We start from the raw sequence: 71,197 nt of genomic DNA, 5'->3' as shown, positions 1-71,197 counted from the left end.
TAAAGGCAGCCCTCCAGAACAGTCAAGAATGCCGTGTGTGTTCCAGCCTATAATGTGTGCAATAACATCAAGGTTGATTTTTTCTTATACTAGGGACAACAAATAAAGCAGAAACCAGGAAACAAAATTAGCTGGGTGTGGTGGCACGCGCCTGTAATCCCAGCTACTTGGGAGGCTGAGGCAGGAGAATCGCTGGAACCCAGGAGATAGATGGAAGTTGCAGATGGAGTCTGCAGTCTCAGATGGAGCTGAGATCGGATCCCCGCACTAGAGCCTGGGCAACAAGAGCAAAACTCTGTTTTTCTTTTTTTAAAAAAAGACCTAGATAGGGACCAGGTGTGACAGCTCAATCCTGTAATCCCAGTATTTTGGGAGGCTGAAGCAGGAAAACTGAGGCAGGAGGATCGCTTGAAACCGAAAGGTCAACCTGGGCAACAAAGTAAGACCCTGTCTCTACAAAAAAAAAAAAAAAAAAAAAGGGGGGCGGGGCAGGGGGGAAGACCCAGCTAAACTGCACCTAGATTCCTGACCTGCAGCGACTTTAAGATAATGTTGTTGTTTTAAGGCATTACATTTTAGAATAATTTGTCATGCAGTGAAGAATGACTAATATAGGTTGAGGTTCAGTTTTACATGTTAACTTGTCTAGGATACAGTCCTCAGTTATTCAATCAAACAGTAATTTAGTTGTTGCTGTGAAGGTTATTTTGTAGAAATGATTAAAGTCTGTAGTCAGTTAACTTTAGGAAATAGAGGCAGAGCATGGGTGCTCACACCTGTAATCCCAGCACTCTGGGAGGCCAAGACAGGTGGATTTCTGGAGTCCAGGAGTTCAACACCAGCCTGGGCAACATGGTGAAACTTTATCTGTAGAAAAAATACAAAAAATTAGCCAGGCATGGTGGCACATGCCTGTGGTCCTAGCTACTTGGGAGGCTGAGGTGGGGGGACTGCTTGAACCCAGGAGGTGAAGGTCTCAGTGAGCAGAGATCATGACACTGTACTCCAGCCTGAGTGTCAGAGTGAGACTCTGTCTCAAAAAAATAAAGGGAGGAGGAAGGGGAAAGGGAAGGGAAAGGGGAAGGGGAAGGGGAGGGGAGGGGAAAGGGAAAGGGAAAAGGAAGGGAAAGGGAAGGAAAAAAGAAGGGAAAGGGAAGGGAAGGGAAGGGAAAAAAGGAAAGGAGGGAGGGAAATAAATAAGAGATTGTCCAAAATAATCTATGTGGGCCTGATTCAATCAGTTGAAAGGCCTTAGAAGAGAAAAGCTGAGGCTTCCCAGAAGAAGAAATTCTTCCTGTGGACAGCATCTTCAGTTCATGCCCAAGAGTTCCCACTTGCCTTCATCACAGCCTGACCTACGGACTTCAGAATTGCCTTGCCAACTCCCACAATAATGTCAGCCAATTCCTTGTAATAGAATGTCTCTCTTTCTCTCTCTCTCTCTCTATATAGGATAATTTAAATTGTTCAATATATATAATGCATCACAGAGAATAAAGAAACCAAAACAATATCAAAAGGATATGCCATAAAAAGGAAGGCTTCCTTCCCCCAAGGAGATCAATGCGACCTGTTTAACATCCTTCTAGAAATAGTCTATGCATGCAGGAACATATATTTATTCTTACCTCCTGATCCTCATGTTTTAGCACACATTTTATACAGAATTCTGTATCTTGCTTTTTAAAATTTATCTAACTATTGTGGTCGTCCTCCTATCAGTTTATGGAACTGGCTCCTTTTTAGTAGCTGTATTGTATTCTATTTTACGGATGTGCAAAACTATTCAATCAGTCCCTGATTGATGGATATTTAGGTTGTTCCAATCTTTTTCTTTAATAAGCCGGGATACCATGGATGCCCTTCCAAAAGGATAAAGGACTTAGATTTCTTTCTGTTGGGTATGGGACTTTCCCTCCCTTTCCCTCTCACTTTCCCCATGGAGAAGGAATATATTGGCTATATAGGTAGGGTACATCCTGTATTTTGTCCAACTTGACTTTGTCAAGACCCCTTGAATGTCCTGTGTTCAGCTTTTTTTTTCTTTTTTTGAGACGCAGTCTCGTTCTGTCGCCCAGGCTGGAGTACAGTGGCATGATATCGGCTCACTGCAACCTCCGCCCCATCAGTTGAAGTGATTCTCCTGCCTCAGCCTCCTGAGTAGCTGGAATTACAGATGCGCACCACTACCGCCCGGCTAATTTTTGAATTTTTAGTAAAGATGGGGTTTCACCGTGTTGGCCAGGCTGGTCTTGAACTCCTGACCTCAGGTGATCTGCCCACCTAGGCCTCCCAAAAAGCTGGGATTAAAGGTGTGAGCCACCGTGCCCAGCCCCAGCTTTTTAAAAATACATTCAAAAATTCATCAGAGCTGCTTTTCCTCCACAGTAATTGGCACCTAAATTAAATCACCTAAATGGCAACACTACCTGAAAAGCGTATCTCTATAAAGATTTGGACAATACCTTTCTGGTTTCATGCAGGTTCGGCTGAGGGAAGAAGGGAAGACTGAGAATTAAGGGTACTGATTTTCTTCTTCGGGAAAGGAAAACACTGTTCTTTGTCAGAAGTCCCAAGTCTTACACAGGAGCCACCGTTAATTAGAGATAACTTCCAATCATACACACGTTCTGAAAATCGGCCAATCGGCGACAGCCTCGCTGCAGTAACTGCAGTCCTAAATGTAAGCAGATCCCCAACAGCCGGAAAGGCAGCGCTCAGAGCCGGCCCCTCGGTGCTCGGCAGCAGCCAAAGAGCAAGTGTCTCGCTCCTACGCCTGCGCTGCCGGAAGTTGGGGGCGAAAGGCAGCTTTCGCCTGTGATTTGCTAACACAGCTGAAAGGCCTCAGATTCCTAAATGCTTACGCCTCAGAAACACCACCAGCCCCTTGCAAGCCTCGCTTCCCTAAACCTTACACTAAGTCAGCCCTGGGGTGTTGGGAGACTTTGCCACACAAGTACAGTTCTCTCTTGCAAGCAAACCGGAAGTTCACTTTGCATTAGATGTCAGGTTCAATGTAGCGCAACTTACCAGTTGGACTTTGTTTATGGTATGAGTTTGGACTTATGAGTGACAGATGTACAGAAGGGACTGTGAACTTGGCAAAATGAATCTCTTCCATTCTTGCAGTAGTTTATATGATCTGCTTTTTATTTGTGTATATTTGAACCCCTAATTGCCAAAAAGCAAGTGTAAATTTTGTGATGAAATTTCTGAGCAGTGGACGTTTATTAAACAAGGAAAAAGTCCTTTTGAAGTGCTTTGTGCAGTATGTAATTGTTCATTTAGTATAAAAATGATAGAAAGATGGAAACTAGCATAATGTTAATGGCTAAACATAAAAGAGATGTAAGATTTTCTCAACTAGTACTAAGAAAAGTGATACACTAACAAATTATTTTGATTAAGAGAAACTCAGATTAAGAAGACAAAATAGTTGTAACAGAGTTGTAATGGCCTTCCACACTGTATCATTATCAATCTTTCTGCTGAAATAACTGTTTGAATATACTACTAACAAAGTATTTCCTGGTTCCAAAATTGCAAGCACAATTTCAAATGCTAGAATAAAATGGACTGCCCTAATAAAAAATATAATCGCTTAATTTATTATTACAGAGATTATCAAATATCTAAACGCCTCACCTTTTTATGGCATATCCACAACACAAGCATCACAATGCATGTACAACTTTTCCTGCACGCATTAGTTTTCTCATGAAAAACCCTTGCGATAAGGTGACTGCAGGTAGAATCTCTTCCAGGTGAGACTTCAGAAACAATAGCAAACTTTTACAGCACCTCTTGAGTTAGCACTTAATGAGAAAATTTTTACTGCTTTTGTTGGAGATAATACAAATAGAACTTTTGGTGGATGTATGCATACAAGTACACCGTTTATTTGATGTTGAAGCAAAGCCTCAATGATCCTGCGGAAGATATTGGTAGTCCCGCACATGTTCTCATAATGCTGTGTAAATAGCATTGGATGTCTTCTATTGAAACCAAAGTAATTATCATGAAATTGTTCTCTTGCTTTAGTATTTATAGTGTTCTAAACTGAACATTTTAAGGATTTTTATGATTTTTTTGGCATTCACAATTCTTCATTTATCTTGCATTCAAAAATCCATTGGCTCTCTTTAACAAATGCAGCTGAGAGAATCTTCCATTTATTTCAAGCACTGAAATTATACTTTAATTATGAAGGAAAGGCCCCCAAAATTCTTGACTTTTAAAATAATCCATTGAATGATGACTACTTCTCATAGTTTTCAATGTCGATTTTGCAATAGGATTCTGCAAATTGAAAGAACAAATAGTGTTATGGAAGTACTACCCCATTGTTAAATGTATTTGTTGAATGTATTGAAGGAGAATTAATGAAAAATGCATCCCTTGAATTATCAAAGCTATTCTTAAAAGGGACATTACATATGAACAGGAAAATAAATTTTAGTTCAAAGTGGACAATTATTACAACACTTGCTATGACCATCTTTCAAGATGGATTTCATCCTTTGAAAAATTTAATTTTTTTACATGGATGTTACTAAATACTCTGCCAATATGAGTACCAGTGGAATCATCGTGTGTGGTGTGATGAAAAAGAAAGAATAAAATCTACACTACACTATATTACAGGGTTTTTTTAAATCTATTACATGAGTTTTTATTCCTTCTTTTCACTACACTACATTATGTGTTATGCAGACAGGTACAATGCTTATTCAAAGTCGAAGCAAAGCCTAAATGATTACATTACATGAAAAATTTCATGATAATGACTTCAGTCTCAATAGAAGACATCCAATGCTATTTAAGCAGCATTATGAGAACATGGGCAGGACAGCCAGTATCTTTCATAGGATCATTCAGGCTTTGCTTCAACTTTGAATAAACATTATACTTGTTTCCATGCATCCATCAAAAGTTCTATTTGTAATATACATGTAGTGTAGTGAAAAGAAGGAATAAATACTGATGACAATGCTCCTTTTTGTCAGTGGACATTTTAAAGAGTCGTTGACCAAAATGTGCAATGCAATCTTGAAGAATGGAAAGGCAAATTACGCATGAAAGATGATACATGTGCTTCAGCCAATCAAATTTGAAGAGTAATTCTCAGAGTTGGTAACTTTATGCCCGTACATATTCAATACACTGGCTTGTAATGCTAATGTCGAGCATGATCTCTCATTAATGAATGTTCGGTGGCCAAAGGAACAAAATAAATTGAATTCGACCTCTGCAGAGTCATGATAAAATGTAAATGGAACACAGATTATTACAAGGAATTTTATAAACAAATTCTGAAAAATGAAGAACTATTAGGGAGCACCAATCTCCAGGGAAATATAACAAACGAGGTATATAATTTAGAGATTTATAATTTATTTTAGATAAGCAATGAATTAGTATATGAAACAAAGCAATGAAAAAGTGTAAGTCAGTGCATGCAGTATTTTTCTGTCTCAATGTACATATGCACAGGCAATTATAAATAATTCAGATTTCACTGATGTCCTATACTTTTATTTGTTAAATCTACTCCCTCAGCCTCTGTGCTGCTGTGCCTTCGTGCCTGTCTGTAATGCCTTCCTCCTCCTCTTAAATGATCAAATCCTGACTCTTTTGAGTCCATCTCAAAATCCTAGTAATAATGGTAATGATCTCTTAGTGAGGACTAACTCTGTCCCGGGCACTGTTCTAAGTGCTTTATATATGTTAAACCATTTGCTCCTCCCTGAGATTATTATTCTTGAGAATAACAGTACATACTATGTGGCAGGTGTTATTTGCCCTAGATGCATTACATCATTTACCCTTCATGAGGCAACTGCTTTTGATAATAATAGTACATACCATAAGGTAGATATTATTTTTCCTTTTTTGTGGGTGAAGCCATTAGGAAACAAAGACATGTCATAACTTACCAGAAGTTACACAGCCCAAAAGTGGTAAAGCTGGGATTCAAAGCCAGATCGTGTGGCCATGGAGTCCATTTCTAAACCCCCCACCTGCATGTGCCCTTCTCTGCCCTGTGAGACTCTCCAAGATATGATCCACTTTCCCATTTAATGTTGAAACCACACAATTTTTTATATTGTTTTTTCCTTGTGATGGAGCCTAAAATTACCATATTTGTTCTCATTTCCCTCTTTAAAAGGAATTCTGCGATAACCAAGAGGTAGAATCAACTCAAACATCCATCAACAGATTAATGGATAATCAAAATGTGGTAGGAAAAGTCATAACTACAGTGATGATAAAAAGTTCAATGAGGCTGGATGTGGTGGCTCATGCCTGTAATCCCAACACTCTGGGAGGCTGAGGGGGGTGATCACTTGAGCTCAGGAGTTCAAGACCAGCCTGGACAACATGGCAAAACCCCATCTACACACATGCGCGCACGCGCGCGCGCACACACACACACACACACACACACAAAATAGCCGGGCATGGTGATGTGTGACTGTAATCCTAGCATTTTGCGAGGCCAGTGCAGAAGGATTGCTTGAGCTCAGGAGTTTGAGACTAACCTGAGCAACACAGTGAGACGCCCATCTCTACAAAAAAAATTAAAAATTAGCCAGGCATGTTGGCCCATGCCTGTACTCCCAGCTACAGAGGAGGCTGAGGTGTGAGGATTCCTTAAGTCTGGGTGGCGGAGGCTGCAGTGAGCTTTGATCACACCACTGAACTCCAGCCTGGGCAAAAGAGCAAGACCCTGTCTCAAAAATAAATAAATAAATAAAAAGTTTAGTGATTGCCAAGGGGTTCAGAGAGTTAAATAGGTCCTAAATTATAGTGTCATAGAATTTAGTTTCACTGTTCTAAAAAAAAAAAAAACCCTTATTTTTTAGAGGATTTTTGACACTATGTATGTCAAAATCCATAGAATTTTATAGCACAAAGAGCATACAAATTAAAAAAAATCATGTAGGTGAAGGATCCCAGGACAGAATATAGAATATGACAAAACAATATAACTGCATTAAAATGTATGAAACAACCGCACTGAAAGCTACAGTGAGGGGGAAAGATGCTGACAAAACTTGGGAAATTAGTGGAGCCTGTCAGATGAAAGGCAAAAGAAACTGTACATAAGCACTGGGCTCTGCTTGATAAAGTTGTTTCATATGGGAGTGTGGGTTACAATTCTGATACTGCTATACATGTGTACTACAATAAAATAATTAAGTAAATTATTACGATTAGCAGATAGTAGGGTAAAATGTGGTATATACATACAATGGAATATTATTCAACCTTGAAAAGGAAGGAAATCTTGTCACATGCTACAATATGGATGAACCTTGAGGACATTAAGTCAAAAAAGCTAGTCACAAAAAGACAATCACTGTGTGATTCCACTTACATGAAGTATCTAGAGTAGTCAAACTCATACAGACAGAAAGTAGAATGGTAGTTTCTAGGGGCTGAGAGAGGGGAAAATGAGGAATTGTTTAATGGCTATAGAGTTTCCGTTTTGCAAGATGAAAAAGTTCTGGAGATTGGTCACACAACAAGGTGAATATACTTACCACTACTGAACTATAGACTTAGAAATGGTTAAGATGGTAAGCTTAATGGGGTGTGTGTGTGTGTGTGTGTACCAAATCAAAAGGAAAAAGAAAAAGGGATTCTGCCTTTGCCTTCTAAGCTTCTCCCCTCTCTCCTGCCCCTTAAAAAGCCAGTTTTTGGTGGTTTCAAATCTGGGCTTTTGAGATGAGAGAGAAGGGAGAAACAACTGAGATGCCAAAACTAGGCATTTGCATCGAAAAGGTCTGAGAAATTTACTAAAAGGAAGAGGAGAACAGAGCTAAATTAAAAGGAAAGCAAGGTAGAAACCTACTTTGGCTGGTCATATGGGTGTGGTGTTGGGCAAAGATACTTTTTAGTTGAGAATTAAGCATGAGTGGTTGGCTGGGCGCAGTGGCTCATGCCTGTAATCCCAGCACTTTGGTAGGCTGAGGCAGGCAGATCACTTGAGGTCAGGAGTTCGAGACCAGCCTGGCCAACATGGTGAAACCCCATCTCTACTAAAAATACAAAAATTAGCTGGGCATGGTGGCACATGCCTGTAGTCCCAGCTACTTGGGAGGCTGAGGCAGGAGAATCACTTGAACTGGGAGGTGAAGGTTGCGGTGAGCCGAGATTGCGCCACTGCATGCCAGCCTGTCAACAGAGCAAGACTCCGTCTTAAAAAAAAACAAAACAATGAGTAGAGGAGAAAGTTTTCCTGGTTAGCAATAAAAGAAATTAAAGAAGGAGAATTTTCAGAGGTGCTCTGAGTTCCAATTTGGATCATCTTTGATTTTCTTCTAGAGACACTAATAAAAATATTAATTTTCAGTTGCTGGATTGTTCTTCTGAATATCTCTGATGAGACAATAATAACAATATTAGGTTAAACAATATGAAATTGCTGATATTTTATAGTTTTTGACCCAGAAAAGTCACAACTGGTATTTACTGACCACTTGCCATGTGTCAGGTGCAGTTCCAAATGCTCTACATGTGTCAATTCATTTCATCCTCACATCAATCCTATGAGTGGCCACTATGATCATCCTCATTTTACAATTGAGGGAGCTGAACTACAGAAAGGTTAAGAAAAGTGTCCCAGCTAATTAGTGGTTGATCCAGAATCTGAATCCAATGGGCTTCGGAGCCAGTGTTCTGATCCGCATGGGGCTTTGGGTTTTATATGCAGGGTACTACTGAGCTAGGGAGCATGGGAAATGCAGGGAGTCGTGACATATGGCTATCATTGCAGGAGGTAAGACATGGCCTCAGCAAATGAGAAGGTGGAAAACAGCAAGTAGCAATAAGAGAGGCTAAGTGAAAGCCTTGGCAGGGGATTCCAAAAAGAGGTGGAAGTGGGCATGATGTTGGAGTATAGGGGTGAGGAGTGGGGAGTCTCTAACGGGTCTGATATTGCACCTCCAGACACAAGGGAGTAGGTACAAAGGTTGAATCTCTTGTTGACCACCCTCCCACTTTGTGGATTTTTTTTCTGAGTGTATTAGATATATTGCTGCATAACAAATCACTCCCAATTTAACAGCTGAAAACCACAAGTGTTTATTATCTCACAGCTTCTGTGGGTCAAGAATTCAAGAATGACTTAGTTGAGTGGTTGTGGTTAAGGGTCTTTCATGAGATTTCAGTGAAGCTACTGGCCAGGGTTGAGTCATTTGCAGGCCTGACTGAGACTGGAGGATCTGCTTCCAAGATGGCCCCCATGGCTGTTGGAAGGAAGCCTTGTTTCCTTGCCACTATAAGGCTTTTCCATAAGGCTGCTCGAGTGTGTCCCCCAAATGGTAGCTGACAACCACTGAGAAAGTGATCCCAGAGCCGAGTGTGGTGGCTCACGCCTGTAATCCCAGCACTTTCGGAGGCCAAGGTGGGTGGATCATGAGGTCAGGAGTTTGAGACCAGCCTGACCAACATGGTGAAACCCCGTCTCTAGTAAATATACAAAAATTAGCTGGGCGTGGTGGCAGGTGCCTGTAATCCCAGCTACTAGAGAGGCTGAGGCAGGAGAATCGCCTGAACCCGGGAAGTGGAGGTTGCAGTGAGTCAAGATCGTGCCACTGCACTCCAGCCTGGGCAGCAGAGTGAGACTCCGTCTCAAAAAAAAAAAAAAAAGAAAAGAAAATGATCCCAGCAAAGAAGAAGCTGACATGGCTTTTATGCCCTAACCCTAGAAGACACATCCATCATTTCTGCAATATCCTATTGGTTACTCAGGTCACTCCTATCCACTGTGGAATGGGACTACGTAAGAGTGTGAATCACTAGGAGCCGTCTTGGAGGCTGACTATCACACCGAGTCACTAAAATTTATAAGAATGTAGTTTCTAGAGCCTGGAGGTCCACGAGGGTGTGGACTTTGCTTTGTTCATTGTTGTGTCCCCAGAACCTAAAACAGTGCTGGGCACAGAGTAAAGGCTCAATAAATATTTTATAAATGAATGAAAAAGAGGACCACAGGGAACAGGTGGCACTTTACTCGGCTTGAATGGAAGCATAAGATTCATTACGTTTGCAAAGTTTTGTTGTTGTTGTTTTTCCTTCAAGACAAAATCAATCATTTCATACAAATATTAGGCAGAAATTATCCTACCCCATAGTACCCCCTTTAAAAAATATGATGAGTCAATGAGACAATGCTTTAAAAACCTTTAGCACAGTGCCCAGCACACAGTAGATGGTCAATTACTTTGATCAAATCTTTTTATTAAAATTCTTTTTTCTTCTTTTGCCAAATGTGTCGGGGTTTGTTTGTTTGAGAGTCTTGCTCTGTCACCCAGGCTGTAGTGCAGTGGTGCAATCTCCGCTCACTGCAATCTTCACCTCCCAGGTTCAAATGATTCTCGTGCATCAGCCTCCTGAGTAGCTGGAATTACAGGCACGTGCCACCACGCCTGGCTAACTTTTATATTTTTAGTGGAGACAGGTTTTCACCATGTTGGCCAGGCTTGTCTCAAACTCCTGGGTTCAAGTGATCTGCCCGCCCTGGCCTCCCAAGTGCTGGGATTACAGGCGTGAGCCACCCATCCTGGCCAGATAAAATCTAAATAAAAAGTTAGTGTGTGTCTGTAGCAGATTGTATTTTTTAAACTGGCCATACTTATATGTGTATCCCGTCCAACATGCACTTCTTGTAATATTACTGAAGTTCTTACACAGAGAGATGGGGGTCTATGTTTTCTCTTTTTAAATCTGGGAAGGGGCTTGTGATTTCTCCAACCCACAGAGCTCAGCAGAAGTGATGCTATATGACTTCTGAGACTACATCAGGAAAAGGACACAGCCTTAGCCATCTTTGTCTCCTGATATACTTGCCCTTGGAACCCACTGCTACGTTGTGAGGCAGCCCGGGAGACGAGGAGAGCCATGTGTGAGTGTTCTACTGACAGTGAGCACCAGATGCCAGACGTGTGAGCCAATGAGCTTTCATATGATTCCAGCCCCAGACTTTGAGTCTTTTTAGTAGAGATGGGGTTTCACCATGATATCATCACCACTGTATCCTGTCTGAATCTCTAGCCCACAGAAACTGTAAGAAATAAGTCATTATTGTTGTTCTCAGCCACTAAGTTTTGGGGTAATCTGTTATGCAGCAATAGATAACTAATAAAATATCCTTCCAGAATTTCCTCTAACTAGCTTCAGGGGAAAATATTTAATTACGTATTCATTCACTCATTCACTCACTCAACCATGAAACCCAACAGGGTATATGTGGCTTCAGACATGCTAATCTAGGGGGCGCAAATGTCATCAGAGTTCTCTGTCTTCTATTTGTTGTACCTTTCTGAAGTTCTAAGCTTTCCTCCATTTTTTTTTTTTTTTTTTAAGACGAGGTTTCACCATGTTGGTCAGGCTGGTCTTGAACTCCCGACCTCAGGTGATCCACCCGCCTTGGCCTCCAAAGTGCTTAGATTACAGGCGTCAGCCACTGCGCCCGGCCAGCTTTCCTCCATTTTACCACTCAAGATCTCAGGAGAGGTGTATTTCCCCCGAGTAGCTGCATAAGCCCCAAGGAAGACCTGAGTCACCTGCTGTGGCAGTGAGTCACGTTTTCAATTTCAAGTCACAGGAAATCTCCTAGCAATGAGTTTAACAATGAGTTTAAGCTATAAGGACGTTTATTATTTACTTAGAAGAAGTGCAGAAGTAGGAGGCCCCAGCACTAGTCAGGCATCAAGGATGTCAGTGTTTTCTCTCCTCCACTTTACCCTTATGCTTGGTGCTTCATGGTCACAATGTGGCTTCCCCAGCTTCAGTCATCACAACTGCCTTCAAGGCAGAAAGAAAGGGAAGGAACCAGAAACCGCCAGCGTGTTTCTCAAGCACCACACTTTTCTCAGGAAGTAAAATATCTAACCAGAAGCCATCCTCCTCCCTCACTGGGCAGAACTAGGTTACTTGGCTCCCCTGTAGCTGTGAGAGAAGCTGTGAGAGTCGTTGACTTTCCAGTTTCTCCAGTGGGAAGCAGCATGGGAGAAGGAGGCTGTGAACGGCTGCTGGGTTAGTGTCTTCCATGACTGCCTGGCCTTGAACTAATCATGGCCAGAGCCATGGAGTCTTTAATTTCGTTCAAAGGGTAGGGCCAGCATCACACAAACTCTATGAATTGAGCGGAATTTGAAGGATAACATCTGGGCAGGTTGTTTGCCCAAAGCAAGGAGGCATTAGAAGGTATAAAAATATCTGACCATACAAGAGTTGCTGAGTGTTCCATTGTATGGATGAACTCACAATTCTTTTAATTTGTCAAGTTTAGTTCCAAGACAAGAGGATGGGAGGATTGGTGTGGGTAACAGTTGAAACACAGGTGTGGAGTAGGAGTAGTACAGGGAAACAGGAGGTTAGGGCTAGAGAGCATTTCAGTATGGTTAGAGAATGGGCTGTAAGGAGGGTTAGGAGGAAATAATGGGTGATTGCAGCTGGCTGTGATCACCACGCTATGCTAATATTTCATTTAATAATCACAACAGCCACACGAGGGCAGTATTACTTAATTTCCACTCAATTCTCATGTTTCAGGTAAGAAAACTGAGACCTGGAGAAGTTGAGTCATTTGCTTGCATTACTCACTCAAGAACCAGAAATTAGCCAGACCAGAATTGAAACGCAGGTCTTTCCGATTAGTCCCCAGGTGGACCCAAGATTGGGCCTCCAGGCTTCACAGAGACCCTGCACTGGTTCCTTGCAGAAGGGCAACTCAGGGGAAATGGGCTCAGTGAGTCACCAGAAGTCACTTTCCTCCTGGAAAGGTCTGGATGCAGATGCTGCAGACTTGGTCGGTGTTATCAGATGTGTTTGGGGATTGGAGTTGGAGCTTCATTGTGAAACATCCTCATGCTGAGACAACATTCCTGGCTGGGTGTGGTGGCTCATGCCTCAGCACTTTGGGAGGCCAAGGCAGGTGGATCACTTGAGGTCAGGAGATCACAACTAGCCTGGCTAACATGGTGAAACCCCACCTCTACTAAAAATACAAAAATTAGCTGGGTATGGTGGTGGGCGCCTGTAGTCCCAGCTACTTGGGAGGTTGGGGCAGAATAATCACTTGAACTGGGGAGGCAGAGGTTGCAGTGAGCAGGGATCGCACCACTGTACTCCAGCATGGGCAACAGAGCGAGACTCCATCTCCAAAAAAAAAAAATTCTGACTCTTTAAAAACAAACCAAAACTACACCAACACTGAGCCATTCACACGCTCTCAGGATTTGGAAAAAGATACAAAACCAAAAGAACACTGAGGCAACGAGCAAGTCTGCCACACTGTAAAGGTATCAGCTCCACTATCTGTGGTCTCATCAGGGTCTCACCAGATGAAGTCTGCCCCTAGTAAGCTGGTCTGGAGCTACAGCTGGGCCCAAAGGCTGGATGAGCGCCTGGGGCTGTCCACAGTGAGCAGATTCAGCAGAATTGCAGAACGTGGCCACCCGGCTGACTGAGGAAGACCCTGTCACCATGGGCATGAAGCCAGGATTCCTTTGGCCTTTTGCTGCTGGAGGAAAACTAGGCTGATTCAGGAGGTCTCGCCACTGCTCTCTAGCACTGACCAAAGTCCGGATGTCAGACTGTGAGGTCATAAATCACAAGTCTCTGTATTCCTCTGAGCCCCAGTTTCCACATCAATAAAATGGCAATAATCACATCTGACGATTGAGCAGGATTCTACAAACTAATGGGCACAAAGCTCTCGCAAAACCCTACATAATGGAAGGCGTTACTGATGACCAGCTGCATGGAAAGTTCCCAAGTGTCCCTAGAAGTCTGGAGAACTCTAATGTTTACTGGAAAGAATAAGATAGATCTCTTGTTCTGATATAGAAGCATCCCAAATCCAGTCATATCAGCCGGGAGGCAGTGCCCGCTCGTGGTGAAAAGCATGGATTTTGGATTTGGACAGATCCCCCTGAACTGAAGTCTTAGGGAAACACTTGTGCCTCTGGCCAAGTAAAAAAGTAATGGTAAACCTACTTCACTGGAGTTGAATAAGGATTAAGTGAAATAATGCAGGTGAAATATCTGACCCTCGGTATATATAAGCCTCATGTGTATGTGTTCCCATTTATGTAAAACAACAGTGTAAGCATATGCATAGAAAGCAATTCAGAATGTACTCTCAACTATAAGCAATGGTTATCTTGGCGCGGGGCGTTGGGGAAACCAGGGGCCTGCCTTTTTCTCCATTATATAATGCTGCCAAGTTTGATCTTTAAAAAAAGGACCTTAAAAAGTCCAACTGTATTTTAAACAAAAGTTTTAATATCTGGGTAAATAGCATCTAAACAAAGAAAGAAACTGAAGGCAGAGCCAGGCCCAACCCTGGGGGACTGAGGAAGCGATTCTGCTTTGCTTGCCCCAGCTCAACCCCTGCACTAAAAAGCCCCGGCCCCAGCCCCAAGGTCCAGGCGGCTGTCCCGGGGGCAACCCGGCACCCCCAATTCTCCCTCTTCTTGCACACACACACACACACACACACACACACAGGCTCGAACCCCCGCCTCCCAAGGGAAAGTGTGTTTTTTAGGGTCTGTTTCAGGGCCAGCCGGGTCCAGGGGTCGAGGTGGGACTGTGAGTGGCCGGGGCCCCTCCCCAAGCAGAGTCAGTCCCGGCAGCTGCGGCCCGCTGAGTCAGCCCGGCGGGCGGCGCGCCCGGCGCCACGTGACCCGCCGCCACGTGACCCGCGCGGGGCCGGGCCGCCAGCGCAGTCGCTGCAGCCGTCGCGGGAGGCGTCCGCGTAAGTGGGGAGCGGGGCTGGCGAGGACCTTCCTCGCGGGCGGAAGTGCGGAGCGCTGCCCCAGCCCTCCGGCACCCGGTGTCGGGACCCCGGGGAGCCTCCCTCACCCATTTTCCAGGCGGGATTGGAGGGGCGATGGGGTCGTAATCGGGGTGAGGGACATGCTGTACCCCACCGACGGCCTCATGGGCTACGTTCGCCTAGTGCCTCCCCACTCCCACTGACCGCAGTGCTGGGGGAGCACAACGTCCTCCTTCGGAGCGATTACCTTTTCCCGCTTGTGCTTTGGGGGAAACTGAGGACCCAGAGAGGTTCGCAAAGCAAGGCGGGCCAGTAGGAACACCCTTCCACTCGTCCTGAGAGACCACGCAGCTCCCCAGGCAGAGCTCATTGCCCCACCTGCTGTAGTGGCCCAGCACGATCGATCCCGTGACCTCTCTACTTCTAGAGGAAGAGTCGCGGGGTAGGGGGCGGGGAGGGGTACAGTATCCCGCTCCCGTACCGGCAGCGGTTGAGGAGGCGGGGCTGCTGAGCCGAGCATCTGTCTGGATGGTAACAGCCAACATAGTAAATGCTAGGTGGTTTACATGCATTCTCTCATTTCATGTTCCCCGTCGTGAAATCTGTGAAGTAGGTACTATTGTCCCCATTTTTACGTAGGATTGGGAAACGGCTCAGAGAGAACTTAGGTCCTTTGACCGAGGTCCTGCGGTTGGTAAGTGAAGGAGATGAGATTAGACCCTAGGTCTGCCTCCAGTAGCGCCTCCTGGTGGGTTGTGGGTGGTGGAGGCGCCTGGCCCAGCCTCTTAGTTCCTCTGGGAATAGAAAGTCAGGATTGTTGCTGGGTGAGAAAGGCTTCTCCTGCCACCTCCGTCCCTTTCTCTGTCCCTTACCATTGATTCCTTTCTGTCATCCCCTCGCCCCCGCTGCAGGACAACATGAAGCTTATCATCCTGGACCACTATTCTCAGGCCAGCGAGTGGGCAGCTAAATACATCAGGAACCGCATCATCCAGTTTAACCCAGGGCCAGAGAAGTATTTCACCCTGGGGCTCCCCACTGGTGTGTTCTTGGATGGAGGGGGTGCCGTGGATAGGGGTGGAGAGAGTAGGCAACAGGGGCCAGGTACATAGGCTCACTCAGCCAAGGGACTTCATGGGGGCTCTGGGGTACTGGTGCTGAGAGAGCGCCTCCCTGCCCCTTCCATTTACAAAGGACCCAGCTTCTCTTATGAGTTGGTGTAGTCGCTGCCTGTTCCTGCAGGATCGTGGAGCAGAAAGGATCTTGGTTAGGCAGGAAGAACTTGATTTTTAGGCTACATCCTAAGTCAGCCTTGTCTACCAGGGTTTCTTAATAGAATTAAGTCTGATACCCTAAGGCATTCATTTTATGTAATGAATTAATTTCTCTTCTCTGCATCTAGATGGGTACTAGCTAAGTACCATCCTTGGGAGAATTGAGAAGATAGTCACTTAGATAATTTTCTGTAAGGCTTAATTAAACACAGGACCTAAGTAAAAAACAGTCCTGATTTCTTTTGGAAAAAATCAACATGTGGCTTTTTTAGAAAGATATTTTTGACCCCAGCTCCTCAAGACAAATGTCCTGATTATTTCTTTCAGAGATGGGTGGGTTTGCCCTAGTGGCCCTACATGACGCATCCATTAGAGAGAGAGGGGGAGAGAGAAGAGAGAGAGAGAGAGAGAGAGAGAGAGACTGTGTGTGTATGTGTGTGTTAGGGGGATCTTCAAACTTTTTCTTTTTTTTTTTTTGGTCTTCCTTGCAGTCCAAACTTTTTCTGTAAATGGCCAATAGTAAATACTTTAGACTTCACTAGCCATACAGACTCTGTTGCAACTACTTAACTTTTTTGTTGTTTGAAAGCAGCTATAATTAGCCTGGTGTGGTGGCACTCACCTGTAGTCCCAGCTACTTGGGAGGCTGAAGTAGGAGGATTGCTCGAGCCGGTAGATTGAAGCTGCAGTGAGCCATGATTGTGTCACAGTACTCCAACCTGGTTGACAGAGTGAGACCCTGTCTCAAAAAAAGAAAAGACAATATATAAATGAATGAGTATGGTTGTATGTCAATAAAACTTTATGGACACTAAAGTTTGGCCTGACCAACATGGTGAAACCCCATCTCTACTAAAAATGCAAAAACTAGCCAGGCATGGTGGCCTGTGCCTGTAATCCCAGCTACTTGGGAGGCTGAGGCAGGAGAATCGCTTGAACCTGGGAGGTGGAGGTTGCAGTGAGCAGAGATCGTGCCACTGCACTCCAGCTTGGGTGACAGAGCAAGACTCTGTCTAAAAAAAAAATAATACAGGCCGCAGGCTAGATTTGACCTGTGGACCAAAGGTTGCTGAGCTCTGCACTGGAGGTTTGCGGGAGTGGTATCCACCTGTGCCTGTGAACACCAATGTCTCAGGCCCTCTGGAGGCTGTGCTAACATCCTGTCTCCTAACTGTGGGGAGACCCAACCTCTGCATGGGTCAGAGTCTGGCCTTCTGAAACTGTTCCTTAGTTCCCATCATTGCAGAGTCAGATCCAAGCTCTTCAAGTGGCATTCAAGGCCCTCCAAGACCTGGCCTCTCCCTGCCTGTCCTTTGGGAACCAGCAGGACAGCATTTCCACACGGGTTCCTTGGAACATTCCTTCTGTTAGATGTGACACCTGTCAGGGTTCTGGGTGGAATCTATAGAAACCAACTCCAGCTAAATTAAGCAGAAAAGGAGTTTATTGGCTAGATATTGGAAAGCTCAGAAAATTGATGGGAAGGCTAGAGGTTTGGAAAATGGCAGGAAAGAGGAAGCCATGTGGCTCAGGCATAGCTGAGGCCTAGTCACACAGACCAACTGATTATTTTGGGTGGGCTCTGGAGAGCTGCCATTCACTCAGCAGGTATTTATTGAATACCTTCTGTGTGCAAAGCTGTTCTAGGTTGTGAGGATACAGCAGTGAACAAAAAGGATATAAACTTCTGCCTTCTGAAGCTTAAATTGTAATGGGAAAGACAGATAATAAACAATCAGCAAAATATAGAGCCTGCTAGATGGTGATAAGAGGAAAGGAGAAACATGAAGCAGGAAACGATAGGGAGTGTGTCAGCGGGGCTGGGGCTCTGCAGTGTTGGATGGTGGCAGGGAGGCTCTCAGCCAGGGGCCAGGTTCTGTGGAGCCTTAGAAGGTCTGGTGTTGCTGAGAGTGAAATGAGAAGCTATTGGGTTTTGAAAAGAGGAGTGACATGACGTGATCTAGATTTTTTTTTCCTTTCATCTTTTTATTTTGCAGAATTTCAAATATTCAAAAAAGTTGTAAAAACAGGTCAATACCATTCACCTAAATTCACCAGTTGTTACCATTTTGCCACATTTACTTTGACCTTTCTCTGGCCCTTGTTCTCTATCTGCACACACACAAGGTTTTTTTCTGAACCACGTGAAAGTAAGTTCCAGACATCCTGACACTTCTTTCTAAATCCTTCAGCACATAAATCCTGAGAATACGGACATTCTCCTACACAACTATGACACCATCATACCTAAGAAAATGAAAAATCAGGCCATCATCTCATATGCAAACTATATTCACAATTTTTTCTCAGTTGTCCACATTTATCTTTTATAGGTTGGTTTTTAAAAATTTAATCCAGTGTCCAGTCAGGGTTCATACATCTTTAGTCTTTTAATATACAGTGTCCTCCTGCCTTTTATTATGTGTGTGTTTTTATGACATTGACTTTTTTTTTCTCTCGAGATGGAATCTGGCTCTGTTGCCCAGGCTGGAGTGCAATGGTACGATCTCGGCTCACTGCAACCTCCGCCTTCCAGGTTCAAGTGATTTTTGTGCCTCAGCCTCCTGAGTAGCTGGGATTACAGGCACATGACACCATGCCCAGCTAATTTTTGTATTTTTAGTAGAGATGGGGTTTCACCATGTTGTCCAGGTTGGTCTTGAACTTCTGACCTCAAGTAATCCACTCACCTCAGCCTCCCAAAGTGTTGGGATTACAGGTGTGAGCCACCACACCCAGCCATGACATTGACTTTTTAATGAGAGTCAACTAGGGCTTCACTGCTCCTCAGGGAAGTCTTCCTTGAACCCTGAAGCACTGGGTGAGCCTGTGCTTTACCCTGTCACAACTGATGTTCCTGCTTTGTGTTCTACTCCTAAGCAGTGAGTTCTTTTAGAGTAGCTACTGTCTTTTGCTCCCTGTGTCCTTATCACATGGCCCTGTGCCTTGCACATAGTGCTTGTTTAGAGAGTATCATGTCAGTAATTAAGTCTGACATTTACTCAGGTACAGATCAGAGTGATTTCAGTCATCAGTGCACTGGGGATTCAGCAGTGATCAAGGCAGACACAGCCCTGCCCTCTTGGAGCTTACAGTCTAGTGGTGAAATAGGCATTAAACAAGCCATTAATGGATGGACGGCAGTTTGGATTGGAGTAGTGGGCAGGACTTCAGATCTGACAGAGTCTCCCTGTAAGCAGCCCTGATTCATTCCTGTATATCAGACTGGGGGTGCGAGGGGCTTTCATGGCTGTGGCCTCTCTTGCAGGGAGTACCCCACTTGGCTGCTACAAGAAGCTGATTGAATACTATAAGAATGGGGACCTGTCTTTTAAATATGTGAAGACCTTCAACATGGATGAGTATGTGGGTGAGTCTTTCTCTTTCAAGGATCTTTCCTGATTCTAGGAGACTCATGATCCTCCTCTCATTGGTCCAGCCCTGAAGAGGAATCGGGGAGCCAGTGACATTTGGTGATAGGCTCAATTATCAATACTTACCTCTTGGTTTACTCAGCTATAAAATGGGGCTAATAAAGCTGACCTCACAGGTTGTCAGCATTAAATGATATTATAATAGATGTGGAAGTTTCTTATACATAACAAATACTTAATAAATATTAGAGTATTCCCCCCCTTCTCTGCCTGCTCCCCAACTCCATGCCATTTCTTTCTGGAAAAAATGATTGCAAGTGGGATCCTGGCTGGGGTGTTTCCCCTGGGATTTGTGTCTGGGCTTTCTCTCCAGTGTGCAGCCTCCAGCTCACCTTTCTACCAGGTACACTTGGAGGGGACCTTAGATTGGTGACCTTCCTGCTGCTGAAAAGCTGTATCTTGGTCTTCTATCACTTCCCCTTCCCTGAGTCATTTTGTAATAGCTTCACTTTAAAAAAAAAAAAAATTGTGCCACTTTGACAGGCTAAGGCGGGCGGATCACGAGGTCAGGAGTTTGAGACCAGTCTGACCAACGTGGTGAAACCCCGTCTCTACTAAAAATACAAAAACTAGCAGAGCATGGTGGCACGTGCCTGTAGTCCCATCTACTTAGGAGGCTGAGGCAGGAGAATCGCTTGAACCTGGGAGGCAGAGGTTACAGTGAGCCGATATCGTGCCACTGCATTCCAACCTGGGCAACAAAGCGAGACTCTGTCTCAAAAAAAAAAGATTGTGGTAAAATACATGTAACATGACAGTTACCATCTTAACCACCTTTCTGTGTACAGTTCAGTAGTGTTAAGTCCATTCACATTGTTGTGCAACCAATTTCCACAACTCTTTTCATCTTGTAAAACCCAGGCTCTATACTCGTGAAACAACTTCTCATTTCCCCCTTCACCAGCCACCGGAAACCACCATTTTAATGTCTGTTTCTATGAATCTGACTACTCTAGTATCATGCTAGAGTATATAACTGGAATCATAAAGTATTTGCCTTTTTGACTGGCTTCTTTCACCTAGCATAAAGTCTACAAGCTTCATCCATTGTTGTAGCATGTGTCAAAATTTCCTTCCTTTTTAAGGCTGATTTGACATATTCTTAATGCTTAACATTAAACATTTTTTTTTCCTGGCTAAAAAAAAGTTGAGCTGGGCGCGGTGGCTCACGCCTGTAATCCCAGCACTTTGGGAGGCCGAGGCGGGTGTATCACAAGGTCAAGAGATCGAGACCATCCTGGTCAACATGGTGAAACCCCGTCTCTACTAAAAATACAAAAAATTAGCTGGGCATGGTGGTGCATACCTGTAATCCCAGCTACTCAAGAGGCTGAGGCAGGAGAATTGCCTTAACCCAGGAGGCGGAGGTTGCGGTGAGCCTAGATTGCGCCATTGCACTCCAGCCTGGGTAACAAGAGCGAAATTCCGTCTCAAAAAAAAAAAAAAAAGTTGATTTGGGGGAAGCCCGGAGATAGTTCTCTCTCTAACCACCTGGTGTTCAAGCTGGAATTTATTCAGGCTGAGCAGGTGGAACTGGGAGTGGATGGTGGGGTCAGGGTGAGGGGTGTGCTTGCTTGCTTTCTAAGATGGGCCCAGCCCTACCCCAGGTGGCCAGAGTGTCCCCAGCCTCTAGTCTGTGGTCATTGCCTTATGAAAAGCAGATCAGAATGTGGGGATTTCCCAGGCCTCTGGTGTGCAGTTACTCTGGCCCAGCCCTGTGGCCACAGATGGGTGGGTAGACACTTAAGGATACTGGCTCAGCCTGTCCCGAGTGGCTAGGGGTCAGAAGGCTGGTGCCCAAGGCTCCCAGATGGGCAGACCCCTGGGAGTATCTCTATAGGTCAGCATGGTGTCCTGACATCCTCCTTAGGAGGGGGGCTTTGGCTTGGCCTAGGCACGACTGAGTGTCCCATGGCCCCACAGGCCTTCCTCGAGACCACCCGGAGAGTTACCACTCCTTCATGTGGAACAACTTCTTCAAGCACATTGACATCCACCCAGAAAACACCCACATTCTGGATGGGAATGCAGTCGACCTACAGGCAGAATGTGATGCCTTTGAAGAGAAGATCAAGGCTGCAGGCGGGATCGAGCTATTTGTTGGAGGTGAGCTTGACACTCTGCAGCACTCATGTCCAGGGCCAGACTAGTGGGCAGAAGGACAAGACACCATGCCTGTCACCAGACAGCTTCCTCTGGGTGTGCTGGTGACTGTAGAGACAGAGGTGGGAGAAATGGGCCCTGCCTGGCTCTGTTACTCAGGAACTGTGTTATCTTGGGGATCTCTTTCTGCAGTTTGATGCCTTGTCTGTAAACTGAGAGGTTTGAGTTTGGACTCTTGAGTTTCTGTCTACTCCCCAGTCTTAAGGTTTTATGGATCAGTCCTGGAACTTATCTAAACATTTAACATCACAAACTCACGTAGTTCCAGAGGCTCCATACAGCCTCTATAGATAGCCAGTTGAACCCCAGAGAAGTTAGGTGACTCACTCAAGGTCCGCAGGCAGGAGCAGGTGTCTGCCTTTCCAATTTGTGCTCTGGTTCCTTCTCTGGGCTGTCCTTCTGTGTGTCCATCTGTTGCCACCTCTGGAGTTACCCATGAGGGGTAACATTGAACTGCCTTTTATTGCTCTAGAGATCACTCTTCTCTAGAAGACTGGGGAGGAAGAGGGCAGGAGCTCTCATTCTCTGAGATATTAGAACCTATTCGGGTTCTCTGGTGTTTTATTCACTGTAACTCTATCCCAGAAGCAGGACACTCTAACTATAGGCAGAAGAGACGGAGAAGGTACACTTTTCTAACAATCTGGGGAGGCAGAAGCTGTTTGGATTGCTTCTTCCTCAGCTTTTTGAGGTTGACAGCAAGTTAACAATGTCTGTGTGTGCCTCAGATAGAAATGGTGGGGAGGGTCTCCTCTGAGACAGTACGGTAAAGAGAAAGAAATGGTAGGGAGGGGGACAGATCACATGTTTAAGGTGTACCTGATCAGGGCTGCAAATGAGAAAGGTGACACAGTTTTCAATGGTTTTTTTTCAGACCCTAGTTAGGGAAGGAGAGATTGTCCATGCTTGAAATCTTGGATCCCTGGGACTCACAGCGCTGCACTGGCTCTCTCCCTGTAGGCATCGGCCCTGATGGACACATTGCCTTCAACGAGCCAGGCTCCAGTCTGGTGTCCAGGACCCGTGTGAAGACACTGGCCATGGACACCATCCTGGCCAACGCCAGGTTCTTTGATGGAGAACTCACCAAGGTGCCCACCATGGCCTTGACAGTGGGGGTGGGCACTGTCATGGATGCTAGAGAGGTAAGGGTGCAAGGGCCCCATCAGCCTTGCCTTGGAATGGACTTGCCTTTCTCTTGTTAATCTTAACTATACTGGTACCACCTACATATTAAAGATGAAGACATGATAAATAAGGCCAAAATCCTTAATGCCCTGTTACTCACTGTTCCTCTTGCCTCTTTGGAAGACATCATTATTCCCAGTGTGAGGTGAATCCCTTGAGCACTTTTTTGGTGCCTTTAGCTGACTGCCTGGGACACCAGGCTCTCTGGCCTCGGGCCCCTTTCATGCTTTTCACAGGCAGAGAGGAAGCCAGCATCACTAATGCTGGAATATTAATTTTGTACCTGACCAGGTTTGGAGAAAGGGGGTCGCTGGTTCCTTGTAGTTGGTAGCGGTCACTGTTTGGACACCAGGGATGCTTGTGCTTCTAGGCCCATGCTCAGAGATTAATAAATGTGACGATGTGTGATTAAAATGTAAGTGTTTTAAGCTGAATTTCGTTTTTCCCCTAAAAAATTGGCTATCATTTGAATTTGAATTTTTTGTGGTTCCAATTTCCTTACTTTCATTAGAACTTTAGAAGCATTTTCTCTTCCTTTCTGACGTGTATTCAGTAGGAAGCAGCTAAGACAGGTTAGATTTACATTTCTTTGCCCAAGTCAATAAATAAGCATCTAAATCAGTGAAAAAATCCATTTAAAATGAACTTTTATGAAATGAGTGATGGCACTCAGATTTCTTTTGGTAACCTTCAATCAGTACATGGGGTTTAGGTGTTTGCTTGCTGTTTTTGGCCTTGCAGCTTGGAAACGGGTTGAGGGCCGTCCTTATTGTGAGGGCATCTTGATCTGGGAAAGGGCCTGGGGCTGGAAATCAGGAAATTCGTTTTTCTAAAAAGAGTTCTGGGTTGCTGAGGGGTCCAGAAGAAATAGTCACATTCCCTCTATGCTTCTGCATTCTAATCTTTTAAGAAACGAACAGCAAATCCTGTTCACGACTCTGTGGCACATGTGAATTAAAATGAAAGGAAATCTATAGAACTGAGGTTTTTTTTCTCTTTTCCTGCCCTTGAATAGAGCTGAGTTCTTTAAGATCATTTACATTCTCAATATTTTAACTGTTAAGTGGAGACTGTGCCTTTGTTTTATTATATATAAACAAAACCATCACCCCAAGTCACATTAGTTCATAGGTTTAATGCTGTGAACTGAAAGTGACCAGATTATGGGGCAGCCTTTCTGGGATTCAGCCTTAGCGGCCCCACAGATAACTCCCATCGTTGCTTGCAAAGCGCCCTTGCTGGTGGTGCAGGTTGGCAGACCTCTTTCACAAACTGCTTGTGGAAAGTCACCCAGCCGATGAGATAACAGGCCTGGGCATGGCATGTCTGTTTGCAGGGCACCTTCACAGTCATCATCAAAGATACCTGGAGGCACTGTCATGTGGTGTTCAGGAACATGGACTTTGGGGTCATAAATGACCCTGGCCAAGTTACTTAACCCCCTGGGGCTCCATTTTCTTACCACATAACATGGGGATAATGATGCTGCCTGCCTTGGGTTATTTGTGTGATATAGCACAGGGAGCACTGAGCAAAAGTGTGTTGCGTGGTAACCACTTACAATGTGATATGAAAAACTATCATCCTTACAACTATCTGGGGTATGTGGACTGCTCCCCTCCATCACGAACTTGTTTTCTGATCCTCAGGTGATGATCCTCATCACAGGTGCTCACAAGGCATTTGCTCTGTACAAGGCCATCGAGGAGGGAGTGAACCATATGTGGACCGTGTCTGCCTTCCAGCAGCATCCCCGCACTGTGTTTGTGTGTGACGAGGATGCCACCTTGGAGCTGAAAGTGAAGACTGTCAAGTATTTCAAAGGTGAGGGAGGTGTGGGTCCAGGAGCAGGTGGTCAAGCTCAGGGTGTGCTAAGAGTGAGAAGGAGATCCAGCTTTGATCCTCTGGTCATTTTAATTGACAATTATAATCTTAATAAATATCAAACTTGACTGTATCACACTACACAGTCATTTCTCTTCTGCCTGTGACTGCAAAGATCCATTTCTGGAGATCTGTTTGCTCTGAGAAGGAGGAAAGAAAACACAGCATGTGGTCCAAGGACTATGTGGTGACCTCGCAGTGCCATTGAGCCTCAGGTTTTCTCTTTTCAAATCTTATACAGCCATTCCCCTCTAGGTGAGGCACTGAATTATCAGGAGGATCTTCCTTTCTTTTACTTTATTTTTTTGAGACAGGGTCTTGCTCTGTCGCTCAGGCTGGAATGCAGTGGTGTGATCTCGGCTCAGTGCAACCTCCACCTCCCAGGTTCAAGTGATTCTCCTTGCCTCAGCCTCCCAAGTAGCAGGATTACAGGTGCCTGCCACCATACCTGGCTAATTTTTATATTTTTAGTAGAGACGGGGTTTCGCCATGTAGCCCAGGCTGGTCTCCAACTCCTGACCTCAGGTGATCCACGCGCTTAGGCCTCCCAAAATGCTGGGATTCCAGGCGTGAGCCACCATGCCTGGCCCTTCTTTTACTTTAAAAGGATGCATGCTGCTTTAGGCTAACGTGAATATCCTCCTTTACACAAGCAGGTCAATTAGTAATTTGTTCTTTGCTGAAAAGACTAACCTTTAAATAGTCAACTCCCATAGTGATTGAATTTATAAAAGTTCCATGAATATAGTACTCCCTGTGAATAACTCTTTTCATACTTTTAGGGTGTTTATCATTTATCATAGAGAAAAGAGAGACGTGTCAGTTCTAAGACAAAATTTGAGAGCTCCTAGATGTTATGATTGATAGAGAACTCTTGCCACTGCCTGAATTAACTACTTTTTGTTTTTAACTTTTTGCAGGTTTAATGCTTGTTCATAACAAGTTGGTGGACCCCTTGTACAGTATCAAAGAGAAAGAAACTGAGAAAAGCCAATCTTCTAAGAAACCATACAGCGATTAGCCTGTGCTGGGACCGAGTGTCAAATACCCATAGGGAAAGGCAGGTCTTTCTGGAAATTGTCTTTAGAAGAAAGAATTCTATTTCTTTAATCTAGCATGGTTACTCCAGATAAGTGGGTGAACAGACTGTTCTTGGCTATGAGGCTGGGAGCCTAGTCATGGAGTTTAGCTATAGGGAGAATGACTTGTTTGTAACTTAATCAGAAAAAAAAAATCTCTGAAAAATGTATTCCATCATTTTGATGTCTGCCAAACCCAGGTTGGGAGTTTTAAGCTTTTTGTTCTGCTTCAGCCACAGTTCACATGTATGACACACTCCTGTCAGGAATTTTTCTCCTTACATGCACTGATTTTCAAGTGGGAGGGAATTAGGGGCTTGTGTATATTGGACACAACCTCTTTGAAGAGTCTTGAGAGTCCCTCTTGCACAGGCCTGCCCCTTGGTTGAGAACCATTGTTCCAGGTTAAGGCACAAATTCTCAATATCTAAAGTAAGTGCAAGGAAGCAGTCTCTCTGGTCCGTAACAAGTGCAATGGAAAGAAAACGACCCCTTCCTTCCTTCCTCTAGTTGTTTTCTAGTTTCACAGCTCTTCTCTGAACTGGGAGTACTTGGGGGAGGATTTGGGTAGGTGGGGCCAAAGAGGTGGCTTCTACTGATAAACCCAGAGCTTCAAGGGGCCCAGCCACGTCAAACTAGTCTCCCCCAGGGACTCTTCAGCACCGAAAGGAGGAAGGTGGAAGCCCTTTTCCCCCCAGAGCCCTGTTTTTGTGAAAGGCCTCACTGTGGCTCCTCTTTTATATGCTCATTAGTAGGTAGGTGGTCCACTGGGGCAACAGACACTGCCACAATTTCAGTGTTGTGTTCAGCCAGGGGGACTGTCTGGGCAGGCAGCTTAAGTGTGAGTTGAGTCACAACTCCTGAGTGTCCCGCTCTCCCGCTTCCCTAGGAAGTGAGTGCCGGGAAAACACACCAAATGCTTCTAGTATTGTTTCCCCACTTAAAATAGTTCTGCTCAGATTCACATGGTGTGGTCTGATCTTTTGCCCATTTATCCTTCTCCCCAGATCCCAAGGTGGTCTGTTGCTCTGGCTTCCTTTCATTCTCTTAGGCCTTCATGGAGTGGATGCTGCCTCCTCCTTGCTGTTTTTGTGCCTGTTTGAAGCTACCGCTGCCTCTGTTTTGGGGAAAGACCTTTGAGAGCCTGGCTCAGGCCTAAGGGCTACGTTTGGTACCCATGTTTTGTCGTTAGCTTTTCTACGTGATTGTGCTGTCATTCTGTTTTAAGTTCATGGATCAATGGATTTGTTTACAATGTGATATTTTCTATTAAATCCAGTATTTTCAAATAACATGTCATTTGTGGATTTGAGCCCCAAATTTAGAAGACTCTCTGGGCTATTTGTATATTTTAGAAAGAGCTGGTAAGCAAAGCCTCACACTCAGTCCTCTCAAGAGCTTGCAGGAAGGTCACAAGCAGAGCAGCCGTCTATTGATCTTTTCTTCAGTCATCAGAGTAAAAATAACAGATTTTATGAAAATGAAGCACTTTCATAGGAAGGTTCATTTCCTTCCTATGAAAAAGGGTAGGAATGAACAGATGAGAAATAAATTGTCATGTTCTGGCTGCACCTGAGATCCAGATGAGGATACAGCTGTTATAAAGACTAAGGCAGATTTGTGATGAGGGATAAAAAATTGCAAAGTATGGAAAAATACATTTAGGGTTTTTTTTTTAATATGATGAAATATCTTAAGTCAATATAGCCAATTAAGGAGGTAGATGTAGAAGTTGGAAGAAGGGTTTAATTTTTTAACAATTTTGAGGCTGGGTGTAGTAGCTCGCACCTGTAATCCCAATACTTTGGGAGGCCAAAGCAGGAGGATCACCTGAGATCAGGAGTTCAAAACCAGCCTGGGCAACATAACAAGACCCTGTCTCTACGAAATTAAAAAAAATTAGACAAGCATGCTGGTGCATGCCTGTAGTCTCAGCCACTCAGGAGGCTGAGGTGAGAGGATTGCTTAGGCCCAGGAGTTCAAGACTGCTGTGAACTATAATTGCATCACTGCACCCCAGCTCTAGACAACAGAACAAGACCCCATCTCAAAAAAAAAAAAAACAACAACCAATTTTGAGATATAATTTACATGCTGATAAAATTAACATTTAAATATAAATCCAGTGATTTTTATGTTTATGGAATTGTGTACCTCCTTACCACAATCTTTTTTTTTTTTTTTTTTTTGAGACCCTAAAGTCTCACTGTGGTCTCCCAGGCTGGAGTGCAGTGGTGCAATCTCAGCTCACTGCAACTTCTGCCTCCTGGATTCAAGTGATTCTCCTGCCTCAGCCTCCCCAGTAGCTGGGATTACAGGTGTGCGCCAGCACATCCAGCTAATTTTTGTATTTTTAGCAGAGATGAGGTTTCACCATGTTGACCAGGCTGGTCTTGAATTCCTGGCCCCAAATGATCTGCCTGCCTCGGCCTCTCAAAGTCCTGGGATTACAGGCATAAGCCACCATGCCCAGCACCACAATCCATTTCTATCATTCCCCAAAGCTCTCTACTCCTAACCCCAGTCCCAGGCAATCACTGGTCTGCTTTGTGTCCATAGATTTACCTTTTCTGGTCATTTCACATAAATGGAATCATGTGAGATGACATCTTTTGTGTCAGGCTTTTGTCACTAAGCATAACGTTTTTCAGGTTCACATAACACACAGCAGTAGTCCATTCCTTTTTATTGCTGTATAGTATTCCATTTTGTGGACATATGTTTTGTTTATCCAATCAAGAAAGGTTTAAATTTTAAGTATGTTAAAGAAATTAACTATATTAAAATTAAACAAAAAAGGATTTAGTGATGACAGCTAAACTGGACATGTCTGTATGAACTTGAGATCTTAGATCTGATGTCTTTCCCAAGTCTGTGTTTTCTTGGTTGTTCAACAGCACTGTCCTGCTACAACCCATGCTTATGTGTTGAAGTGGGATATATACCCCTGGGTCAGCTTGGGCCTCTAATATCAGGGCTCCTTGGACAGGAGCTAATCATATGTTTGGGGGCAGGGATCAGAGTGGGCCTGGAATATTTTGTTACTGGAAATAAGGGTGCTTTCAAAAATGTCTGGAGCTGGTCAGGCGTGGTGGCTCATACCTGTAATCCTAACACTTTGGGAGGCCGAGGCAGGCACATCACCTGAGGTCAGGAGTTCAAGACCAGCCTAGCCAAGATGGTGAAATGCCATCTCTACTAAAAATACAAAAAATTAGCTGGGTGCAGTGGCATGTGCCTGTAATCCCAGCTACTTGTGAGGCTGAGGCAGGAGAATCGCTTGAACCTGGGAGGTGGAGGTTGCAGTGAGCTGAGATCATGCCACTGCACTCTAGCCTGGGCTACAGAGCAAGACTTTATCTAAAAAAAAAAATATCTGGGGCTTGTCCCAGTAAGTCTGGGGATGAAATAAAACAAAACAAAAATGTCTGAGGCAGTTTTGAGAAGACAAAACAGCCAGTTAAATGGGTTCTCACTGACCATTTTCACAATTTGATCAAAAAGGAAATATTAAATACAGCTGACTGGATCAAGTTGAATTTGTAAAACAGCAAGTTTGATAAGAAAGGGAAAAGGTAACATTAAGTGCACAGAGTTATATTTCAGGAAGAGTAGACAGAATGTGTTTAAAGTTTTATTCTATTTAGTAAAAAGTGGCAGTGTTGACATCAATGGGTGCTGCCTTCCTTCCATTAGTTTGTTTATAAAGTAGAGGTGGACACAAGAGGCTGGCCCACTATTCCCCCGACGGCCTACTCTTCTACTCTTTCAGTCTTTCAGGGCTTGCCTCCTATGTCATTTACCAGATAACTCTTCCCTGACCCTCCAATATAAAGCTGCAACCCCCAAGTTCATATCCTTGCCGTGTGCTGTTTTCTCAGAACCTTTTACCACCAGACATGTATTTTGTTTCCCCCTAAATATAAGCTCCATGAAGGTAGATGTTAAATACTGCTCTATTCTGCTCCTATAGCAGTGCCTTGGTATCTAGAAGGCACTGGTATTTGTTGAACCATAAGCCTGGTAGTTGTCCCCGAGTAGTGATTGTATACAACAACCAGGGGAAATCATAGCATATTATATAATGGATGAACCAAATGGCCTACTGAGGAGATCTAACTTGGCAAATTTGATGCTTCTTTCCTGGGAACCAAAATACTTACTGTGATGAGATGCTAGTGAAACATGTCCATTTCCAGTAAGATACAGTGTGACAGGATTGAGTTATGCAGTAATGGGCCGGCAAAACAGTAGTAATTTGGACCCCAGGGGAGCCATTACCACCACCTGGCAGTCATACTACATTAACAATCACTTTGGGAGGCCAAGGCGGGTGGATCACGAGGTCAAGAGATTGAGACCATCCTGGTCAACATGGTGAAACTCCGTCTCTACTAAAAATACAAAAAATTAGCTGGGCATGGTGGTGCGTGCCTGTAATCCCAGCTACTCAGGAGGCTGAGGCAGGAGAATTGCCTGAACCCAGGAGGCGGAGGTTGTGGTGAGCTGAGATCGCGCCATTGCACTCCAGCCTGGGTAACAAGAGCGAAATTCCGTCTCAAAAAAAAAAAAAAAATCATACTAGTCCATTTAGCCTCCTCAAAGACTAATTTGTAAGGTCCCAAACTTCTAACCCCTCTACCCCAGCTTTCCTCTCAGCCGATGACCTCGAAAACAAAAGCAATCAGAAAAGAATGCCCGTGAATTCCCACCATCACACACCCACAAGCCAGCCCTGCTCTCACACTCTGCTGTCCTCCTGTTACCAGCTCCTTGGCCCAGCCCTCTGCTTGCACATCAGATCCCGTCCTCTCTTGCCTCCTTGAAGATGTTGTTCTGACAACACTCCATCTCTCACCTACAGCATCAAATTGTCCTCTCCTGGACCACTCCTATGGCATTCAAGACAAGATTTAAAAACAAAACTCTACCTCATTTGCCCTCTCTGCTACATCCTCATTTCTCTGATCTTCTTTAGAGCAGTTTCTGGAGTTACTCATGCTCTAACTTTAATCTCTCCCTCTTCTGTTCTCTCTTCTCCTTCTGGTATGGTAGTCTCCCTTCATCCGCAAGGTATATATGTTCCAGAATCCCCAGTGAATCTGAAATGTGGACAGTACTGAAACCGATACAGTTTTTCTTTATATACATATGCCTATGCTAAAGTTTAATCTATAAACTAGGCACAGTAAGAGATTCACAGAAATAAAACAGAATCATAAGAATACACTGTAATAAGTTATGTGAGCGTTGTCTCTCTCCCTCTCTCAAAATTTTACTGTATTGCACTTACCTATTTTTGGACTACAGTTGACCATAGAAAGTGAAACTGTGGGTAAGGGGAACTACCATATTCCTATTATGCAGAGCTGTGCTTTTCTTTCTTCTTTCCTTTCTTTCCTTCTTTCCTTTCTTTTCTTTTGAGACAAGCTCTCACTCTGTTGCCCAGGCTAGAGTGCAGTGGCAACATCTCAGCTCACTGCAAGCTCTGCCTCCCAGGCTCAAGCGATCCTCCCACCTCAGCCAGCCTCCTCAGTAGCTGGGATTACAGGTATGTGCTGCCATGCCTGGGTAATTTGTGTGTGTATGTGTGTGTGTGTGTGTTTTGTAGAGACTGGTTTTTGCCATGTTGCCCAGGCTGGTCTCAAACTCCTGACCTCAAGCAATCACCTGCCTCAGCCTCCCAAAGTGCTGGGATTCCAAGTGCAAGCCACTGCATCCAACCTACACTTTTTAAAATTATCCAGCAGTTCTTGGATATTCTGTTTTTAAAAAACTTTCCATTCCTTTTTGAAATTTTTCAGTTTCAATTTGGGCAGTTTCTATTGATGTATCTTCAAGCTCACTGATTCTTTGTGGCAGCGTTCAGTCTTATGAGCCCATCAAAGGTATTCATCTCCGTTTCAATGTTTTATTTCTAGTATTTCTTTTGGATTCCAAGTTTCCATCTCTTGCTTGTATTACCTGACTATTCTGGCATGTTTTTCACTTTTTCTATAAGAGACCTGGCACATTAATCAGTTATTTTAAATTCCCAGTCTGATAACTCCCAAATCTCTACCATATCTGAGTCTGGCTCTGACGCTTGCTTTGTCTCTTTTTCCCTTTTAGCACGTTTTGTACTTTTTTACTAAGGCCAGACATGATGTCTTAGGTAACAAGAACTGGGGTAAACAGGCCTTTAATGTAAGTTGTGTGTTTATCTGGCTAATAGGCTGCGTCTAATGTTCGCTGTAGGTGCTAGAGGCTCTGATTTTCCTCAGTGTCCTTGTCTTCCCTGTTGTCTTTGGGTTTCCCTAGAAATTCCTTCTTAAAATAGAGTCTGTGTCTTGCAGCTCTCTCTGTTGTAATCCACTGTTATCCTGGAGCCCTACTGATGGTATTGTATTGGTGAGGAGAAGTACTGCATACTCTTATGATTAAATCTGTCTTTTCTTTTTTTAGTGGAGCCTTGTTTTTTCCTCCTATGTGAGACAGGAAGGCTAGAGGCAGGTTGAGCCATCCATCTGCCTTTCTCCTAGGCTAGAGAAGGCTCCTGCAAGTAGTTTTCCCTGAGAAAACTGTTCTCTGCCATGGAGAACAGAAGCTCCGGGGCTACTCTCTTTCTGGATGTATTTCAAAATGGTTACTTTCCCCTTCGTGTGTCCAAAGCACAAGGGAATTTTCCTGCCATCTTTACAGGAGAACCCAGTGAGTCTCCTTGAGGTAAAACCCACCAAAGTGTGGGGTCCTCTTAGACTAGCTCCCGGTTTTGAATTCTCAAGCTAGTTAGTCCACACACAGCTCACAGCAATTTGTTTAGATCTCAATTACTGTCTCCAGCAGCTTTTAGGTGAGCCGATCTCCTCTATTTTCCTGCTTGTTTTTGCAGTGAAGATTTGCCCTGTGACCTCAATTCACTGGCAGATGTAAGAAAAGCTGTTTATCAGTTTGCTCAGCCTTTTTCTTATTATGAGGACACCCCATTCTTTCTCAAACACATTCCAGATTTGCAACTGCCCTCCAATGAAACAGCACTTGTCAAAGTCCCAGGGACCTCAACACTGACTGCTACAATTTTTACAGCTCACAGTACTTGACCTTTTTGCAGTGTATGACACAGTTGATTACTCCTTCCCTTAAACTTGACTTGGTTTCCAAGACACCACACACAGCTGGTTTTCTTACCTTACTGGCCACTGTCTGTCTTTGCTGGTTCTTCCTCATCTCCTTGACCTCTTAGCATCTAGAGTGACCAATACTCAGTCCTTGGACCTTTCTCTATATACAACTCACTCCCTTAGTAATCTCATCTAGTCTCATGGCTTTAAATACCATTTACATGTTGACTCCCATAATTCTATCTCTAGCCTGAGTCGCTCCCTTCAACTCTGGACTAGAACATCCTGCTGCCTATCTGTCATCTCCCCTGGAATAACTACCAGGCATCTCAAACTTACCTGTCCACAACCAAATTCCTGATACTCAGCCACAAATCTGTGCTACCTACAGGTTTCTCATCTCAACTGCTCAAAAATACCTAGAAATCAACCCTGATGCATTATTTTCTCACATTATACATCAAGCCTATCAACAACTCCTATTAGTTTTACCTTCAAGTACAGAATCTAATCAATTCTCAAGATTCTAACTTCCGGCACCCTGGTAAAAGCCAACTGCACTTCTCACCTGAGCTACTGTAAATGGCCTCCTAATTGGTTTGTTTCCACCTTTGCTCACCATCCCCCTAAAACACAAGCCAGACCCTATGACTACTCTGCTCAATGCCCTCCATCTCAGAGTGGCAGCCAAAGTTCACACAAGGCTCTATACAGTCTACAGCACCACCTGCTCATATCCCGTCTCTCACTCTTCCTTGGTTTGCTTCAGCCCTGACTGGCTACCACAGTTCCTAGAGCCCGCTTACATGCTTATATCCCAAGGGCTTTGCCCATGCTGTCTCTGCCTGGAATTCTCTCCTCCCAGGTGTCCAGAAGGTTCAATTTCACACTGCCCAGCCTTGGTTCAAGTGCTATCATGATGGGAGTCTTCTCTATAAGATTCCGACATTTCCCTGCCTCCCCTAACTCTGTATTTCTTCTCCCCAACTTCTATGACTTTTTTTTTTTTTTTTTTTTTGAGACAAAGGTCTTGCTTTGTCATTCAGGCTAGAGTGCAGTGGTGTGATCAAGGCTCACTGCAGCCTTGACCGCCTGAGCTCAAGAAATCCTCCTGCCTTAGCATCCTGAGGGGCAGCTGGGACTACAGGCACATTACCACTGCAGCCAGCTAATTTTTCATGCTTTTTTTTTTTTTTTTTTTAGAGACAGGGTCTTGCTATGTTGCCCAGACTGTTCTCAAAACTCCTGGCTTCAAGTGATGCTCTCACTTCAGCCTCCCAAAGCACTGGGATTACAGGCATGAGCCACTGCACACGGCCCCATGGCACTTGTCTTCTGATGAACCAAATAATTTACTGTGTCTCTTTCCTTCTGCCAGAATTTAAGTTCCACATGGGCAGGGATATTATGTCTGTTTTATTTACTGCTACATTCTCACCACCCTGAAAAAGAGTAAGGCCCATTGCAGGGTATTCCATCAATATTTGTTAAATAAGTGAGTTATTCTAGGCAATACTATAGGTTGCGAAAAGTAGAATGAGACTGAGGGTAAGACCCACAATTGCTTTTAAAATTTATGTGTATTTATGTTGTATTAGTGTAAGTTTAGTTGTTTTTCCTTTTTTCGTTTTTATAATGAAGGGAAAAAAAGAGATACAAGCAAGGTAAAGAAGTGACTATGCTGACTTTGTACTTAGCAACTTCAGCATCAAATCTCCTTAAGTTTCCAATGTACACAATCTTCTCCAAAGCATCCTCTGGCTCAGAGAAATGTGGGAATCCTTGGAGTGGTAAATCTTCAGACAACCTGAGAAACTGTACAGACTACACAATGGGTGCTGAAAGTTGATTATTACCATCAACATTTGTTAAGAATACCCCTAAAGCTCCCAGCCAGATTTCTGACCACATTCAGTCTGGCTTGATTTTTTTTAGTTAAGATAAAGTTTGGGGAGCAGGCTGGCTCCTCTTACCAGCATCAGAGGGGACCATGATGTTACAATTCCTTGGTCCTACTTAGGGAGTTTCATATACAACTTCATTTCCCTACTTCGGTGGCTGAAGGTAAGTGCCACTATCAGGAATGACACTCTGCTATGTAACAACTGCATGTCAACTGTGGTTCACGTACACTTTTAAGTATTTAAAAATTTCTGATAATACTGCTGTTCCTGCCTTGCTAGTATTGTTAGATACCATTCTGTCTACTAACGTATAAAAGACTATAATGAAATATAATGAGAAAAATTTAAATACCAGAAGTTACATCTACTTCTAAAACAAAACATACTCTTACCTGTCTTAACCAGTGACTATATATTTTTTCATCAGTTATCATTAGTTTATTATAAAAGAGAGATACGGAAATTATTTACATGATGAAAGATTTCAGAACTTCAGTGGAATGGGTAGCTTCATGTTGACGCCATTTCAATAGTGACTTATTTCAGTCTATGTACTTTCCAAGAATGTCACCATCTCTAAATAGGAAATAATCCTTGTCATCTAGAACTACTTTGGTGCCTCCATATTCTGGGAGAAGAACTTTATCTCCAACTTTGATGGTAACTGGTTGAATCTCTCCACCCTTTCCTTTAGAACCCGATCCAATAGCAACTACTGTTGCTTGCAACACTTTTCTTTGAGATTTTTCTGGAAGCATAATGCCTCCTGTGCTTACAGTTTCAGCAGCACTCTTTTCAACCAATACTCGGTCAAAGAGTGGAAGAAACTTTCTAAACACCTGTACTGCCGTGAGTCCCTCCGCCTCAGATTCATACTCTCCTCTGGCGCACCGTGGCAAGGAGACCGCCAGTGACTATAACATGGGAACTTCTGCCACCTGCTGGCAAAGTTAATACTAGGTGGGAGATCCAAAGTCCAGTCAAAATTCTGAAATTCCCTTTCAAAGCAGCCAGCCGCGTGAATAACTTTATTATTATCTCCTCTTATTAACTCTCATTACTCTTGACAGAAAAAATAAATACTAAGTACATTAAGAGATTGCTAATGTAAATTAGAACTGTCTACGAGGCCGGGCGCGGTGGCTCACGCCTGTAATCCCAGCACTTTGGGAGGCCGAGGCGGGTGGATCACGAGGTCAAGAGATCAAGACCATCCTGGTCAACATGGTGAAACCCCGTTGACAAATACAAAAAATTAGCTGGGCATGGTGGCGCGTGCCTGTAATCCCAGCTACTCAGGAGGCTGAGGCAGGAGAATTGCCTGAACCCAGGAGGCGGAGGTTGCGGTGAGCCGAGATCGCGCCATTGCACTCCAGCCTGGGTAACAAGAGCAAAACTCCGTCTCAAAAAAAAAAAAAAAAAGAACTGTCTACGACTAAAAAAGAAGACTTTGGGCAAATGACTTTGGGCCAGGCATGGTGGCTCACACCTCTAATCCTAGCACTTTGAGAGGCCAAGGCGGGTGGATCACTTGAAGTCAGGAGTTCAAAACTAGCCTGGTCAACATGGTGAAACCCCATCTCTACTAAAAATACAAAAAAAAAAAAAATTAGCTGGGTGTGATGGAGGGCACCTGTAATCCCAGTTACTCAGGAGGCTGAGGCAGGAGAATCTCTTGAACCTGGGAGGCAGAGGTTGCAGTGAGCCAAGATCATGCCACTGCACTCCCGCCTGGGTGACAGAGTGAGACTCTGTCTCAAAAAAAAAAAAAAAAAAAAAAAAAAAGACCGCTGACAACACTACAAGTCTGTCTGGGAATATGGCTTCTTCTGATTGTCAGCCTTTCTTACCTTCACCAGCTCCTCCACAGGTCAACAGGAAGGGATACATCTACTCAACAAGCTTTGGGATTTAGCCAAGATGGCGAGCTAATTCTCACATCAGTGCACAGTCTAATGGGTCCAGCTGACTTCCTGACTTGATCAACTTGCCCAATGTTTAATGTTTCTCGAGAAGCTGAGCAGAAAAATTACCAGAACGGGTGAACAGCCTAAAACTGCATATACAGCACTGGAGTATCCTGAGAAGTAACCAATTTAAAGCTACAAAAGATCTCAGTCAAAAAGAAATCATTGATTTGCTGAGCCTGCTAGGATTAAGTTATCTGTCTTTAAAAGTTTTTTGGGCTCCTGCCCAATCCAGATATACCAAGGTATAATGAATGTTTATATAAAAATAAAAACAGATGAGACAACTGTGACAGCTGAGTGGGGTGTAAGGGAACACAATGACTAAATTTAATAATGTGGTATCCTAGAAGGGATCCTGGAACAGAAAAAGGACATTAGGTAAAACTAAGAAAATCTGAAAAAAGTATGAACTCAATAGCAATACTGCTTCATTAATGTGATAAATGTGCCACACTAATATGTTAATAAGGAAAACCGAGTATGGGGTACATGGGAACGCTGTACAATCTTTGCAATTTTTCTGTAAATCTATATTCTAAAATATAGTGTCTTTTAAAAAAAGGATGGTTTGTTAATAGGGTAGCTAAATAAAAATTATCATAATAAAAATTAAAACTAAAAGAAAGATGGATGAAACAAGATGCATCTCAATTGACAGAGGCAGGTCCTTAAGTTAGTTCGATTGCAAGCTTAAAATGTCACAGAGCTTCTATTTTGACTTTTTAAAAAAAGTTATTTGGTAGCTTATTTTCATTTATCAGCTCTAGACCCAAACTTTTTATGTAAAAATGAAGAGACACTGACTCTTCAAACTCCCCCACAAAACACCCAGGAGCCTAGGCACCATGACTCATGCCTGTAATCCCAACACTTTGGCAGGCAAAGGCAGAGGATCACTTGAACTCAGGAGTTTAAGATCAGCCTGGGTAATATAGCGAGACTTCATTTCTACTAAACATTAAAACAAAAAACAAACAAACAAAAAAACTAGCTGGGTATGACAGCACGTGCCTGTAGTCCCAGCTGCTCAGGAGGCTGAAGTGGGAGAATTACTTCAGACCAGGAGAGCAAGGCTGCAGTGAGCTATGATTACACTACTGCACTCCAGCCTGGGTGACAGAGTGAGGCCCTGTCTCAAAAGAAAAAAGACCCATGAGGTTCATACTAATTTATGGCAAATCTCAGCTCACTGGTAAAAAAGACTTTCATGAAATTAAAGCAGGTACAAAACTCTTTATTCTATCATATATTTTGCTGACACAGCAACCTTCTACAAACCCAATTGTTTTACAAGGCATTTGGGGAGTTACCCAAATCTTTCATTTTACTAAGACAAAAGTACTCTACCAAAACTATACCATCTTAAAATTAGCTCATAACTCATGCTTCAAAAATACAAGCCCTATTTTCTTTGTTAAAATTGAGTGATAAAGACTTTGCACCTAAGAGAGAATCACTAAGGTGACCAAACTTTTGAGACTAAACACCAAACACCTGTGTTGTGTTTTTACTATCACAAATGGGAAAAAAGCCTTTCGTTTCTTTTCATAAAACTATATTATAAAGGCTTCTTTCCTACTTCCATGACATCATCAACAATGTACAACAGCTTAAAATAAAATGATCTCTAGAAAATAACAACTAGCTCATGAAACTATAGAGCTTCTGAGTAGCTCTTTCTGAATAAATCTGAATTAAACTCCTCTTTGATCACAGAAATCACTCTTCTCAGGTATATATTGTAGAACAAATCATTTTAATTTCTTATCTTCAATGTATTCTTTAAATTAACCTCAATTTTTATACAAAATGTCCTGAATGGAAGATCATGAAACTATCTGGTTTAAACAAAATATGGGCCCTAAAACCTAAGCTCAGTCACAAGCCCAGGTAAAAGATGCTATTCTGTGACCTTTTTCTTAAGAATATATTATATGCAGAACAATTTTAAAATGTGATTAGTTGTCTTGGTGACAGAACAAATAGAAGCAACTCTGTTCTAATTATAAGATAATCTTAAAATTTATTTTTATTTTTAAGATTAAGCATCCTCTTTGACAATCCAAAAACATAGTCTTTGCTCACTCTGGACACACATACCTAAAACAGTTAAAAGTGATTGCTCAATTTTCAATGACAAAGTAGGAAAAAAAGAATACATTGTCAAGCTGCAGTTCAATTCTTCTGTCCTCTTTTCAAAAAAATTTTACTTTGCTACCTAGCCACTCACCAATGATAAGATAATTTTTCAAAAAGCCAACAAAACCCAGAAAAAGGAACAGGTATCAATTCAAAATTACCACCCCAAACACTGCTGTTGCAAAAAAAAAGAGTATGAAGCCAAATTCCCATAGCTTGTTAGAGAGAAGATCTTTAAAAATAATTCAGAAAGTTAGGACTGGAACTACAGTGGTATAGACAGGTTATACTGTCATTATATGCATGTACAGTGGTAAATGTGGGTAATTCAAGAACATTCAGCCTGGGAATATATTAAGCTTTCTCCTATTCCAGCAGAGGAAATAAAAACATGTGCTTCTGGAATATTAAAACTGTCCTTACAAACAGAAGGTAGGGAAAAGGTAATGAGGGAGAAGGTGGAACAAAAGTAGCTAAGACAAGTCATTTTGAATCTAGGCTTTAACACCCAGGAAAGTTGAATAGAACTAAAATTCTTCTGAGCCAGTATCACTAAATTCTAGATTTGGCCTGAAACCAGTGGACCATATACACTACTAATAAATATCAAGTGCCCCACAATGTTTGTGGTATTAAAACATATTTTTAAATTATAAATTTCCATTCTGAAAAGTAGATCAAAATGACACTGGACCATCCAGTCAGTTTCAGAGTCAAGGACTTCCTCTAAAGAGAACTGACTTGGCAGAAATTTAGATTGGTAGGAATGTGATTAACATGGAGTAAATGAGATCAGGTTCTCAGTATAATTTTCATAAGGCTTCTACCCACCCCACTTGTAAGGAGTAGTACTGAGGGAGCTCCAACAGAATGTCTTAGAAGGATACTTCTCAGAGACAAAAGGTCTCTAAATTTAACTCTTGACCCCTCTTCTTACCTAAAGCGTGGGGAAGAAAATAAATATTTAATTTTTAACTATTCAGAGCTTTGGGCACATTATAATATTCTGTAGTTTCATTTTCTGAACCTTTGGCTTATAATTTTTCTCAACTTACATTAAAAAAATGTATGAATGCACCTTCTTCAGTAGTACCACATGAAAATATAAACCTTGTTCTTCCCTAACTTCTACACAGGAAGAATGAATGAATAGTATCCTAAATATCCTGCAAAGTTACTTTGTATACTTGACAAAAGATTAGGGAAAACCAATCCACTTCCATATCTTAAGCAGTAGTTAACTAGTCTTCAATCTCATCTTCCCAAATATCGTCATCAACATCCACAGCATAAAACAGCCTGGAAGCATAAAGAAAGGTACATTTTAAAACACTTGAACGAAACAATATAAATTGCCTCTTCTTCTCTCAAAAGTATTTTCTGTACTCTTATAACATTTCTGTACATCTTTTCTTCTCCTTTAATCATTCCACTGAGGAGGGCTGAAATCTGGGTCCCTCTGAACAATCTACCCTAAAGTTGGTTAAGAACAGCCCTTTTAGGGTGGATGAGTGCCTGCCCAGCTCCATTCCCATCTGGCCTAGAAATTTAATTGGCTGTAAGTCTTTTGGCCACAGCGGTCCCACTGAGGGCCTGGATTGAGGCAGGCAGGTTTGCCACACCACTCCAGCAATGATAGTGACAAAATAAGTTTGACCATCAATGCTTTCTCTGGCAAATCTCAGCCAAAAGCGGGAAAATGAGAAATAAAAATGAAACATAAGTCCCACAACCAACTGAACAGACCCTTTCCTGGCCAAGGCGACCCCAGAGAAATCTTGAAAATGGGAGGCCAGACATACCTGGTCATAGCCCCCTCCCTCACTGACCACCATTAGGTTTTCTTTCTTAAGGGTTAAACAAACCAACCCTTTGGGAAGATTTGCTCCACAGCTGATATCAACCAACGGCCTGACACTGTCCCTCCCTTCTACAGATTTGGCACAAAAAACGGACCAGCATTTCTTCCTGCTGATAGAGCGGTTCTAGCCAGTCTATGGAGGATGTGTATACTGAGGTTTTTCTGTTCTCTGCTTCACCTTTTCATGTCAGAGAACTCCCCCACAGATCATGCTAATGCCGCCTTTTTTCTTTTTTTGAGATGGAGTTTCACTCTTGTTGCCCAGGCTGGAGTGCAGTAGTGCAATCTCGGCTCACTGCAACCTCTGCCTCCCAGGTTCAAGCAATTCTCCTGCCTCCTGAGTAGCTGGGATTACAGGCATGTGCCACCACGCCTGGCTAATTTTGTATTTTTAGTAGAGATGAGGTTTCTCCATGTTGGTCAAGCTGGTCTCGAACTCCTGACCTCAGGTGATCTGCCCACCTCAGTCTCCCAAAGTGCTGGGATTACAGGCATGAGCCACCGCTCCCGGCCAATGCTATCATTTTTTGAACACGGGTCCCCTGAATGGGAATGAAGCTCAACTGCACATGCGGCATGTTTCTCCTTTCATAAATATTCATGACTCCTCCTATAGCTTATCGAATATGTATATCTGGCTATTTGTAGGGCATAAATCCCTGTCTTCCTCTTCCCACCCTTAAAGTGTCAGTTTCTAGCTTCTGGCTGAAGGCTATGCTTCCCAACCTGTCAGAATGGCCACCTTGCAGGCTGCAACTCTTTATGAGAAATAAAGCTGGCCTTTCCAAATTAAAACAAACAAACAAAACAGTCATTTTAGAATCCAGACAAACTCTCCAGGACCAAGGATAAACAATAATGGGGGATGAGTATCACAAAACTGATACTCAGTGTATACAATATACAGAATAAGCCAAGACTGGGGAAGTCAGGCAATTTAGAAGCAACTGAACTCTTTCAAGACACTATTATTGATATTACACGTTCATCACTACATTCTATCTTCACGGTTCTTGTACCCTCCATTTGTAGAATGTTTTGTAGCTAACAATTTGTCTTCCTTTCCTTATGTAAAGTTACCTACGATTTATGCAATTTCCAATGCTCGATTTCCAACAGTTCATGGCAGGGGTTGTTTCTTCGATTTCTCTTATAGTTTCACAATACCAATGTATTTACTTAATAGACACCCCTTAACAAAGATCATCAACTGATGCTGAAAGTAGAAGCTCTTGGAGAACAGGATATTCCCATTGTGCCAAGGAATCACCCCACAGATTACTTACTAATAACAAAATGGAAAACTTACCTTTACAATAAAGCAAACAGTAGAACTGAGCACCACACTAATGGAGGACATCATGGGCCTCCTGATGTGATCCAATGTGGAATACACATCACTCCTCATGAAGTATCAGCAGAAAAAATGTTATTCTAAATCTGATCAAACTTCAGTCTAGACCTAACTTCCAGTTTATAGCAAATAGGATACAGAAACAAGCTAAAGGAAACAAGCTAAAGGACATCATGGACAAATAAAACTCTAGAAGGTAAGACGTTATATAAGACTACTGGCCTGGACTTTTCAAAAAATGAATGTTGACAACACACACACACACACACACACACACACACAGACAAACACAAAGGTGGGCCAAAGCTTTTCTGTATTAAGAGACTAAAGAGATAGAACCAAATCCATTGACTGAACTTGTTTAGATTCTGGTTCAATCAAATAACTTTAAAAGATATTTTCAAGGATAATTAGGAAGTTTCAAATATGTATGTTTACTAGATAGCAATATGCCACTATCATTACATTTTTTTAAAGTACTGTCACTATGTAGAAGCATTTCCTTATCTTAGGAGAAAAGTGGAAATATTTAGAGTTGAAGCATTATTGTAACTCTATGTAGTTCATTAAAAATGTTAAGGGAACAAATATGGCAAAGTACTATCAATTGTTAATTTAGGTGGAAAGTATCCTACTATTCATAGTCCTATCCTTTCAAGTTCTCTGTATGTTTGAAAATTTTTACTGCAAAAACTTCCACATAGTGTATATTCTCATTATAAAACTCATTTTTGAGAAAAATAATATAAAAATTCCTTTATGGGGGAAAACAGGTAAGACAATTCTCTTAAATAAGTCCAAGTACTTAAATAAAACACTGGATTTATGGTCTGCAAATCAAGTACCTGAGGAATTCTGTGTATACATACCGGTTAAAACATGGTGAAGCAGGATCATTGAAATGTCTGTAAGGGTTTGCTCTAGACAGAGAACCCATACAAATCCAACAGAAATATTGCATACAGCCAGTGCATGTCATCTTGTTACATCCATCTAATTTCTAGTGGAAAGGATAGAAAGAGAAAAACATCAAGGCTGTAAAAGCAGAAGAGACATGCACACGCCAAAAAGATTCAGTACAACATTCTCCTAGTCACTGATAACTATGTAATGCTTTCTATTTTATATTACAAGTAAAATACAGAAAATAGGTAGCTAGTGTTACTACAACTAGCTACTTGGCACAGTCTCTTCTGATAAACAGTAGATACAAATTAAACACATATAACTGGAACACGTAGTTAGATTAACATTAAAATATTTGGATGTAACAAGTGTGGGTTTTTAATTTTTACATAAATCTAAGTAAATATTTGGTACCAAGTCCTTCACTCTGTCATAGGGCTCAGGTATGTTAAAAGTGATTATATGGCCTGGTGCAGTGGTTCATGTCTGTAATCCCAGCACTTTGGGAGGCCAAGGCAGGCAGATCATTTAAGGTAAGGAGTTTGAGACCAGCCTGGCCAACATGGTGAAACCCTGCCTCTACCAAAAATACAAAAAATTAGCCAGGTGTGGCCGGTGGTGGCTGGTGCCTGTAATCCCAGCTACTCGGGAGGCTGAGGCATGAGAATTCCTTGAACCTGGGAGGTGAAGACTGCAGTGAGCTGAGATTGCACTACTACACTCTAGCCTAGGCAACAGACAGAGACTCAGTCTCCAAAAAAAAAAAAAGTGATTATATATAGTGCCAGTTTCCTCAATGGAATAACAGGAATCACCACTAGGTTCAGTTCAGACATAATAAATTAGAACAATAGAATCAAATGCAAAGATGTATTTTGATTTTAAAATCTATTAAGATTTTTAGAAGCAATAGATTTGTCTAATTATTTTGGCTCAGATTAATTCCTGAGTATATCTTACTTAATTAAACAGGTGTGCAGCATTCAGGGTAGTTCTGAGAGATCAGATTTGATTTATTTTTTAATCACAAAGATGAAGTAAGAGTTGACCATAGCTCTAGTATGCTCTCCTTACAACCCATTCAATTTTGAGGTGGATACAACGTGAGAACAAAGGTCGCTGTAAGAAAACACTTGGAAAAGGGAAGTCTACATACATTTAAGGTTGATAACAATATTTAGTAGTGAAATTTCCATCTTCCAAGTAAGAAAGTGTAATAATACCAGTATGTGTTTTCTAAGTCATAAAATTGACTAATAAGTCTTCTTAAGGTAATCATAACATGGTTGCAAGGCTGATGGCCTCCAACTCTGTCCCAAAACATTTACCTCTATTGGAGTTCCACAACATGGGCAGTTCTTGGAGTTCTTCTCTAGCCACTCTTTACTTTCCAGCTCTTCTAGTGCCTTCTGAATCACCCTCTTACCATACCTTTGTTCCAAAAATCTTTTATTGGGCTCATCTGCTTGCAGGTATTCATTTCGCAAGTCCATTAATTTCTCTAGAACGTGAAATGGAAAATTAACTTTTATATAGCTTTGTAATGATGACTAAAAATAATTTAAAATGGCACTTTTTTTTTCCCAACTCGGACCCGACTGAATGGCTCCCGCAAAGAAGGGTGGCGAGAAGAAAAAGGGCCGTTCTGCCATCAACGAGGTGGTGACCCGAGAATACACCATCAACATTCACAAGCGCATCCATGGAGTGGGCTTCAAGAAGCGTGCCCCTTGGGCACTCAAAGAGATTCGGAAATTTGCTATGAAGAACATGGGAACTCCAGATGTGTGCACTGATACCAGGCTCAACAAAGCTGTCTGGGCCAAAGGAATAAGGTGCTAAAGTTATCTGAATTAGAAGGAATGTCCCATACCGAATCCATGTGCGGTTGTCCAGAAAATGTAATGAGGATGAAGATTCACCAAATAAGCTCTATACTTTGGTTACTTATGTACCTGTTACCACTTTCAAAAATCTACAAACAGTCAATGTGGATGAGAACTAATCGCTGATCGTCAAATACATCAAATAAACTTATAAAATTGCCTTAAAAAATAAATAAATAAAATGGCAATAATCTTTATTCAATAATGCTATTCCTAGAACTTTATCATAAGGAAAAAATCCAAAGTCATATGCATGGAGATGCATATAACAATGGCAAAAAAATTAAATTTCTAAGGAAATAATGTTTGGAAGAGCCATTTAATGACATAATATTCAATTATTAAAAATATAATTAAGTTGGCTACAACTCAAAACATTCACCACAGAATCCAGAAAAAAGAGTTTATGTTATAACCCAGTAAAAATTACATATGCACAAATAATAATGAATGGAAAGGACTCGCCCAACTAGAAAAGATGTATCTGTTAAAGGTGGTAGAATAAGATAGGCTATTTTTTTTCCTTTGATTTTGATTTCTTAATGTTGGTATGTTGATGCAACTGGAAGTATACAGTTAAAGACTGACTTATCTAAAAGACACAAAGGTTGAAAGACATTTTCCACTAAGTCAGCACCATTCACCATTTGATAATGAAGAGGCCTACCTACAAGATGCTGGCTGATGCAACTGAAATTACCTATCCACTCTTTCCTCTCAGGGTACTTTCTTGGAAATAATGACACTCTGCTAACATTAGCAAGTAATAACTACAATAATAATAGTATTAATAATTATCTTTTTTTTTTTTGCTGCAGTGCAGTGGTGCAATCTGGTTCACCACAACCTCTGCCTCCTGGGATCAAGTCATCCTCCCACCTCAGCAACCTGAGTGCCTGGGACTACAGGTGTGCATCACCACATCCCATTAATTTTTATATTTTTTTGTAGAGACAGGGTTTTGCCATGGTGTCAAACTCCTGGACTCAAGCAACGCCCCCGCCTTGGCTTCCCAAAGTGCTGAGATTACAGGGGTGAGCCATTGTGCCTGGCCCCATTTTGCATTTTACATGTATTAGCCCACTGTTTCTCAAACTATTTATGATAAAGGACCATTCTTTTTTCTCCACTGTCAAAAGTTTCTAATCCTCTCAACTTCTGTATCTTATCATAGATCAGTGTAACAAATTTAACAATTTTGAATAGCACTATATTAGTTCCCTTCATCCTTAAAATAACCCTGCGAAGTTACTGTTATCTGCTCTAGCTGCAATTTTGTGAAGTAGCTGTTATCATCATCCCTGTTAGTCTGAGAAAAACTAAGCCACCAAAGTCCAGTTAAATCGACATTAAGGACCTGATTTATGATTCCTTATCTCGACTGGAGATGGCAAACACGTTTCACTCCTAGGTCTACTTCATCAGAGGGCAGTTTTCTGAGGTGCCATGTTGAGGAAGATTCTGAGGTTTCCCTGGACTCAAGGAGAAAGCATTTGATGACTGGTCAAACACATGTGCCATGGAGACAAGAATGGCAGTTTAGATGCCCTGCATTTGCCATCCAGGATCTACATTATTCCATGTTCATAGATAGAATTTGCTATGCCATTCCTTCTGGAATGTTCCTCCCTGATAACTGCATGGTTTTTCTTACCTCCTTCAAGTCTTTACTTAAACCATTTTGCCAGCGAGGCCTCCCCTGGCTTCTGTAACTAAAATCCCAAGTCCCTTCCCCTTCAGAACATTTCATATCCTATCCTTGCTTTATTTCTTCTGCCTCCTCAGCACTTACCACCACCTGATAATCCTTATTTTGTTTTCCTGTCTCCACTAGTAGTATGTAAGTTCCATGAGGGCAGAGATTTTTGTCTCTTTTGGTCACTACCACACTCCCAGAGCCTAGAATAGTCACTGACACAGAAATATCTGTTGGATAAAGACTTCCAAATTGAAGAATGAAGTCATAAGGCGCTGGCAGGGGAGTGAGATGTCGGGGAGAGACTGGGGATGGGGGTATGGGTTCACGCAGTTAAAACATACCTGCAGTCACCTTACATGGAGAGACCCCATGGTAGGTCAACCTGCACAAGGTACAGAAGGCAAAATTGCAGCTGGAGCAGATACCCATGGTGCAGCCAGGCTCCTGCATCACAGGCAGCTGGCAGCATGGGCGGGGGCAGTACACCACATCTGCCATCAGGTCCAAGGTGGACTGGAGGAGAAGGCGGTCATAACGGGCAAATAACTCTGCTTCTACTAACTCTTTGACCTAGAGGGAAATACAAAACACCATAGGTTTGATGATTCCACAACCAGTTCTGAACCTAAGGAGATTCTTAGGATGATAGGTAAAACAGATGGGCACATAAACTAAAACCTCTCTTTCACTTCAAAATCAAACCAAGTATATATTCACTGAGATGGCAATATATACTACACATATAGTTTGTTAAAACTAAGCAAAGTGTACAATTTATTTTATATTTTAGTTTTATTTCTTTAGAGATGGGGTCTTGCTCTGTCATCAGGACTGAAGTGCAGTGGTGCAATCACAGCTCACTGCAGCCTTGAACTCCTGGGCTCAAGTGATTCTCTACCTCAGCTTCCCGAGTAGCTAGGACAACAGGCACTTGCCATCATGCCTGACTGACTTTTTTTTAAGACATTGAGTCATGCTATTTTGTACAGGATGGTTTTAAACCCCTAGTTTCAAGCGATCCTATCTTGGCCTCCCAAAGTGCTGGGATTATAGGTATAAGCTACCATGCTAACCTTGTATGATTTAAATGTGTAGTTTACTTTAAGTAAAATTATGCTTTAATAAAAAACAAAAAACTGACCGGGTGCAGTGGCTCATGCCTGTAATCCCAGCACTTTGGGAGGCTGAGGTGGGAGGATCACTTGAGGTCAGGAGTTCAAGATCAGCCTGGCTAATATGGTGAAACCCCATCTCTACTAACAATACAAAAAAAAAAAAGAACCCAGGAGGCAGCGGCTGCAATGAGCCGAGATGGTGCCCCTGCACTCCAGCCTGGGTGACACAGCAAGACTCTGTCTCAAAAAAACAAAACAAAACGACAACAACAAAAAACCTAAGTAGGCTGTACTTACGCTGAAGTCTGTAAAAAAGTCAGTTAATCATTCCAAGAGATGTCCCCTTCAAATCCCAACCTCACACAGGGATAAGCTAGTGATTCCCCAAAGTTCATGGTATCCTAGCAGATATACAAAGTAAATTACCACAGTTACTTAATAATTACTTTAACACTCATCCTTGCCTATTGCAAGGCCAAAGGAAGCATTTCATTTGCTTAAGCAGTAGACTAAGACCACAGAATTCTTTTTTTTTTTTTTAGAGACGGGGTTTCACCATGTTGACCAGGATGGTCTCGATCTCTTGACCTCGTGATCCACCCGCCTCGGCCTCCCAAAGCGCTGGGATTACAGGCGTGAGGACCACAGAATTCTTAATGGATACAGTGAAACAACTTGTGGGCTGGCTCCAAGGCCTCAGACTGCCTCATAAACCCTATCAATGAAGTTCCCAAGAAGATATCTCCATTTGTGGAAGAGAATTAAGAGGCACCCATCAGCAGGGTAAACAGTTACCTGACCAGGAGTGGCCACCGAAGGGCACTTTGGTTCTGGGCAGTTGAGGCACTGAACCTGGCCATCTCTGATCTGGATTTCAAAGTAGTCCTTCAGACAGGCTTTGCAGTACACATGCCTGCACTCTAAAAAGTACATGCATTCACTACCTAGCTTCTCACAGAAACAGATATTGCACAGGAACAATTTACTATTAAAGCATTTTATCTGCTGAGCTTGATCAAAGTCCAAGATTTCCTGGATCAGATTTGACAATGATTCCACATCCTGCACAGCTCTCTCATCCACAATTTCCTCTTGGTCTGCATCAGATCCAGCAGCTCCTCCAAAATCTAGCTCTGTGTTGGGAGAGGCTTGAGCTGTCCTTCTCTGTACTTTTTTCTGAGAACCAATCTTGAGCTCAAAAGGAGAGACAATATTCAGGTATGCTAGGGTCTCTTCCTTAAGAAATTGCATCCAGGCAAACAGGACCACGCTGCCACGATGTTCTTCCCATAGATTGTCTAAGTGCTTGCATAGAGCAGATAGCTAGGAGAAAACACATGAAGATGTTGGTGAGTTTGGAAAGATGATGATGCTGCCAACTCTTGATTTCCCTAGGAATCCTTTCCACTTGCAAGTTAGGCCCTTATACTTCCTAACACCATTTTTTACTGCTATGATACACTGTGCTACAAGATAGTACAAACATTCTTATTGGAGTACTTCTCAAACTATTCAGCAACATGAGCTGGAGTAGAACACAAAGTCAGGAGCAAGAAGTATCATGAGAACAAGAGAAACAGGAAGACTCCATAAGACAGAGAAATAGCTGTACATTTTAGTCACTGAAATGGAGGACTTTTTTCTGCTCTTTAATCTTTTAGTATTGCCATAAATTTCATGTAGGAGAAAGAGCTCTAGTTCTAAAAACAAACTATTTTTCTTCCATTAGGAGTCCTAGCCCTGTCGGTATCCTAGAATAACGATTAGAAAAAGAATCATTTAAAAATACTATTCAAGTTTTAAAATTAATTTTCAGTTCTATCAAAAAGTCAACTCATCTGAAACAATCACTAACAGAATTCAGCCTCAGAGTCCATGTTTAGATTTACAAGCTGCTTTTAACTAAACAATGTGGGCTTATATCAGATCCCAGTTAATGGAGAAAAGCTGACTGACATTGACCCTGGTCCTAATCAGAAGCCCTCAGCATGATTCAGCAGCCATAGAGAAAGCTTACACTTCCTAAGCTAAGCAACTCAAGTTAAATAATTTGGAATTTTTCTCTTTAAAAGTGGTCTGTTCAATTTGAAACGCAAATATAAGAGGATTTTCCATTAGAAATATAAAATATTTGTAATAGAGCACAGGAATTACAAGCAGCTTTTCTTTTTTAGGTAAACATCCAAAAATAGGCCTTCCGGATGGCAAATTTTGTAAATTTAAATGACAAATAAAAAGGGACAAGATTTCCTGTTTCTTACACTCTGCGTAGTGCCACTGACTAAACCCTGCACAGGTACTACTACCTTACTTATTGATCAGTTCAGATTGAACAACTAATGGTTTTTTACACTGCATAAATATGCTTATAAATCAACCATGCTTTTGAGAAATCTGCTAAAATCTGTATAATGTGATAAATACTAAAAGGGAGGCTCTGAGTGCTGTGTGAGCTACGAAGTCCTATGAAGAAGCCATTCTCCAACCTCTTTTCTTCTCCAGTCCCTTCTCAAGAGAGGCAGCTGGGGCTGGGTGAGGTGGCTCATGCCTATAATCCCAGCACTCTGGGAGGCCAAGGTGGGTGAATCACCTGAGGTCAGGGGTTTGAGACCCGGCTGACCAACATGGTGAAACCCTGTCTATACTAAAAAATACAAAAAATTAGCCGGGCATGGTGGCAGGCGCCTGTAATCCCAGCTACTCGGGAGGTGAGGAAGGAGGATCGGTTGAACCTGCTAGGTGGAGACTGCAGTGAGCTGAGATCGCACCACTGCACTCAAGCCTGGGTGACAGAGCAAGACTCCATGAGAGGGGTGGGGGGGTGGGGGGGGGAGGGGGAGGGAGAGGGAGAGGGAGAGGGAGAGGGGGAGAGAGAGAGAGAGAGAGAGAGAGAGAGAGAGAGAGAGAGAGAGAGAGAAAGAGAGAGAGACACCTGGGGTGCATGTAAATTGAAGAGGGAGGGGAATTAAGGGAAAAGGAGCAAGAGACTACGTAAGTATATTGGGGGAGGAATGAGGGAAAATACTAGAAAACTAAAACCACTTCCCTCTGTCTACCCACCCCAATTCAGGGAATGACAGCTGTACGTTGTCAATTTCACTATTAACAGGTGAGAGTCATAATGACAAGGAATCAGGGTAGAGCAACAAACAAGAATTGAACCAAGAAGGAATATAAGAGACCAATTAAAATGTCAATTATACGTATAAACAATTATTTGACAAAGAATTCTACTGTAAAAATTTTAACTGTAACACATAAAACAGCTCTCTTCCCCAGCACACATCCCTGCACCCAAATCCAGCACTAAGGAGATGTTGGTTAGCTGCAATCTGAAACTGCAACCACACATCCAGTTAATCTGTCCCTGTTTTGTGCATGTGTGTGTGCGGGTGCACACACAAGCATGGATGTAAAGTATGAAGAGCTCGCTGGTGAAATGGGACTATGAATATCTAAATAATTTGGCCAATTATCAGTGACCTAAATGCTAAACAGTCTTGATATTCCTGGACAAATCATCAACTGTCTTGCATCTGCTGCCTCTGGCACAGATATTAGAATGTAAAGTAATATTCCTTTTTATTCTAACTGTATTATCTTTTTTAAGGTTTAATTTTGCTTTTAAACCATAAGCTCAAATTTACAAAAGTACTCTCACCTGAAAGATTAGATTGGTGGATGGGGGAATGAAAACTGTATGATCCAAAGAGAAAAACTAAAGAGCCCTTGAGGTCAGCAAATCTGACAGCTTTTTTTGTTTGTTTTTGGTTTTTTTTTTGAGACAGGGTCTCTCTCTGTCACCTAGCCTGGAGTGCAGTGGCTCAATCTCAGCTCACTGCAACCTCTGCCAGCCAGGCTCAAGTGTTCCTCCCACCTCAGCCTCCCGAGTAGCTGGGAGTACAGGGATGCACACCTGGCTGATTTTTGTATTTTTTTTATTTTGTAGAAACTGGGTTTCACCATGTTGCACAGGTTGAGCTTTCGTCTTAATATACATCAGTCTATCAATCTTCATTATGACTTCTAGAAAAGCAGCTGCTATTGATTCATTATCTATCCCAGAATACTTTATCTTATTTATATTTAGCTTCGAGTCATATTTTTGTCTCAATCAAGAGTTGAGGTTGTTATTAGAAAAGTATATATAACCCAGAGGAAATGAGGTTCTTTACATGAGGCCTCAAGCCTTAATGATATATCTACAGGAACTGTACACATTTCTACTTGTATACATTTATGTCTATGTGATACCAGTTGACTGTTACTTGTTATTTATATAGATTTTTACAAAGCAAAGCAGTTATTGTATTTACTCAGAAAATTTGCTTATTATAACTACATTAGCTCAATTTTTAGTCCTAATTAAAGTGAAATCTTTCATTTAAGGAATGGATAAGAACCTAAGAAAAAAAGTACTATCAATATTTAAGAAAAATGAGGAAGATCTCATAGTCTCCATTATAATACAGATTAAATAGGAAAATAGCAAGACAAGAAAAGAAATAATATACTTGATTAAAAATTACTCCTACTACAATTCGTGATTGCTTTAATTACTGCCATTCCTTTTTAAAACACCAAGCATTTTCAATTTCTTAGCATCAGGATTCATCAAGGCAAGGGAAAAAAATTACAAAACCAAAGTCATTTGTTTTTCATGCACTGAATTCAAGATCATTAAGGTAGTCTTCAATTAAAGACAATTTTTAAGTTTCTAAAAATGGATAGGAAAAATTAAGTTTCAAGTCTAACCTGAGTTGGTGACAGCCATTTGCCACTAAGTGTGAATGAAGGTGGGGAAGAGGATGGATAATCTGGTGGCAGTTCAAAGTTCAGCACAAGTGGAGGCAGAAAGCAAATGGTGTATTCAAAGCCACTATTCTGGAGACACTCATTTGAATTGCCTGAACCAAAAACAAAGATTAGAAAGGATCAGTTGGTCAATACTTGAGTGTCCATTACTGTTGAGCAATGCTCAAGAAAGACTTAATGCTTTAGTAAGAGGGAATAAAAACCCTCCCAAAGCACTTCCTATTTCCTGATTTTAACTTGGTAACCGCCACCTTAAAAAAATATTGTAACCCCTTGAAAAATCTAAGCACCAAGAAATGTATAATGAAGATACTACAACTCATTCTTGTATACACTTCTGGGTACAGTTCCTAACACTAATGACCAAGGAACACACAATGTTTTGTTGTTGGTTTAGTTTGCAGTAGACGATTAAAGACACAATCTAGAGAAAGGTGTTCATTTCTATTGAACAGCCATGACCTACTTAGACCAGCATGTGCCAACTACCCATGAATCATAGTTGGGAAAATTTGTGCCAACACAATGATCTCAGGTTTGAGGATATGATATAGCACATAACATTCTCACAATCAAAGTTTCATTTAAATTATCGCAATTACATTCCTTAATTCCTTTATAGTAGAAACATTTTGAGAAAGTGTGCATCAAGGTCTTCTCTAAATATCTGTATCAAAAGCAGTTTTGTTTTTTTCTGAAGCAAAAGATCACACAGTAACAACATGTGTCACATGTTTACAGTAGTTGAAATGATTCTGGAAACCAAATAGTATTAACCACCACCATTGTACTTGAAAATTTCCAAGTGTTTTCACATACATTCATTTTCTCTTTGATTATCCCTGTTTAACAGCCAATGACTCATGCTGATAAACTGCTAGATAGCAGACTAGGATGTATGAAATACACAGGCTAATATCCCTCTTCAGTGATCAAAAAGGTGGAATCGAATTGAAAACTGCCTGCCCCTCATTGCAATTTTCATTTAAAACAGAAACATGCATTAAATCTGTAATACTACTACCACCTATCACTAATGCCTATAAACACAAAAATGACAAATAGCTTAAGGTACACTAAGAAATAAAGAATAATCTGTTTAAGAAAATATTATTAACTAACCGCTCACAACTATCTTGAAATTCTGTGGCAAATCCAAATAGATCCTGGTTTCTCCACCTTGGACAGTCTCTGCTTTTCGAAATTCATCTCCATCGTAAATACTCGCCAGGGCCAGCAATTCATCCTCCTGAGCTTCTCGGTCTTCTGACGACATTTAATTTTCTGAGGAACTGAAAACATAAAATCAGTTAAGAATAGAAAATGCACAGAGGCTGGCCAGGCCTGGGGGCTCACGCCTGTAATCTCAGCACTTTGGGAGGCCGAGGCAGGTGGATCACCTGAGGTCAGGAGTTGAAGGCTAGCCTGGCCAACGTGGCGAAACCCTGTCTCTACTAAAAATACAAAAATTAGCCAGGCGTGGTGGCAGGCACCTGTAATCCCACCTACTTGGGAGGCTGAGGCAGGAGAATTGCTTGAACCAGGAGGTGGAGGTTGCAGCGAGCCGAGACTGTGGCACTGCACTCCAGCCCGAGTGACAAGGGTGAAACTCTGTCTCAAAAAAAAAAAGAAAATGCACAGAGGTGGGAAAAGTTTAATGTCAGTTTTAAAAATGTTCCTCACAAACAACTGCAAAGAATTAATTGATATTCTCACTTTTCTCCTAAACCAAAAGTGACAGCCAAGCTGGCATTCCATTAGCTTTGCAATAGTAATAGTCTTTTTCAAAAGGGATGGTTGTGGTACTTCCAATTCCTGACTTTATCAGTTAGGTATTTTATGACTGAATTAGAGGAAAAAAAGCACAATTTGAAAATTTTCTTTGAAAAGGACAAATCACAAATTTTCTTTGACTTGTCCACTGAACCTAGCAAAGTGACTGGCTTGCAAAAGGGGTCAAAGTATATTACACTCCTTTCTTAAAATAAGTGAATTTGCCAAGCACAGTGGCTCATACCTGTAATGTCAACACTTTGGGAGGCTGAGGCAGGCAAATCACCTGAGGTCAGGTGTACTAAAAATACAGAAATTAGCTGGGTGTGGTGGCACATCCCTAGCTACTTGGGAGGTTGAAGCAGGAGAATCACTTGAACCTGGGAGGCAGAGGTTGCAGTGAGCCGAGACTGTGCCACCACATTCCAGCCTGGGCAAAAGTGAGACTCTGTCTCCAAAAAAAAAAAAGAAGTGAATTTTTTAAATCCACAGGAATCTTTAGGGCAGGTTTTCTTAGCTTCAGCTCTACTGACATTTTGGAGTAAATAATTGTTGTTAGGGAGCAGTGTTGTGCGCTATAGAATGCTTAACAGCATTTCCTGGCTTTTACCCACTAGATACCCAATAGTGCCTCGCTTCCCCCCACAAGAGCTGTGACAACTGAAAATATCTAGCCAGGTGTGGTGGTGCTTGCTTGTGGTCCCAGCTACTTGGGGGGCTGACATGGGGGGACTGCTTGAGACTGGGAGGTCAAGGCTGCAGTGAACCATGATGGTACTACCACACTCCAGGTTGGGTGACAAAGTGAGAGAGACCCTGTCTTAAAAAAAAAAAAAAAAAAAAAAAAGGGAAATATCTTCAAATATAGCCAGAAGTCCTGGGGCAGGAAAGGCAAAATTGCTCCCAGTTGAGAAAACTGTGCTTGAGGATGTTACAGGCATAGATACTACACAAGAAAATTAGATAACTGAGCAAGCAGCAAAATATTAAAATTTTGAAACAGAGTTTGTCAAATCCAAGCAGCCATCAATATTAAGATTTACAATTATGACTCAAGAATATTTAAAAGATAATAATTTTTAAAAAGATTTACCATTATTTTAGATAATACTAAGAATTTAGCTATAAGGGCCAGGCACAGTGAGTGGCTCAAGCCTTTAATCCCAGAACTTTGGGAGACCAAGGCAGGCAGATCACTTGAGGCCAGGAGTTCAAGACCAGCCTGGTCAACATGGCAAAAAAAAACCCCATCTCTACTAAAAATATAAAACTTAGCCGGGCATGGAGGTAGGAGGTACATGCCTGTAATCCCAGCTACTCAGTGGCTGAGGCACAAGAATTGAGAATTGCTAAAACCCAGGAAGCAGAGGTTGCAGTGAGCTGAGCTTGTGCCACTGCACTCCAGCCCGGGTGACAGAGAGACATTCTGTCTCTAAAAAGAAAAGAGAAACTAGCTACAATTAAAGTATGAACTGTTGGGAGAGCAAGGCGGGCGGATCACAAGGTCAGGAGTTCGAGACCATCCTGGCCAACATAGTGAAACCCCATCTCTACTAAAAATACAAAAAAAATGAGCCGGCTGTGGTGGCAGGTGCCTGTAATCCCAGCTACTTGGGAGGCTGAGGCAGGAGAATCGCTTGAACCTGGGAGGCAGAGGTTGCAGTGAGCCAAGATTATACCACTGCACTCCAGCCCAGGCAATAGTGGCACGATCTCGGCTCACTGCAACCTCCGCTTCCCAGGTTCAAACGATTCTCCTGCCTCAGCCTCCCAAGTAGCTGGGACTACAGGCACGCCACCACACCCAGCTAATTTTTGTATTTTTATTAGCGACAGGGTTTCACCGTGTTGGCCAGGATGGTCTGGATCTCTTGACCTGGTGATCCGCCTGCCTCAGCTTCCCAAAGTGCTGGGGTTACAGGCATGAGCCACCGTGCCCGGCCAATGATATGAGATTCTGTCTCAAAAAAAAAAAAAAAAAAGTATGAACTGGCTGGGTGTGGTGATTCATGCCTGCAATCCCAGCACTTTGGGAAGCCAAGGCAGAAGGATCGATTGAGGCCAACAGTTTGAGACTAGCCCTGGGAACATAGCAAGATCCTGTCTCTATAAAAATTAGCCAGGTGTGGATGGTATGTGCCTGTAGTCCCAGCTACTCAGGAGACTGCGGCAGGAGGATTGCTTCAGCCTTGGATGTTGAGGCTGCAGTGAGCCGTGTTTGCACCACTACACTTCAGCCTGTGTGGCAGAAGACCTTTTCTCAAAAAAACAAAATAAAGTATGAATCAATGTTTTAAAAAATTGCATCAACTGAAAGATACAACACAATTTCAGATAATTTAAATGTGCAAAAAATAAGCAAAGAGAATTTACAAAAATCATTTCAATAAAACAAAAATACTACCATTCTGTCAATTAAAATATTGATCTACAATTGCATTTGCAAATATCCTCCCCTGACAACTAAAATACTTTTAATTAAAATGTTTAAAATTGAAAAGTTAGGAATTTTTTGTTGTTGTTGTTCTTGTTGTTGCCCAGGCTGGAGTGCAGTGGCGCAATCTCGGCTCACTGCAACCTCTGCCTCCCGGGTTCAAGCGATTCTCCTGCCTCAGCCTCCCAGGTAGCTGCAATTCCAGGTGCCTGCCACCACATCTGACTAATTTTTTTGCATTTTTAGTAGAGATGGAGTTTCACTATGTTGGCCAGGCTGGTCTCGAACTCCTGGCCTCAGATGATCCACCCACCTCGGCCTCCCAAAGTGCTGGGATTACAGGCATGAGTCACCACGCCTGGCCTGAAAAGTAAGGAATTTTTATATTCTAAAAGATGATACTATGAAATTTAAAATGATTTCATTTTCAAAAAATACTTTTCTAGGAGATGTTAGTTAATGGCTCTGCTTAAGCTGCATCCCTGTCTAAGACACATTTACATATTCTACTTGAGGTCAGTTAGTACCTGTTAATAACAATCAGAAGAAAAGGATATTAACACCGAAGTCTGTATTTCAGTTCAGAGTGGACTTCGCGCACATCCCATTTATTCTCTAGCTGGTGGAGCTGAGACTGCTGAAGCTGGATAAGAGGCCAGGATGTGGAACTCATATTACAAATACTATGAAAATCCTGCCATCTGCAGAAAAGAAACACAGAAGATGGTGTTAGGACCCTCTCCAAATTAAAATTCTGAATTTCCATTATCACCAATTAAGTCAAACACATCCTAACATATAACCAATCCTAATCTACAGGTGCATTTTACTCTCCTAGGGCAGACTATCTGAGCCACATGATTAAAGGAGTATTTGCATGTCCCCAGCAGCGACTAAGGACTTCTTATCTGTCTGCCCTCAGACATGCCGAGGAGCTAAGAACACCAAGCTCATATGAGAGGACAGGACACCACGCCCCATAACAAACAACCTCTTCAGTTTCTTTTTTGTTCAGTTTTTTCTCCTCTTCTGCTTCTTATATTCCTTCATTTGCCATCTCCCTCCAGTTTTTCCTCTCTCTTGCTCATGAATTTATCCTGCCAGTGACACTCAAGGTTAATTTTGATATCAAAGAAATACTTGAGTACACAAACACAAACTTTTAAGTTTTATTCTAAATGCTTTAGAGCTAGGCTTCTTCACTGGGGTGAGGGGAAAAGAGAATATAGTCCATAGTTGGTGGGCACGTGTAATCCCAGCTACTCGGGAGGCTGAGGCAAGAGAATCGCTTGAACCTAGGAGGAGGAGTTTGCAGTGAGCTAAGGTCGCACTATTACACTCCAGCCTGGGTGACAGAGCAAGACGCTGTCTCAAAAAAAAAAAAAAAAAAGAGAGAGAGATTCAGAATCAATTTACATTTATTGAGCACCTACTATGTATTCAATAAATGTAAATTATCTTCTCTTTTTGTCACATTCTCTTATTTAATCTTAATTTTACTAGGTGAGAGATATGGTGCTAATTGAATTAAGCTTTTTGTTTCTTTCTGTTAAAACATTTGCAAATGGGATGAGAGATTAATTTATGCAGTTTATGATTTTAGGTTAGTGTTCCCCATCTGTCTACACATTAGAATCTTCAGAGGAACTGTTTTTTAAAATCTCAATGCCCAAGCCACACCCCAGGACAATTAATTCAGGCCTCAGTGGTTTTCCAAGTCCTCCAGGTGATGCCAATATGCAGCCAGGGCTAAGAACTTGTACTCCAAGCAGGGTTTCAACAGTTCCTCATGACCTACCCTACGAAATTTGAGCTTGTGAAGCTGTCACCTGGAATCCAGTACCTCAATTCAGGTTGCTAACTCTCATTTCCTTCTCATTCTATCCATCTGGTCTTCGGGTGCCCTGGTTTGGGTTCAGCTCGCCACCTGGCGTGCGGAGTCGTTTGGGCCACTGCCCCAAAACCGGGGCAGGCCCACCAAGGCTAGCTATCAGCCCCAGCGCTGGGATCAGAGGGCGCTACGCGAGCGTGTGAGCTGCTGGCCAGCCTGGGGCGTCCCGAAGGAGCAGGGCCCAAACCTTCCCTTTCCTGCTCAGCTTCCCGAAGGGAGTCCCGGCCAGGCAGGCTGCAGACGCCGGGTGCGGGCGGGTTTGAGGGACTGAGGCCCACTGAACAGTCCCGGCCCGGTCCCGTTCTCTGCTTCGCGCGCCCAGAGAGCGGTCCCCACCGTACCTTCCGGCCATCCGGCAGTGCCGAACCCCAGAGTTCCGCCCTCCGCCCTTGCCCGGGGCCCACTCACCGACGCCAGCCGACCAGGCCTAGAGACGCCCCGCTGAACCGGCGCGCCGCCTCTTCCGTTCTCGGTAGCTGTCAGCTGAGCCGGGCGGATCTTGCTGGGGCGGCCGCCGGCTTAGGAAGGGCTCTGCGCAGCCGCCGTGGTCGCCCCGGTCTCTCGGGCGCCTCCTGCAGGGTAAAGGCGGCGGTGCAGGCGCGACCACTGTCACCGACACCACTGCGGGCCGGTACTCAGAGGAGGCTCTTTTCAGTAGTACTGATGGGGCCCGAGAATTCGAATTTTTACCACTACCTAGAGGTGACCATGAGGCAGTGGTCTACCTAGGGCAGAGACTCTCATGAACAATCCCAGACCTGCTTGTCTAAGTGGACTAAGCAAGCGTACTTCCTCCCGTTTACCTTCTGAAAAATGCTGCTGGTCTTTCTGGCACTTCACTGTAGAAGCATGCACTCATGGTTCATGTTCCAGTTGTAACCCCGACCGCATTTATCGAGCAGTTAGGATGCTTCAAGCACTGTGATAAATGCTCTATGTAAGTGTTCTCTCTATCTTCACTGTAACCTTATGACTTAGGTACCATGTGTTATTCTCACTTTACAAATAACGAAATTGAGACTTACGTGCAAGAATTTACCAAGGGTCACATGATTATCATCAGGCTAAGCAAGAATTATATGCATCCTGTAAGGTTTGTTCTCGCCAAGTTTAAAGCGAAGAATCTGAGGCCAGCACAAAAAGAGCCAATGCAAAGGAATTTATTCAGACTCCCGGACGAGGTTCTGCGGCCAGACAGGAGGTGCTGGAGAAGTCTGGCGGACTCCGCTTAGACGTGGGGTTTTATAGGGAGTGGAGGCGTTTGATTGGTTGTGCTCAAGGTGAGTGGGGCCTGGATGGGACAAAATGGTGGGGAGTGGGGCCCAGATGGTACAAAATGGCGGGGAGTGGGGCCCGGATGGGACAAAATGGTAGGCAGGGAGTGGGGCCCTGATGGGACAAAATGGTAGGGAGGGAGTGGGGCCTGGATGGGACAAAATGGCAGGCGAGGAGTGGGGCCCTGATGGGACAAAATGGTATCGGGTAGGTTCTGGCGGGGCTTTTTTCCGGGGTCCCAGTGAAGGGAGGCTGTGTCCGAGCTCTCCGCGAGGGAGAGGGAAGGGGGTGTGTCCGAGGTGAGGGAGGGGGAAGCATCCGAGCTCCCGGCGAGGTAGCCGGCCTTACACATCCTACCTCACACCATATGCAAAAATTAACTAAATATGGATCAACGACCTAAATGTAAGAACTAAAATTGTAAAACCTTAGAAGAAAATGTAGGAGTAAATCTTCGTGAATTTGGATTAGGCAATAGTTTCTTAGATATGAAACCAAAGGTACAAGCAACAAAGGAAAAAAATATATAAATTGGATTCACCAAAACTAAAAACTTTAGTGCTTCAAAATGTCAGAGGCATTTGAACCAGAGCAACTTCATCTTGAGTAGGGGCTGAACAAGTGCATCTTGAATAGGGGCTGTGTAAAATAAGGCTGAGCAACCTACTGGGCTACATTCCCAGACAGTCAGGCATTCCAAGTTACAGGATGATATAGGAGATCAGCACAAGATATAGGTCATAAAGATCTTGCTGATAAAACAGCCTTCAGTAAAGAAGCTGGCCAAAACCCACCACAACCAAGATGGCCACGAGAGTGACCTCTGGTCATCCTCATTGCTACACTCCCACCAGCACCATGACAGTTTACAAATGCCATGGCAACATCAGGAAGTTACCCTATATGGTCTAAAAAGAGGAGGCATGAATAATCCATCCCTTGTTTAGCATATCATCAAGAAATAACCATAAAAATGGGCAACCAGCAGCCCTCGGGTCTGCTCTGTCTATAAAGTAGCCATTCTTTCATTCCTTTACTTTCTTAATAAACTTGCTTTCACTCTAGGGACTCCCCCTGAATTATTTCTTGTGTGAGATCCAAGAATCCCCTCTTGGGGTCTGGATTGGGACCCCTTTCCTGTAACAAAAGGACACTATCAAGAAAATGAAAAGACAACCCACATAATAGAATAAAATATTTGCAAATCATATGTAGCTGATAAAGGTCTAGTTTTCCAAAATATATAAATAACTCCTGCAACTCAATAACAAAAAGACAAATAATCCCATTTTAAAATAGGCAAAAGGATCCAAATAGATTATTCTCCAGAGAAGATATGCAAATGATCAGTAAGCACATAAGAAGATGCCTAGCATCATTAGTCGTCAGGAACATGCAAACCAGAACCACTATGAGAAACCACTTTACACCCACTAGGATGGCTATTTTTAAAAGACAGATAATAGCAAGTATTGGTGAGGATGGGGAGAAATTGGAACCTTCATATGCTGCTGATGGTACTGTAAAATGGTGCCACCATTTTGGAAAACAGTTTGGGAGATTCTCAAAAAGTTAAACGTAGTTACAATAAGACTCAGCAATTCTACTCTTGGAAACATATGTTTGCACAAAAACTTGTAGATAAATGTTCATAGTAGCAGTATTCACAATAGCCAAAAAAATGGAAATGACCCAAATGTCCATCAATAGATGAATTAAGAAAACGTTATATTCATACAATGGAATATGGTTCAGCTATAAAAAGGAATAAAGTGAGCTGAGATTGTGCCATTGCACTCCAGCCTGGGTGACTGAGTGAGACCTTGTCTCAAAAAAAAAAAAAAAAAAAAAAAAGGAATGAAGTACTAATACGTGCTACAACATGGAGAACCTTGAAAACATTATGCCAAGTTAAAGAAGTCAAACATGGCTGGGTATGGTGGCTCATGCCTGTAATCCTAGCACTCTGGGAGACCAAGGCAGGTGGATCACTTGAGGTCAGGAGTTCAAGACCAGCCTGGCCAACACAGTGAAACCCTGTCCCTTCTAAAAATACAAAAATTAGCTAGGTGTGGTGGTACACACCTGTGGTCCCAGGTACTCAGGAGGCTGAGGCAGGAGAATCATTTGAACCAGGAGATGGAGGTTGCAGTGAGTCACTGCACTCCAGCCTGGGTGACAGAGCAAGACTCTGTCTCAAAAAAAAAAAAAAAAAAGTCAAACACTAAAAGCCACATATTGTTTCTCATTTATATGAAATGTCCAGAATAGGCAAATCCATAGAGGCAAAAAGTAGTTTAGTGGTTGCCAGTAGCTGAGGCAGGAGGGAATGGGAAGTGACTGCTAATAGAAATAGAGTTTCTTTGGGTGATGAAAATACTGTGGAATTAGAGAGTAGTGATAGTTGTATAGCTTTGTGAATGTACTAGAACCGCTGGATTATATACTTTTGAAGAGATAATTTTATTGCATGTGAATTATGTCTTAATTAAAAATTTTTTTAGGTACAAAGCACTGTTCTCAGCACTTAAAGTGGAATAAAATGTTGGCTCATGCTCCTGGGATCCATCAAACTAATGTGCCCCTCACAATCTAATAAGCTCCTGTGCCCACTTTTTCTTATATTTCTTCCTCCAAAAGAGTAGCTTGCAGAGCTAGGACTCTAACCTAAGCCTACAAGATTCTAAAGCTCTTACCACCATTGCCTCATAGGCAGGATTAGATCCATGGGCTAGCAACCTATGCAGTCACATAGAGCCCTGCACTTAGAAGGGCCCCAGATTTAGAGATGCCTTGCTCTTAAAATGATACAATGGACTTCAGGGACTTGTGGGGGAAGCATGGGAGGGGGATGAGGGATAAAAGACTCCAAATAGGGTATAGTGTATACTGCTCCAGGGATGGGTACACCAAAATCTCATACATCACCACTAAAGAACTTATGTAACCAAATACCACCTGTACCCCCATAACTTATGGAAAAACTAAAATAAAAAATAAAATAAAAAGAAGTGTCCTGCTCTTGATTTGATGCTATGCTTTCACCCTCTTGAAATTCTTGATAATTTTTGAATGAGAGGCTGCATTTTTATTTTGCTCTGGGCTTTGTAAATTATGTAGTTGGTCTTATACCCAGGAGAGAGAAAAAAACCAAGTGAGTAAATCAGGGCACCCAAGGGCTTACCTGGCTGCCACAGAGAGAACCTTGAAATACAAATAATCACTTCTAATTTTCTGTACTATAAATCTTGATTGTCACAGGACAGAAACCTAAATACCCTTCTAATAGATACCAAAACCAGAAACATACCTCTGAAAAATGCAAAGGAAGGAAGAAGAATCTCCAAAGCCATTCATTAATATCATTATTCATGTTTAGCAAAAGGAATAACACCAAGAGCAAATGCACAGCAACCCTACCTCAGAGTGCTCAGAGAGGGGAGACCAGAGACCTCTTAGATGGAAAAAGTGAGGGACCCCATGCACCAACCAACTTCGGAAATTCTCACAAAGTCAGAGCAGGAGGTAAATTATGACATCATGTCATGACCTCATGTCAGAGGTCACAGGATAGAGAGAATAGAGAATTTCAAAGCAGTGTTAATAATTTAGTGAATGTTTAAAGTGAACTAAAGATTTAGAGTCCAATTTTGAGGACAGAATTGGATAAAGAGAGCCTTCTAATAAGTTTTGTTTTTGATTCTAGGAAAATAATAGACTCTAGTGTCTTTGGTCTCTCCCCATATGCCTAGCCCTCCACTGTGCTAAATATTTCACGTACATTCTCTCATTTAAATGCCTAGGACCCTATGACTTATGTAATTTTGTGTCCCCACTTTACAGAAGAGAAAATTGAGGCACTAAGATTTGTTTTTTAATAAGGCCTTTTATATTTACACAATTACTATTATGACATTTTTATTCATTATTATTTTTAATATAAAAAGATGTAATAAAAGACAGCAATGTAGCCAGGCACAGTGGCTCACAGCTGTAATCCCAGCACTTTGGGAGGCCAAGGCAGGCGGATCATGAGGTCAAGAGATCGAGACCATCCTGGCCAACACAGTGAAACTCTGTCTCTAGTAAAAATACAAAAATTAGCTAGGCACGGTGGTGTGCACCGGTAATCCTAGCTGCTTGGGAGGCTGAGGCAGGGGAATCGCTTGAACCCTGGAGGCGGATGTTGCAGTGAACCAAGATCGTGCCACTGCACTCCAGCCTGGTGACAGAGCAAGACTCCATCTCAAAAAAAGAAAAAAAAAAGACAGCGATGTCATAAACTTGAGCTCAACTGTATTATTATACTTTGGGGTTTTGTTTTGTTTTGTTTTTGAGGCCAAGTTTTGCTCTGTCACCCAGACTGGAGTGCAGTGGTGCGATGTCAGCTCACTGCAACCTCGGTCTCCCAGGTTCAAGTGATTCTCCCGAGTAGCTGGGATTACCAGCGCACGCCACCATGCCTGGCTAATTTTTGTATTTTTAGTAGAGACAGGGTTTTGCCATGTTGCCCAGGCTGGTCTTGAATCCTTGGGTCAAGTGATCCACCCACCTCGGCCTCCCAAAGTGCTGGGACTACAGATGTGAGCCACCGCGCCCGGGGCCACTTTTTTTTTTGACTTTTAAGTTCATGACTACATGTGCAGGTTTGTTATGTAGGTAAAGTCATGTCATGGGGGTTTGTTGTACAGATTATTTAGTCACCCAGGTATTGTCTAGTACTTATTATTCTTCCTCATCCTCTCCCTCCTTCCATCCTCCACTCTCTAATAGGCCCCAGTGTCTGTTGTTCCCCTTTCTGTGACCACGTGTTCTCATCATTTAGCTTCCACTTACAAGTGAGAATATGTGGTATTTGGTTTTCTGTGCCTGTGCTAATTTACTAAGGATGATGGAGGCACTAAGTTCTGACCAGTATCACACAGTGGTGGAGCCAGGGTTAGAGCCAATTCCTCCTCAGTCTCTCTCCAGGAGCCTGTAAGAGAATTAGGTTTTTTTTGTAGCAAATGCACAGACAGTAAAATAGCTCTTGCCTTAAGAACTAAATGGGAAGGCCCGAGGGAAGTTAGGATTCAAGTTTATAACAGAAGGATAGGCGAGAATGAGAGCGCAGACAGAGAAAGAGATCCAATTCCACCCCCTGTCCCCAGGGACAGTGGATGATGATGGAGCCTAGGGTGAGGGGAGGATACAGTGTACAACCTAGACCAGAGGTCAGGACCCAGGCCATGGAGTGGAGATTAGGAGTGAGTCACAAACTATGGCTTGTTACTATGCACGTCAGCAGATCTGACTGTGCTTGCATTTGTTCCCATCCGTCACTGGCATCCTGTGGGCATCCAGAAACTTTGCTGAACTCATCCCACCGTCCCGAGGGGACTACCTCCTTTTCCCTAGCCACCACTCACAATCGCTCCTGAAACAAGCCCTTGAACATAGAGGGACAGCAGGGTGGAAAGGAAAACCCTGCTCAAATCTTGGATAAACAGTAATGAGCCCTTCCACAGTACAGAAGTATCCCTGAATTCTTGCTGGTCTCTTGTCATTGTATATTTGTTCATCATGTAGATCTTAAAAGTCTATTCTTGTATAGGAATCTGCAAAAAAAGAAATTTTCTTTTTTTTTTTTTTTTTTTTTTACATACAAGTGAACCATCTTCAAATGCACCCACTAACCATTTTACTTCCTTCTGTGAATGACCACACATGACTTTTGGTCCTTTTTTTTCCTACTGGCTTCCCTTTTCAAATCAAATATATAATTTTATGTCATTAATTAGTAATTTATTTATTAGTGATAAAAACAATACTATGTCAAATGATGTACTCAGGGATTACTATTTACAAGATAATTTTTTTTTTTTTTTTTTTTTTTTTTTAGAGAAAGAGAGAGAGAGAATAGGAAGGAGAAAAAAGGAAGAGAAAGAGAGAGAGAGAATGGGGAGGAGGGAGAAGGAAAAGAAAGAGGGAGAGAGAATGGGAGTATTGCTTTCTTGCCCAGGCTAGAATGCAATTTAGTAATGGGTATTGAAAACCTCTTTTATACTGATAATTATACTTAATGATGTAATCAGGAAGGAGTAAGGGAAGAAGATAACAAACAAACAGCCAACCAATATTTAATTTAAACCTATGAAATGCTATGCGATTACTGAGGAGTGATTTACTTCCAATTATATAGTCACCTTTGGAATAGGTGTGAGGTGGTAACGTATGTTTTGTGTATTTGAAGTGGAGAGTACTATAAATATTTATTAAGTTTACTTGTTCCGGGTCTGAGTTCAAGTTCTGAATATCCTTGTTAATTTTCTATCTCGTTGATCTATAGAATTGTTAGCTCTTCTTGTTGCATTGATCCTTTTGCCATTATGTAATGTCATTCCTCGCCTCTTTTGATCTTTGTTGCTTTAAAGTCTACTTTATCAGAGGTGAGAATTGCATCTGCTGCTTTTTGTTTATTAGTTTATTTTTACTCTCTGTTCAATTGGTAAATCTTCCTCCTTCTCTCTGAGTCTTTGTGTATTGTTTCATGTAAGATGGGCCCGGATGCAGCATACCGATGGGTTTTGGCTTTTTATCCAATTAAAATATATGTAAGTTTAATACCAGCATTTGATGCTAGCTGGCTGTTTTGCCCATTAGTTGATGTGAATTTTTTATTGTGTTAAAGTTCTTTGCTTTTTGATATATTTTTGGAAAGGCTGATATTGGTTGTTCCTTTATATGTATAGTGCTTCTTTCAGAAGCTCTTGTAAAGCAGGCCTGGTGGTGGTGAACTCTCTAAGTACTTGTTTGTTCGCAAAAGATTTAATTTTTCCTTCGCACATAAAGCTTAGTTTGGCTGGATAGGAAATTCTGGGTTGAAAGTTCTTTTCTTTAAGGATGTTAAATATTGGTCCCCAATATTTCTTTTCTTTAAGGATGTTAAAATTTTCTTTTTAAATAGAGGCTTCCGGCTGGGGGTGATGGCTCACGCCTGTAATCCCAGCACTTTGGGAGGCCAAGGCAGGTGGATCACCTGAGATCAGGAGTTCAAGACCAGCCTGGCCAACATGGTGAAACCCTGTCTCTACTAAATATACCAAAAAAAAAAAAAAAAAAAAAAATAGCCGGGCTTTGGTGGTGGGCATCTGCAATCCTGGCTACTCAGGAGGCTGAGGCAGGAGAATCGCTTGAACCCAGGAGGCAGAGGTTGCAGTGAGCCCAGATCACACCATTGCACTCCAGCCTGCTAACAGAGTAAGACTTTGTCTCAAAAAAAAAAAAAAAAAAAAAAAAGAGGCTTCATCCTAAGAAATTGGAAGCCCCTACACACTAGAAGCACAATTATAAATAACTAACACCTAAGTGCTGCTTATGTCCCAGGCCCCACTTTAAGTGCTGTATGTTAACTAAGATAAACCCAACATCAACCCTATAACATAGCACCATCATCATCATCTTCATACCTATTTTAAAGCTAAGGAAACTGATCACAGATAAGTTAACTAACTTGCCATTGTCACACAGATGGTAAATTACAAAGCCAATCCTTGAACCCAGGCAGTTGGTGCCCTGGGCCCATGTCATTAACCCCATTGCTATGCTTAGAACAAGTCAATACTTGGCTCAAGGAAAGTGGTCAACTGGGTCTATAAGGAGAAATAGCCAGATTACCTGCGTGACCAGCTTCCCTGGCCAGTGCAACCCGAACAGTAACTCAGGTCAGGTCATCCCAGGGTTATAGAAAGACTGACTGCTACAAGGGCTTGAGGTGGCTGACAGTATAAAATGTTTTCTGTGCTTCTGATGCAAGGTAAAATTTGATTTACAATAATAGGCACAGAATGATCATGTTTATACTCACAACCTGGCATTTTATTATTATTCCCCTGAATAACAGTGAAAAGAGCTTTGTAACCCCAAGGTAACATGGTTCTGTAAGGAGGAAAGAGGGGTGAGATTTAGCAGCAGCTGCCATCATAAATCAGTGTGCGGCTGTTTCACTCAGAGCTCCAGGCTCAACTCCTGGCTGTCATAAACTTATAAAGGGAAGCCCCTGAGAATTTATGTAACGATGGGAAGACTCATTTTCCTTCCTGCAAGAGCCTTTCTGAAGCAAGGAGAGAATTAGGCCGATTAGATTCTATATGAAGGAAAAAACCAAGCCAATGGTTTAGAGGAAGGGAAAATGCGGGTCAACTTGAGCTACTTCCCTTGCCAAAAAAATGACCTTGTAAATAGAGAGGAACATGCTGAATTCCACCCCAAATAAATAAGTGACTGGATGACCAAATGATTTAATAAATGAGTATCATCTAGGCTTCCTCCAGGGCGGTTCTTTCTGTGTAAAACAGTTCGATCTTGGAGTCACCCAGAAATGCCGAATACATAACAAGGCCAATCAACAGAGTTCGCTTTTGAATATTCATGCACAGATGATGCTCCCAGTCAATATGTTTGATTTTTTTGTGTGTTTACTAATAGATTTTCAAATTCACTGTGTAAACCAAAATTCTTTTTTTTTTTTTTTTTGGAGATGCTTTGTAATTAGTATATTAAGAAGAAAATACATTTCAAGAATTGCTTAAATTCTGATACCCAGATTTAAGCATGTGAACTTATGATGAGACTTTTAAACATACAATTAAAGCTATTCATCATAATTTGCTATACTACCAACATTAGTTACTTTGGAGCGTAAGTCAAATGGTTTAAAGTAATCCTGTAACATACCTAAAGAACACCTTCCTATATTATGCATGCAAATTACTTCTCCACATAAAGGTCGTTTCACTTTAATTTCTATGTTACTCAGCTCTGAAGTCACTACTCGGGCTTATCATGGTCCACAGACAAGGAGGGGGGTAAATAACCAGGACTGGTCAAGATATATATGGATATATGTGAATATGTATATATATACACACACACACACACATATATATACATATATATATATATATATATATATATATATATATATGGATGGCACAGCAGAAGGAAACAATTCTGGAAGTGCAAGCCTTCAAGAAGCAGCATATTATGATAAACCCCTCCTACAGAAAGGTATCATTTTAATCACTGATACCACAGGATAAATTATATATTACGCCATCTTCAAGTAACAGTTGAGGCAACAGAATAAATGCAGAGGTGTTACAATGAATCCCGCTTAATACAAAGAACTATACAGAGCAACACTTCTCTACAATATTTTTTTCCTCATTGCCAGTTAAATACGGTTTTACTTTCATAGCTTAACAATGAAGGGTCACACACTGAAGCCAATACATATACCTGGCATTTCAATCTAAGCTTGTCCACGTACATAGCTGAAGTCGATTACAAGGTTTGACCTAGAAATGCTAGGGGAACTTCTTTGTAAAGTAGTTTTTACAGGTATTAAACTGCATTTTGCACACTGAGGTCATTATACATACAGGGCAAAGTCAGAGCTTTTATATTTGCGTGTATTGTTCATTTAACTTCTTAAACACTACTATAGTTGAATATTAAAAACAGGAGCAAGTAGTGAGCATATTATTACAGTCCTTACTCATTCACTACTGCACATAAAATGCCAGCAGTGAGTGTTATTCACTGGCCCATTAAGAGGTCTGACACTGAACACCACCTCTGGGGTGATGTTCATCATCCTCATATGCTTCTCCATTGTAATGGCGCCGTCTTTCCTGATTTGGATCAAAGTCCACCAGTTCTATTTGATCCACCTCATCAGTCTCTTCCACTTCCTTCCTCTCTGGAAGGAGTTTTTCCAGCAAAGACAGTTTATCAGGGGAGAGAAAGTCATTCTCAGGAAAGTTTACCTTAAATTCGATGATTAGGTGACCTTTTTCATATGGTCTATGATAAATTGGCATGTCTTCATTTGGTACACACTTGATATCTCCATGCTTGACAATCTGACCTGGATGAGAGGTGATAACTATCGTTCGGTTGTCAAGAGTAGTTATCGGCTTTTGGAAGCCACACAATGCTTCAACCAGCTGTATGTCCATACACATGAAAAGGTCTTCTCGTCATCGAGTAAAAACATCATGGTCCTTCTGATCTAACACAGTGATAATATCTCCTGGCTCCGGTCCTGGTTCTTGGTCTCCTTCACTGTAGAATGTTATCTTCTGGCCATCTTTCATGGCTTTGTCAATATGAACCTCTAGAATCTTCTTCTCTCGAACTATCTTCCTTCCATTGCAACTTTTACATTTATCTTTAGGACTGATCCGCTCCCCATGGCCCTGGCACTCCATGCACACAGACTGAATTTGCTGAACCCTTCCAGGTCCTATCTGATGAATTCTTATTTGCATTCCAGTACCTCAGCAATTGGGACAGCACTCTACTGCTCCTTTCTTACCTCCTCTACCTTCACATTTGTCACAAATCACATTTTTTTTGCAGAGCCAGTTTTCTTGTTGCAACATTATATAAGTCTTCTAGGGTTACTGAGAGCTAATGTACAACATTCTTACCTCTCCTTTCTCTCTGCGTCCTTCTTCCTCCTCCAAAAAACGTATCAAAGATGTCCATGGGGGAGCCAAAACCGCCACCTGCTCCACCCTCTTTAATTACCTGTTCTTCTCCTTTGTCACATAATTCCCTTTTCTTTGTATCAGAGAGAACTTCATAAACTTGAGAAATGTGTTCAAACTTCTCTCTGTCATTTGGATTCTTATCAGGATGGTACTTCAAGGCCAGTTCCCTATAAGCCCTTTTCAATTCTTCCTGAGTAGCATTGGGTTTGACCCCCAAAACATCGTAGTAAGTGGTTTCTTTCACCATCTTCTACTGCCGGTGAGCGGGCTGAGGCCGCTGCGGGAAGGAGTGTGGAGCTGTGCGCAGGTCGGGCAGCTACTGCTCCTCTGCCTCTCACCGAGCATTCTGGAAAGTTCCTCCCAAAATTCCTTTTTTTTTTTAAAAAAAAAAAAAAAACAAGGAACTTGTGTTGAAAGCATACATTATTTCTCGGCACAGTTGCCAGATTAAAATATTTATACTAAAATTATTCATTGTTTATCTGAAATTCTAATTTAACTGGGCACTCTGTATTTTTATTTACTAAATCCAACAACCTCTTTCTGGACCGATAACCCTACATAAAGGAGATGATAGAAGATAGTGTCTAGGGGACATGCCTGCACCTGGGAGTCAGAAGAAACAAAAACCGGGCCGGGCGTGGTGGCTCACGCCTGTAATCCAAGCACTTTGGAGGCCAAGGCGGGTGAATCACCTGAGGTTGGGAGTTCAAGACCAGCC

The 71,197-nt window shown here is 42.3% G+C and overlaps 2 protein-coding genes and 2 pseudogenes across 7 annotated transcripts; 2 read left to right on the top strand and 2 right to left on the bottom strand.

Moving 5' to 3' along the window:
* Positions 1 to 14,735: 14,735 nt before the first annotated feature.
* On the top strand, positions 14,736 to 26,248 carry GNPDA1 (glucosamine-6-phosphate deaminase 1). Of its 2 annotated transcripts, XM_012461225.2 has the most exons (8): positions 14,759 to 14,773; positions 15,434 to 15,488; positions 15,706 to 15,835; positions 19,337 to 19,438; positions 21,426 to 21,608; positions 22,626 to 22,810; positions 24,503 to 24,677; positions 25,658 to 26,248. In XM_012461225.2, exons 3-8 carry the CDS (start codon positions 15,712 to 15,714, stop codon positions 25,756 to 25,758), a joined length of 870 nt encoding a protein of 289 aa, XP_012316648.1. In that variant the 5' UTR covers positions 14,759 to 14,773; positions 15,434 to 15,488; positions 15,706 to 15,711; the 3' UTR covers positions 25,759 to 26,248. The 2 variants fall into 2 exon arrangements, with proteins under 2 accessions (XP_012316573.1, XP_012316648.1); XM_012461150.2 differs by lacking the exon at positions 15,434 to 15,488 and having other exon boundaries at positions 14,736 to 14,773.
* Positions 26,249 to 38,008: 11,760 nt separating this feature from the next.
* Positions 38,009 to 59,148, bottom strand: RNF14 (ring finger protein 14). Of its 5 annotated transcripts, none has more exons than XM_012461323.2 (9): positions 59,072 to 59,148; positions 57,300 to 57,473; positions 53,688 to 53,857; positions 52,506 to 52,657; positions 48,546 to 49,073; positions 46,977 to 47,205; positions 44,379 to 44,551; positions 43,014 to 43,144; positions 38,009 to 40,228 (listed from the first exon to the last, which is right to left on the bottom strand). In XM_012461323.2, exons 3-9 carry the CDS (start codon positions 53,839 to 53,841, stop codon positions 40,171 to 40,173), a joined length of 1,425 nt encoding a protein of 474 aa, XP_012316746.1. In that variant the 5' UTR covers positions 53,842 to 53,857; positions 57,300 to 57,473; positions 59,072 to 59,148; the 3' UTR covers positions 38,009 to 40,170. The 5 variants fall into 5 exon arrangements, with proteins under 5 accessions (XP_012316746.1, XP_012316823.1, XP_012316911.1 ...); XM_012461400.2 differs by lacking the exon at positions 59,072 to 59,148 and adding an exon at positions 58,616 to 58,701; XM_012461488.2 differs by lacking the exon at positions 59,072 to 59,148 and adding an exon at positions 58,571 to 58,590.
* Positions 44,620 to 45,073, top strand: LOC105723631 (large ribosomal subunit protein eL31-like; annotated as a pseudogene).
* Positions 59,149 to 68,621: 9,473 nt separating the features above from the next.
* Positions 68,622 to 70,842, bottom strand: LOC105723825 (dnaJ homolog subfamily A member 1-like; annotated as a pseudogene).
* Between the last annotated feature and the right edge of the window lie 355 nt (positions 70,843 to 71,197).

Source organism: Aotus nancymaae, unplaced genomic scaffold (genome assembly GCF_030222135.1).
Source record: "Aotus nancymaae isolate 86718 unplaced genomic scaffold, 86718_ANA_hifiasm-v0.15.2.pri h1tg000064l_1, whole genome shotgun sequence".
Lineage (NCBI taxonomy): Eukaryota > Metazoa > Chordata > Mammalia > Primates > Aotidae > Aotus > Aotus nancymaae.
The sequence above is the reverse complement of the archived record's forward strand: the minus strand, read 5'-3'. Positions and strand labels throughout refer to the sequence as shown.

Excerpts from the sequence above, each read along its gene's own strand:
- GNPDA1 (XM_012461150.2), top strand. The coding sequence starts at position 15,712 with ATGAAGCTTATCATCCTGGACCACTATTCTCAGGCCAGCGAGTGGGCA. Across the intron at positions 19,439-21,425 it reads CAACATGGATGAGTATGTGG|GCCTTCCTCGAGACCACCCG; the intron begins GTGAGTCTTTCT and ends ATGGCCCCACAG. Across the intron at positions 21,609-22,625 it reads GATCGAGCTATTTGTTGGAG|GCATCGGCCCTGATGGACAC; the intron begins GTGAGCTTGACA and ends CTCTCCCTGTAG.
- RNF14 (XM_012461323.2), bottom strand. The coding sequence starts at position 53,841 with ATGTCGTCAGAAGACCGAGAAGCTCAGGAGGATGAATTGCTGGCCCTG. Across the intron at positions 47,206-48,545 it reads CGGTGGCCACTCCTGGTCAG|GTCAAAGAGTTAGTAGAAGC; the intron begins GTAACTGTTTAC and ends ATTTCCCTCTAG. Across the intron at positions 44,552-46,976 it reads TCCATGTAAGGTGACTGCAG|AGAAATTAATGGACTTGCGA; the intron begins GTATGTTTTAAC and ends TTCACGTTCTAG.